The following is a 60,867-nucleotide window of genomic DNA, read 5'->3' on the forward strand; positions in this document are numbered from 1 at the left end:
ATGTATATGTATGTGTGTATGTGTGTGTGTGTGTTGTATCTGTGAAGTAGAGTGGGCTCCACTGGATGGAGTGAGCCCCCCACAGCAGAGGAGGGTGTGGATGGGAGGAGCTGTCCCATTCTCCAGGAATACAGGCTGCCTTCAGGAAAGACCCAAGTGAAGTATGGATCAAGGATCATGGGAATCTTAGAAGACATGATATCAAGTTTGTAACACTGTACAGAACTCTATAGACCATGTCTTCTATTACCCTCATATCCGCAAACACCAGGAAGCAGGTCACCATCTGTTACATAGAAGGCCTTTGATGTTAAGTCACTACCACAGCCACATAGCATTGACCCCAGAGTGCTGAGCATAGTCTAGATGCCATAGGTTGAGGGAGCAGGAGAGAGACTTGCATATGGCTTGGCCCAGGAGGCAGAGCCTGGGAAGACTAGCTCTCTTGTTGGGTGTTGGTCTCTGGGAGCCAGGAGATAGGCTCCAGCCTCAGTTTTTTTGTTTTTGTTGTTGTTGTTGTTACTAATATTCATTCTCCCTTCCTTGAATGTCCCTCTCATTCCTTGTATGACAATCTATATTGGCAAGACTAAGCTGTCAAAAGCCCAACCCAAGATCGCATCTCATTCCTGGAAGGAAGGAGTAGGAGTTTCAGGGTAACAAGAGGGTGCAGTATTGGGTTGACATGAAAACCAAAGATGCTGGACTAGGTGAAAACACATCCAAACAGGGTTAGGTTCACATTGTCATAAGCTGTGTGGGCATCCAACGGCCACTTGCTGAAACTATTCCAAATAACCACCCTCAGGGGTCCCTGCTGACCAGCTCTTGGGAAGACTTGGGGGATGACGCAGCTTGCAGGCAGGCACCAAGGAGCAGAACCTATCCCCAGCACGCAGCTAGCACACAGGTGTTTGTTTCTCTGGTTTTATTATTACAAATGCACCATGGGTTCCTCACACTCAGGGAATCTGGATTCTACATGTTCTTCTTACCCTTTCCTTTCTACCTGGGCAGGGCCAATATAGAAGCATCCAAACCATGTGTGGACACAAGACATACTTGACAGAAACAGTTCAACTCATAGCTTATAGTGATGCCGTTTCTCCAGCGGTACAAGAGCTTTACAGAACCATGCCAGGGGTTTCCAGAATGTCGGACTGCTTGATTCACATTTGTGAGCTCCAAGATGCCGTAGTTCCCCTTTATCCAGGCCCTTGGCACAGTCGGGAAATTCCATGCTTTGGAGAGGTCCTTTCGGGAATTTGGTGCCAAGCTATGACTGCCAGATCTGTATATTCAATGGGTTAACAACCACGTTTGGAGGGATCGAAAGCTAAAAAGAACCTTTCTCCCCTTAACCCCTTCCCTACCCGTCTAAGGCTCAGATCTCAATATGGTGCAGCCCATGTATGTTGGAAGTGTGCTCTTTGGTTTCAAAAACATTCAATGGTCTCTTTGGCAAACTGAGAGAAACTGGCGGGAAGCTGCTGCAGGGCTCTCCTCCTCGGTCTTCCTGCTAATGCTTCATCCTCTCCAGTAACCGCTGATAGACAGGGGCTGAAAAAATGAGATGCACGAAAACCAGTGAGGTGCAGGTACCCCACTGTCTGTCTGGGACTCTTATTTAATCTTTCAGTCTTGGTACTAGGGGGATGAACCCAGAGCGGCATGCATGCCAGGCAAAGGCGATTGTCAACACCCCTTTCCCACTTATTTATGAGGTGTCACTAGACTGATCAGCTTTGCACACATCCCATAGCCTATCTAGGCCTACAGCTTGCAATCCTCCTGCCTCAGATCACCAAGGAGTTAGGATTGTGTACCATCAGGCCCAGCTTCAGAATCTCAGGGACAGAAGCCACGTGGCTTCCCTCTGCCATGTTCCCCTGTTCCTGTACACAGCAGGGGCTTTGGAGGCTGGTAGAATTCCTCATCTTATAGTGTGGAGTGATATCCTCAGAGCGGGCACCTGCCAAGCCCTGTGCAGTCTTCCCAGGATCCCTGAGCCCCGTGTCACACCCACCTAAGAGGCTGTTACTCCACTATGTCCATGTTACAGAGAGGGAAACTTGATTCTCTGTGTCTGACCCCCCATTTACCATGCTCCTCTGACCTGGAGGCCACACTTGTTTTACTGTGTGCCATGTTTCAATCTGTACACAACAGATTGCAGGCTTGGGTCTGCTAGGGACAGCTGGGGACTCACTAGCTCAGATGGGACTGTAAAGTTAGATACTTACCAAGTCGCACAGACCTCTGGGCAGCCTAAGGAACAAATAAACACAAGAGCAGATCAAGGTTTCTTTTGTTTTCTTCTTCCCTCCTCTGTCTCTCCCTCTCTCCTTCCCTTCCCCCTGGCTGGTCTGGAACTTGACATGTAGACCAAGCTGGCCTGGAACTTGTAGCAGTCATCTGGAGTGGGACTGTAGCTGTGCTATGCCACCCTGAGGCGTCAGGTTTCTTAGTACATATTGTCACAGAACCTGCATATGGAGGGGCTTTGCACTTTACCGTTCCCACTTAAAACAAATGCTGAGGTAGAGGAGAGAAGGGGAAAACTTGAACCCACAGGCTCCAAAGAGCCCTCCAGGGAGTGTCCTTTGGCTGTATGAGCTCCTTTTCAGATGGGGACTTATGTAGAAGGTAGACATCCCTGGGGGACCCCAAGCTAAGCTTCTTCATTGAGACCAGAGCTGGGAGCTGGTGTGTCAGCTGAAACATCTCCCAAGAGTAGGAGTTCAGCCCTTCTGGAGGAGATCTCTATCCAAAAGTGGATTGCCCATGTTACGACTCTGGCATCTGGGGTCAGGACTCTACCCTGAAACCTCTTCTCTAGAAACCAAAGCTTTAGTAAGCTCTAACAGGATTGGCTTGACCCAACTCCACACACACTGAAGTAACCAACACATTGCAGAAGATAGGTTAGCCTTGAAAAACAAATTCAGACAGCCAGGACAGCCAGATAGCCACAGCATGGACTCAGGGTGACTGCCCCCATTGGTGAGGTAGATCCTAGGGCCGCTTTCCTCAGCTGTGGCCCACTGGTGGCAGGGAACACATACCCTGGAATATGCTGACGCCTGTTTGAAGATTTCAAGGGCAGAATCTGCCAGCTCATCTCCTCGTTCTTGTGGTCGGTTGGCTAGAGAGAAAGGAAAAACAGTCTGCCACCGGTATCTCAAATGGACACATAGCCACGCATAGTCTGACACCACTGTCCCCAGGTATACACACAACATCTGGGCCTTTTCTGCCACCAGCACCCACACAAATATTCATACTGGATGATGTCAGAGTTGGGGTAAGACAGCAGTATGCCTCAAGTTCTGTAGCATGTCATCTTAAAACCACAGTCCCGGGTTGGCAAAATGGCTCAGCGGGTAAGAGCACTGACTGCTCTTCCAAAGGTCCTGAGTTCAATTCCCAGCAACCACATGGTCCCTCACAACCACCTGTAATGAGATCTGACACCCTCTTCTGGTGTGTCTGAAGACAGCTACAGTGTACTTAATTATAATAATAAATAAATTTTTAAAAAAAACCACAGTCCCTGATTCACTTCTCAGTGAGCTACACTCACGGGCAGTGTTAGGTTAGGACCACACAGAGGACCTCACCTGGCGGCTGCAGAACAGTGTTGATGGCATAGACCACACCGTTTGTGGCCATGATATCGGTTTCGGCAACAGGCTCCTTATTGACACTCACTACATTGTTTTTCTAAGAGAAAAGACAACTGTTGTTAAATGCAGAGCTCTCTGGCTCCATGTGCTCTGTGGGCATCCACTGACTGTGAACCCATTTGGTGAGTAAGTAGCCGGGCTTCGCTGGTGAGCAGCTGCCCTTGCCCTCTGCAGACTTCCCCTGCCTTACGTAGGCTCAGCACAGTGCAATTAGCTAGATTCTTACCCTCAATGCAATGGGGGGCAAGGAGACTGTCTCTTAACAGAAATAGGAGCTGAGGTGCAAGAGAGGCCATAAAACCCCTTGAAGCTACATAGGTGGGAAGGCGCCCTCAGGGTGAATGTTTTCTTGAATAGCCCATGTGCCTGTGACAGACAGGTTCTCAACACCTGAAACCAGTCCTGAAAGACCTTCAGTAACCTTAAGTTAAACAGATCTCTCCCTGTCTTCTCTCCACGCCCCATGTCTTCCCATGTTCCCCTGGGAACTGGTGAGCAGGGAACGGCAAAGATCCAGAGAAAGGAACAGAGAACCACAGCCAGCTCCTATCCACATGGGGTCCTGCTGAGTCAGGCTGGCTCTTTCCAGGTAGGAACCCTCTGAACACAGATCTAAAGCTGAGGGGTACCCAGTGAGAGATGCTCCAAGAGCAGCATCAGCATGGGAGGACCTCTTAAGATGCAGCATGGGAGGACCTCTTAAGATGCAGCTCATGCAAGAGATTGATGAATGGAGCTGGAGGAGAAGATAGGAGACTGCTCTCTCGAGATGAGTATCTACTTCCTACTTTCTAAAGCGCCTCTACACAATCCATATCACCCACCGAGCTGACTTCCAGTTTGTCCCCTTGGAGAGACTTCAGCCGTACCAGGGCCCCGATGCCTCCGCTAACCAGGATTTCATCACCAATGTGGTACTTCAGGATGTTGGTAAGTTCCTTGGCATTTGCTGTAAGATTGAGGAGGGAGGAGACACTGTTAAGCCCAAGAGCGGTGGCCGATGAGGCTCTGGAACAAGAGAAGACACCTGTGGTTTCTGCAGAACAGGATGACTCACTGAACAAGCAGAAATGCTCACTGCGTATATAGCCCAGGACCTACCATCTGCTTAACGGTGAGCAGATGACCATGACTGTGACATGGCTCTGTAGCCAGCAGGTTAAGCAAGGCTCCGTGGTGGCTAAGAAGGAGTTAATCCATACTCCTCTCTGAGTATGAGTCATGTTTCCATGAGCTAAATATTTGCCTGGAAAGCCAGGGACCTTTCCAGCATCAGCATCTGGGACCCTTCACCATTTGACGTGGCTCCCGCCGACTATAACACAGTAGTGAAATATTTACACGTTATGCCCTCAAGTGCATTTTCGGCTGGAGATAGCTATTTCCTTGAGGGAGAACTTGGAAGATTGAACAGCTGTGCTTTGGAGGAGCCGTGGAGCCGATGAGGTCAGGACTGAGGCAGTTCCCTGAGCAGCACCCCTCCCCCCCCCCCCCACACACACACCTTCCTGTGTGCACATCCTTCCAGGCCACATCCACTTCTCTGCCAACTGGGGCAGGCATTGATGCCTTTTCTGAGTTACATGAGAGACTGAACCTAAACCTGCCAGCTCCCCCAGCCCCCACCCCCGGTTTCCGATCCTCCCTGAGCCAGCCAAAAGCTGATTTCTCTGGGGCTTAAGTGGCTATTCCCTGGGTCATGAAACTCAAAGGAAAATTTAAAGCATTTTAGAAAGTTCTGGTTACTGACACATCTATAGAGAGCTAAGGGGTAGAGCCACCAATACTAAGGAACTCCCTGCCATCTACATGGAAGCTGGTAAGGGATCGCCTTCTACAAAAATACGGCCCACAGCATGGTGCAAAAAGAAGCCAACCCCCTAGATCCAGGGCCTCCTGTCCAGACTTTCAACACCAGGGTCATCCTTCCTTCCCCAGGCGTCATTTCCTCTAGCCATGGGGACTTTGGGGCTGTTTGAGGAACTTTCTCCATACCCCTCCTCCACTCTCACACAACTGACAACGGAGGGAATTTGAGCAGGCACAAGCCACCTGGGGAATATTCTATTCTTACAGGGCTGAGAGATGGAAGGGAAGTTTATGTTCAGCGTGAACTTCTCCCCTCTTCCAAGGACCTGCGTCAGCACCACAGACACAGGCATTTGCTTGGCCGTAAAGAAAATTAAACAGGACACAAATTTAGCTCCTTGCTGACTGCAACCTGAGCCTTCTATTCTGCTGGAAAGGATGGATAAACAGTGTTTGCTCTGAGGCTGGCTACACTGCTTCCTCCCCTTGCTTGCCTTTCTGGAAGGCTGTGCACGCATCAGAGCTCAAGCCCATCCTCCATCCCCCTCACTGTCATTGCCACTATCAATGGAGCATGTGTGTCTTGTCCTGTGTGCACATTCTGTTTATATCACAGTGAGCAGGGGACCCTTGCCAACCTCATTTTAAAAAAATTGGGAAACTGAGGCTCAGCAGCTTAAGCAGAGCTCACTCAGTTTCTTAGCCACCATCCTCAGCCAAGTTCCTCTCGGAAGGCTTTTTTTTTTTTTTTTTAAATCTCTGAGGACGTTTAATGCAAGTGAGTGGTTTCATTATCACAGATCCCCACTGGGAAGCACACCTCGGGGACTGGACTGATTCTCATTGGCCTAATTTCCTTTTGCTTGGCACTGGGCCCAAGGAATCAAAATGGTATCATCTCTGCCCTCTTATAACCGGATGAAAGTCAACTGGCTCAAGGAAGGAGGAAGCAAGGAAGGAAGGAGAAAAGAAGGAAGAAAGGAAAGAAGGAAGGAGGCAAGGAAGGAGGAAGAAAGAAGGAAGGAAGGAAGGAAGGAAAGAAGGAAGGAAGGAAGGAAGGAAGGAAGGAAGGAAGGAAGGAAGGAAGGGAGCGAGGGAGGGTGTGATACTCAGGGCCCCCTTTGCCATGCACCTACTATAAATGGCTCTGACTGTTTCCTGTGTCCCTTGTCCAAAGTACCCCCATTCCTGCCCTCACTCCATCCCATTTTTCGCCATTGTCACCATTTACTGTCCCCCTAATCCTGCCCACATGTCTACAGTACAGCCTCAACACCAAGTCCCTTTGTAAGGCATTGCTTATCTCCTGCTGCGGCCCGTGAGACTGCCTTTTCAGAACAGTGGGGAGATCTGCTTAACTTAGACTTTACCCAAGAGTTTGTTCAGTTCTTCTGGAGGCATGGCTTGGAACGCTTCATTGGTGGGAGCAAAAACAGTATAGACCCCTTCCCGGTTGAGGATCTCCATGAGTCCTGCAGACTGGATGGCGGCCACCAGCATGCTACAGACAAACACAAAGAAAATGACAGCTCACTCTCCATGCCCTCTCCACCCAGAAGGAAGGTCTGTTGTCACCTCCTCACTAGGCATCAATGTCATATGCAGAACCAACAGCCAGAGGGGATGAAGGAAGAGAAAAGGGGAGAATTGGTATGGCTGACCCAGAGACGGGCGGAGTCAGTGTCTGCTAAGCACGTGATCCTGGTAAGCAGAGGACCAGCCTCCCAGTCCGTGGGCAGGTGACTCAAGTGGGCACTAAGGAAACACTTGGCTTGACAGCACTCATTGGAGAACTACCAAGTTGGAAGTAGAGGGATCAGGGCAAGAGAGTAAAGTGACCTGGTGGCTTCAGTTGATGCAGAAAGAGAATGATGTAGTGTGTCCTTAAAGCCCCTTAGCTCCCTGAGGACTTTCTGGTGGGATGATATCCTTGTGTTTTAGTATTACAATGCTCCCTCCCCCTTTCTGTGAGTATGAGGATTGTATCAACTGCAGGAGCCCTGCTTCCCAAATTAAGGTGTCAAGGACACCCTCACCCTCTCCATATCCTAACCATGGATGGTCACACCAGTGTGTCACCAGCATTAGGTTACCCCCTGGGAAGTAGGGCAAAAGAGCTGAGACCCAGCATGACCCTTTGGTAGAAGCCTGGCCCCGTGATGAGATCGGTTACCTAAAACGATTGTCTCCCTTCAGGACATCCATAACTGTCCCCATTGGGGGTGTCAACATCCGGTCCATGGTGAACAGGGTCCCAAACCGTCCCCTCTTGTCATGGGCAGCAATGCAGCTGTTTTCAATGCAGAGGCTCTGCACCAAAGAGGGGCAAAGAAAGCGAGATGGTTATCTTCTCAGGCAGGGCCCTCCAGACTTGTTCAGGGCCAGCAGTGATGGCATCACACACAGAGGTTTCCTCGGGGAAGGGTGGGGCAGAGGGGCTCTGGTAAAATCACACAGGGACTGTGTGACAAGGTCAGTCTCACAAGAGGTCTATTGACAGAGATCAAATAGACAGACTAGTCGACTGGTTGATTTAACCAGTGATGAGTCCATGACTGATTGATTTTATCAGCCGTTGGACATCTTTGGCCAAATGGTCCTGTTTGTCCCAGACCAAGACCAACACCATGTTGACCATATGGGAAGGTCTTGGACCAAGGATAGCTTAGCTTTACAGGGGCAAGCCTAGAAAGACTCCAAGTTTCTGCCCCACTCCCCCCTGTTCATCCTGCTGAGTCCCAGGCAGCCTCCATACTCAGCAACTGAGTTAAGGCTGAGCCTTAGTCTCCAACCTGCAGGAAAGGAAGTGTCACCCAGAATCCTGCACACTTTCCAGAAACCGCTTCCTCTTTATTGAAAGCCAGTTCTTACATAAGCTCCTGGCTCTTGAGTACCACAGTCTCCGCAGTCTCCAACCCGTGAAGACAAGAACGACATGGACACCAAGGCGGGTTCATGCAGCAACTTCTTTACTTGTGGCTTTTTTCCCTACAGCTCTCTTCCCCAGCAGCTTCTTCTACTCCTTCTTGCAGCTTTACTTACAACAACTTCTTCTACTTAGAGCAAGGGCTATAGTCTTATACTTGCTCCACCCCACCTCATCCAATCAGAAATCACACACGCTCCAGGCACGAGCACAGGTCGGTCACCGATAGGCTGACAGGTCTGGATCATGAGGAACAGTCCAGCCTGGCAGGCAGCCCACACATGCAGCCTCACTGCGCATGCTCGGGCAAGGCAGTAAATATGTGGGGTTTGCGGGGCCTGGCAATGGGCCAGGGCACCATCTTGGCCCATACGGCCACACCCGTTTCCCGCATTGAGGAATTATATATATATTGTTTTATATATATATAAAACAATACACGCCAAAGAGGGGGTGTGAATCAGGACCTAGAACTACTTACATTTCGATAAACAAAGACTCGCAGCTTTTTGCCACCCAGCGTGTCCAGTGTCTGTCCAGAGTACAGATACTTGGAGGCCAGCTGTTCTTTGACCATGTGGTTCAGAAGCAAAGTCTTCATCTGGGCGTCGATGCGAGGGACACCATCTGCAAGTGAAGGGATGGACAGATCCAGAGAGACAGGCTCCGGAGATAAGGTGTGTGATGAGAGATACACGTGGAAGAGAGCCTGCCCATCCCTCCTTGGTTTGGACATGGAGACAGAAAGTAAGGGTGGCTGTCAAAACCCCTTAACATTCAGCAACTATTAGAGAAAAGAATAGGTGCAGCTACTGAGCATGCTTGTCATTTTGCTCTCAGAAGGAGGAGACTTTCTCCATGTCCCCATAACAGCACCTCAGCTGACCCCAGCCCATATACATCAGTGTTGACCCTGCAAACCAAAAGCCGAGGGCTGCTCCACTCTCCTGGCAGAGGCAAAGTATTGAGCTCTGAGGAAAAGATCCCCCCCTCCCAATACATTCTTGGCTGGTTCAAATAAACAACAGGTAGTCCAAAGTTTCTGATAGAATCACATCTGCTTTGGACTATGGTAGGCGGAAGGTTCCAAGGCCGTTGTAAATCAGGGCAGGGCTGTAGGGTTGGGGCAGCTGTCCCAGAGACAACAGAACAGCAGGGTGCTTTTCCCCACATTACCTTTGAACACAGAATTCAGGGGGGCCAGGAAGGTCAACTGTTCTTTCCCAGAGAGATGAGTGTCGAGGCCAGCTTGTTTGAGGATGTCAACGGCAGTGGAGACGTCAGATTCCGCAGCCAGCTCAAGGAGTGTCTTGGCTACAGGAAGAAGAAATGGAGCCCAAAAGGTAACGGGAGGTGTGACTATGTCACGGTCCAGAGTGGGACAGACATCTGCACGAACTTCATCTTGTTAGTCACCAGCCTTCTAAACACAAAGGAGCCAAGCATTGTCCCTGTCATCAGAAAACCTAATCTGCAGGGAGGTAGGTGACAGTCACTTAGCAGTTGACAGCACTCTCCCCAGGTCCCAGATTGGCTTGGCCAGGACGTTTGACTCTGGAGAGGAGCCAGCATGGCCTGTGTCACTGTTTCAGAAGATACTCCCACAGGAAGAGATTGCTCTTTCCTGGGAGATTTCTATGCTCAGGTTGACTAGAAACCAAAGTCCATCCCGTCATCTTCCCTGGGTCAGTGGCCCCGGGTGGCCTAAGGAAAGCAAATGCTGTGACATTAGTGATGGCCCTTTGTACCTAACCATAGCATGCAAGACCAGAAAGGGTTCTAAGATGGTGTCTTCTGGTTACCTCAAGACAGTGTCCTGTGCCTAGACTCCATACTGGAAGCCTAAGACTTCTTATTTCCTACAGAACTTCAGGTTCACAGAAGGTACAGGGCTGTGTGCTGTCCCAAGGGCAAGAAGTAGCCCAAAAGACTGCTGAATATGCCTGTCTCTGTCACCATGGTTCCAGAAGGGACAGGAAACTGGGAAGGAGAGAGCCCCTCGCTTCCCCCTCCCCTCAGGAGGCCTACCTACCTGAATCTGGGATAAGCAGTTCATCAATGAAGTGAATGACACCGTTGGTGGCCAGGATGTCTTTGTTGGAGATGACAGCCTTCCCGTTGATGGTGAGCTTGTCCCCACTGCAGCCCACCTCCAGTGTGGTGCCCCCCAGGGTCTCCATGGACATTCCAGCGACAATGGCCTCAGCGCACATGGCCGACTTCAGAATGTGGTTGTTTAGCAGGTCTGTGACAGAAGAGGATACAGGTCTAGAGCCTGCTGTGGCTGGATGCAGGAGCTAGTTCCCAGCTTCCCCATGGCTGAGAATTTTGCTAGAGTACCACAGGGCCCACATCCTCATCTCTTGCCTACCACCAACTAAAACCACTGGGATACTGTGGTTAGACTGCCCGAGTTTAAATCCCATAACTGCCGACCAGCTGTGGGATCCTGGGCCAGCTACTTAGCCTCCTCAACCTGAAATGAAAACCTCTTCTCAACAGAGAAACTCCAGCCGTTAGCTCATGAGCCCTGGGCCTCAGGGTGAACTCTCCCAATGGGCCAGGGAGAAGGCGAAAGCTCCAGTAGACCCCTTGTGGGTCTTTGAAGCCTTAAGCCTTTATAAGACATTGAATGAGGCAGGAAATAATATAAACCATCCTGGAGGACAGCTGTGCAATCCTTTTTGCTCAAAGCAGGGGCCTGCCCTATGCTGCTCTAGCTACAGGCTTGAAGGTAGAAGGGTGGGGTCTCCATCAACAGACTCAGATGTCTTCTTGACATCTTCTTGGGTCTGTCTGAGAGGATGCTCACTCATCCGTCTGGGTGCTTGCTGCTTCAGAGGTTCGTACTGGGGCACTCAGAAGCCAAAGCCTCTCAACCCACACCCTAGTAGGCTCTCGGGCATACACGACCTCTGTAATGGAGGAAGCAGCAAGGTCCAGTCAAGGACATGCCCCGCCCCCACCCTGAGCTCACAGATTCCCAGACTGCTGCTGTCCAATCAAGATCCTTTGTCTCAGCTTCACCACTTCGTTAAGTGTGGGAACCAAAACTGCTCTGTCACAGTTAGGAGGAAGCTAGCAGAGGCCTCAGGATGCTGGACAGACTCTAAAAGCCAGTACTGATACAACTCAGTCAGTAGAGGATGGGCAGACTGTGCGGGACCAAGCATGGTGGTATGCTTCAGGACAGCCTGGACATAGAGTGAACCCTGTCTTAAAACAGCAAGACGACCTGATAGGAATGAGGCCTTTGGGGGATCATGCTTCTTAGAAAAATAAACTGAACTCCTAGGGTGAAGTCAGGGACACACAGAGGCGAGAAGGACAGGACCAGAAGCCAGGCTTCAAACAAGATATGGCAGCCCAGGGCTGCTTCCTGCTTGTCTGCCAACCACCTAGAGACAAAACAGGGCACTGTTGGTATAGACCCCAACCCTCTTCCTTCAAGACTGTAGCTATAGCAGTAGAGGGCAGCCCCCTGCTGTGAGCAAACTGGACATTGCCTAGCAGCAGCAGGTATTCAAAAGGCCTCTCATAATGAGTTCTGATATCAATGAATATAAAAATCTTTGTGCTCTGTACAAAAGATCTTTCAATGCATTTATGGTTTGGATGCTGTATGTTAAAGTCTTGCCCCCACCCCAGGGTGGTGCTATTGGGAAGTAGAGTTAGTGTGGGGCCTTTAGGCCATTTAGTGCCCACCCCCTAAAGCCACAGGTTTGAAAGCCGTGGGGCCAGGTGATTATGAAATAACGTGTCTAAGACCGTGAGCCAAATGAAACCTTTCCTCTTCCTAATCTGGTTATTTCCGGTACATGTGCTGTGATGCAGCCTGCACCTCTTCCAGGAAGCTTCCTAGCCCTTGAAGCTGTAGACCCCAACCCTGCCCATCCCATCAGTGAACCAATCGTATCATCTCAATGGCCTGTTTTGAAGCCTGCTGCCCACCGGGCTTCAACTTCCTGGAAGACACAATGTGGCGGAACAGGCATTTTTGAAGGACCACTCTCATCCAGGCACAGATGCCATCTGTGCTTTCTGAAGGGTCTCTTTCTTCCCATGTCTGGGAAGGGTCTCTGTAACCCATCAAGCATCATACCTGGCACACAGCCAAGGTAGCTTTAAACGATGTCACACTTAGTGACATTTAGGAGGAAGAATGTAAGTGGGGTACACTGTACAGGGCCTAAGGGTTCACTAGGCAGCTTAGTACTTAGTGATCCTTCAGAAGTTCTAGAATTAAAGGGGTGAAGAGAAAGAAGGGTGGGCCCCCTCCTAATCTACCGTCTATGCTGAACTTAGGAGCTGAAAGATGGAATCAGCAATGGAAATCAACTGACCATTGATTGCTCTGGCCAGACATAGGAAGATATAGAAGGTCACCATAATAATCCCTCTTGAAGGATGTGATTGCTAGCCACCCACCCCCAATTCGTCCAAGCTCTTGAAGCTTTCACACATCCACCTGCCTGTCTTGGCCACTAAGTTTTTGTTTCCTTAATTTGACCAGGGTAAGCTGGGGACTTTTAGCACTGTCTCTGCTTGGCTTCTATTAAGACATGGCCATTGGGAGTTAACATAAGCCAGGGTTGTAGGGGACATCCTGAAACTCATGGCGTTAGCAGAGGCCAGCGTTCACTCGAGCTGCTCCATGAGGCAGCAAGGAGCTGAGGGTTCTCACCTCTCAGGGCCTCTGGGTCACCCAGGATGCGGTTCAAGGTCTCAGCAGGGATCTTCTCAAAGGCCTCATTGGTTGGGGCCAAGAGTGTGAACTGGCCGTCGCCCTCCAGCACGGTATTGAGTCCTGATGCAGCCACGGCGGCCTGTGTAGGGAAGGGAGAATAAAACCTTCCTAGGCTCACCTGGCAAGACGCACACACCCTGGCTATGCCTCCCCAGAGGACACGAGACACTTAGAGGAATCCCAAGTGAGAAAGAAGCCTGGCTGAAGGTCTATCTTACCATGGACTCCATGGACCCTGGCCTGTGTTCCAGCTGAGTTGACCATCTTTCAAGTGTGGATGACTTTACTCCTTCCTGACTCTGGGCCTCTCTCCCTGTAGCTCCCCCTACCTCTCTTCCTCTTTCTTTTCTTCTTGGATTCCTATTCCTTCAAACCTTGACCAAAATGCCACTCCTCTTGGGACAGATCCCCAGATGAAAGTCACCCTGACTGTCATGTCTCCCAGCTGTAATCCCACGGTTAGCAGAGTCCTTATGAATGATTATACAGTGTGGATAGCATCTAGAACAATATCCTAACAGGCCAAGGTGCTTCTCAATGCTCCCCAATAGAGAGGCTCCTCCTGGTTAATAAGGGCTCCAGGATACTCAGTTCACAGGCTTCCTCCATGCTCCTCTGCAGCAGCGAAGCATCTGCAGTGGGGTGGAGCAATGCAAGCTGTTCTCTTCCTTCATTTTTCCCTGGCCATCACTCCTGGGCTACACCTGCAACCATTCTTCTGCTCACTACCTCAAGCTCATCTCGCTGTCCTTCCTTGCACAAGTCTCATCTGTCTTCCCAGAAAGAATGGTAGCCACTTTGTTCACTCTGACCCCTGGCACCTAGACTTGGAGAGTGACGTGGTCTAAGAAGCATGTGTTCGAAGGGGGAAAAAAAAATGGGTATCAGGGAGGGTCAAAGCAGAATCAAAAAGAGGAAATTTTCTTCCTATCATTTCCATCTGTAAGTGCAAGCCCCTCAATAGGAAGGACTCTGCTGAAAATAGGAAAGTCTGTGCTGTCAGCCTTGGGGTAACATTCCCTTGCAGACCCAGAGAAAGGCAGGGAAAAGCACCTCAAAAGCCAGACTCCCTGGGGGCCTCTGAGCCAGCTAAGAGCGCTCCCCAAACACCACAGCCCCTCTGTGCCCATGCCAGAGTGTTTGTCTCTGTGTTGGCGATCTCCAGGGCGGGGTTGCTCACTGCCACTCGTGTGCTTTGTGGTTAGGAAGTCCTCCTTGAATCAGACAAAACCCTGACACGGCAGCCTGCGCCTGCTTCCTCCTGCTTGGCCGGTGCCAACAGGAACCGCTTGCCTTTCCAGTTGCTGGACATACGCCTTTGGTCTGAGGACAGTTAGCATCCAGCTCCAGAGTCAGAGTCTACACTCCTGAGTCTACACAGAGAGCTTCCCTGCTATGTCTATGTTCCAAAGAAAGATGGGTGTGAGGCCCCAGGCTGGGACCTGTGGTCTTAGAAGCATCATACTAGCTGACAAGCCATTGTTATAGTGTTCTATGTTCCTGGGAAGGAACATCAGAAAGGAAGTCCTCACACTGTTGGACCTCACAGCTCAGCCCCAAGGCTCAGAGGACTCTGTCTCTACTGTGACACGGCGGCATTGTCCAGAAGAGCCAAGGGAAGATAAGCTTTATAACAGGGGCATTTCTCAGGCTCTGTCCAGCCTGGTGCTCTTTAGAGTCTTCTCCACGTAACCACACTGGGGACATCCTTATATCCTCCTGTAGAAGACACCCTGGCAGGTGCCTTCCAGGAGGCCATGTGTCCCCAGCCTGGGCTTCTATTCCAAGAAGTCCCTTACCCGAAGTGTCTCAAAAGTGTCCTCAATCTCAATGATCTGCTGGATGTTGTTGGTAATGGTGGAAATGACCTTGTCAATGAGATGCACCACACCGTTGGTCGCATGGTGGTCAGCCTTCAGCAGCCGGGCACAGTTAACAGTTACAATCTGCCAGAGGAGAAGCAAGGTTGTGTGAGTAAGACAAGAGGTTTCCAGGAGAGGGAACAGCGGGTCCACAGCCAGGGGCAGGATGTCTGTGGTGAACACCCAGGAGGCAAGGGCCAGCCTAAGGTTTATCAAATCACAGGACAGAATTCTAGAAAGCGACAGCCCCGATGATCCCACTGTGGACAGAGGACAGTACTGGGTAACTGGGGATGCCCCTACCCCATTGGGATAGTGATGGATCTGGATGTTGGAATTCTGGTACATGGAGGTGAGGGTCATGCCGTGCTTGAGCTCATCGGTCAGGACCCGCCTGTCCACCATGTGGTAGCGGAGAGCATTGAGCAGTTCGATGTTGACGTTGCTCACCAGGGAGTCCAGCACTTCCTAGAAAGAAAGGACTTGACAGTTAAGAGGCAGCAGCCCTGTGTTCAAGGGAGGGGCACCTGCCCCAAGTGGACCTAGATGCCTCTTCTAAGAGGGAGTCCTCCTTTAGTGGGCATCTGTGGGAAGTTGGGGGACACTGGAAGGCACTGGGGAGGCCTGCTTTCACTTTCCTTGGGGCTGGGAGCGTGTTAAAGGAAAGAATGTCACTACAGAATCCCACTGTGTGCCCAGACCTCTGGGGAAGGGCAGTTCCCAGCACTCCCCTGGGCAGAAGGCTCCTCTCACCGCAGGCAAGGAAGACCAGGCCTCGTTGCTAGGAGCAAAGATGGTGAAGCTTCCGGGTCCCTCCATCTCAGGCCTCAGCTTTTCTGTGCGGTCTGTATACAGCTGTGTGGTGGTCGATCCCACAACTCCCATGGTCTCGTACAGATTTGAGAGCGGAAGAGCTGCGGAGGCAGAGGCCAGAAGGACAGGAGTGAATCCATTCCAGGATGGAGTTGTGCCCTCCATCCTTTGTCAGGAATGACAGTGGGCACAACTGCAGAGGAAGGGGCGTGGGAGGGGTGGAAACCCAGACATCTGTTGATGGATGTGCTTACAACTCACGAGCTTCTTAGAATCACAGGAGTCAGATGCCTCCCCGTGCTGAACAGCCTGATGGGTAATCTCTAAATGTCTAATTGCTTTAAACACAGCAGAGGAGGGCTTTTTGCTCCTGTGCATTTAAAGTGGGTGGAAACAGGTGGGAGATTACTAACCCTTGTAAAGATTTCCCTAGCAGCTTTGCTAGAAAGAAAGAGCTGTAAGTCTTCCAAGTCTTTGTGTATTTTTCAAGGTCTGACCTCTTAGATGGCAACCAGAAGGGCTTTCTAAGATGAACTCACTCTGTAGCCCCAGGCTGGCCTCCAACTCCTGGTGATCCTCCTGACTCGGCTCCCTGAGAGCTGGGATAACGGATGTGTACCACCACACACAGACTAACGTTTGTATTTAAATAACCTGAAACTGTCACCTCAGAGTTAAGTCTCCAATCGTATGTCTTCAACTGCTCTTCTGCTTGGGTTGGCAATGCCACAACCCTGGCAACGATAACATGTCTTCATAATCTTGACACTAAATCAAATTGCGTTGCCATTTAAATTTCTGCTCGTATCTGAATCTTAAGACTACCTTGAACGTCAAAGATAAAACACAAAGCCTGCTTGACTGTGTGTGCCACTGAAGGTGCTGGTGAAATTCACAGGCATCATGCCATCTTTGGCCCAGCGTGGCCATTGGTGGGCCCTTTGTTGCCTATGGGTAAGCCCATCTAGCCTGCTGCCTATTCCCTGGGCTGTACTCCAGAGGCCAGAGACCATGTTGTCCTGTCTGAGCCCCAGCAGGGCTAATGGCAACTCGACTGGCTAACAGGCTGGCCTTGTTGGGTGCTCTGAGAATCACCATCAGAACCAGAGAATCACCATCAGGCCAGAGCCTGCAGCCACTGGGAAGAGGCCTGGCAGACTAGCAAAGGTTTTTCTCTACCTGTTGAATGAGGGTCATGAGTAACATGGGAGAAAGACTTTTTCATCTTCCATCCTCTGCCAACTCATGGCTCCAGTGAACACATGGGAAGGACAACTCCACCTCATGCTCCCCACCAGGCTGGGACCCTATTCTCTTTGCATGATACTTCTTCCTCTTCCTCTTCCTCTTCCTCTTCCTCTTCCTCTTCCTCTTCCTCCCCTCTTCCTCCCCTCTTCTTCTTCTTCTTCTTCTTCTTCTTCTTCTTCTTCTTCTTCTTCTTCTTCTTCTTCTTCTTCTCCTCCTTCTCCTTCTCCTCCTCCTCCTCCTCCTCCTCCTCCTTCTCCTTCTCCTTCTCCTCCTCCTTCTCCTTCTTCTCCTTTTCCTTCTTCTCCCTCTCCCTCTTCTTTCCCCTCTCTCCTCCCCCTCCTCCTCCTTCTCCTCTTTGTCTTTCTTCTTCTGATTCCCTCTCCCTCTCTCTTTTCTTTCCCCTCCCTCCTCCTCCCCCTCCTTCCCCCCTCTTCCTCCTTCTCTGCCTCATCTTCCTCCTCCTTCTCTTCCTCTTCTTCTCTTGCTCTTCTATCCCACCCCCCTCCCCCACAGGCAGCACCAGGCTCACTCACCCGCTGGGCAGCCTTTCTCTCCTGGGACCTTTTCATATCCAGGACAGCACTCATAACTGATGACTCTGTAAAGAGAGACACAAGGATGTCAGGCAGCCGTCCATTCTTTCTGATGCTCTCAGAAGGCGGGCGACAGGCATGGCATCCTTCCCCAGGAACCATGTGCTCCGTCTCTGTACTGAGCAGGGGTCAGGAGCTTCTCGCTCCCCAGCCTTATAAAAGGTTTCTTGACCGTTGCCAACACCACCAGCCAACCACCTGGGAAACCAGACAGAGGCAGCACACTCGATAGCACAATCAGAAACTAACTCCCCAGGACCCATCTCCAACATCCTTGCACAGGAAACCCTGTGGATGATGTTGTGGGAAAGGAAGGAGAAAAACTAGAGAGTCCTGTGTTGGCTGCTTCTCGCTCTGGGCTTACCTCACCCCCGGGGTTCCACCCCTTCACTGGGTCTCTGCTACTCCCTGTGTAAAATGCTTGTGCGCAGGGTGGAGGCTCTCTCTGTTTCTCTCCTGCTAGTTCAGTATTTGATTTAATAACCTGGAAGTCTGAGTATGGGCAGTCGTTGTGTTCTCTCGATTTTTACAAATCAGATTTCAAAGGAAAACCGAGTACCTCTTAACGGAGACACCTGTTTCACTATTTAGTCACATTAAAAGCTTATTTAAAACACGTTTATGGTTTCAAACTTAAGTTATCTTAGTGGTTATTTACAAACTACCCCCCATCCTCCCTCACCTTCAACCTCCCCATTGTCCTTCTGGAGGGTTGGGCGGGGGGGGGGGGGCAGCCAATGCCGCCTATGCATTTGGACGAACACAAGATGTGCAGGACATTTTAAAGATCATTTGTTGAGAAACTAAAGATTGTCTGCTCCTGTTCTTCCAAGGAGCCTATCATGGGACACCGTCTGGACATCATAAAACAAACGTCAGTCAGCCTGGAACACTATGGAAGCCTCCAAGTCAGATGTTTCAGAGGACACTGAAGCAAAAGGAGCCTGGAGCCTGTGCTGAAGTCTGCCCACGGGTGAGCACGGTCCTCCACTGCCTCTCCATCCCCCGCCCCTCCCCCAAGGCCTGGAGCCAAATGCAAAAAACCTGGTCAGTCTCCCCCTTTCCTTCTCATACAAGAGACTTGCAGTCTTGTTCTTGCAGGGATGACATCATCAGAAAAGAGGCAGGCAGCCTGGGAATAAATGTGGCTCTGGGGGTAGGGGTGTGTGCTGAGGAGGCTGCTGGCTGTATAGCGATGGTGTCTGGGTCTTGTGAATTCATTTGGAATCGGTTCAGGAAAAACTTAGTTAAGTGAAGATGAAGGCTGGTTCGTCTGGTACCTAAGGGATGCCTCAGACTCTCAGACCACCAGGGAAGTACAGGTGTCACATGGCTAGACATGCCCCTCCCCCAACCACCCAAGATGGGGGAACAACAAGCTATACATTCTTCTGTGCTCAGCTCTCTCCACCTTCTGGCTCCCTCGTCTGCAGCGTACCTCCTGTCTGCTCCTTATCTTGTACCCCTGTACTTAAAGAACTAAACAGGCTGTGACATCAGGGCTGACACTGACCAACCCACAAGGCAGTAAGATGACTCTTACTGTGTCTTGTCTGCTGCTGAGGAACTTGCTGAGGTAGAGTGGTTAGGAGGTGCCATCCGTCTGAGGAGGCTCAACTAGGGATCCCTCGGTGACTACTGGGGTACCCTGGGGAACCCGCTTCTCTTTGTGGTCTCCGTGTTCTAGCCCACAGAGTAAAGCATCACTAAACCAGCTGCTCTACGCTGGTCCTTCGGCCTCAGTGTAATCATCCCAGTAAGCTGGGGAGAAATGAAAGGGCAAAGAAAACACTCAAAGGAAAGCAGAGACGGCCAACTGCCATCCTAGCCAAGCCTCCGGAGCTCCCCAAGCCTTAAGTCTATAGCACCCGGACCAACCCTCACCACCACCACCCCATACCCACACACACAGGCTCCCAAGCTTTCTCTAATAAATACTGAGCCTGGTTGGCAAGATGGCTCAGCAGGCATATGCAGTCAAATCTGATGACCTGAGTTCAATCCTCCTGGTTAATTGGAAGAGAGAACAGATGCCCTTGGGCTGTCCTCTGATCTCTGCACGAGTACTTGCATATACACATGCAAACACTCATGTGCATACACACACAGGCGCGCGCGCGCACACACACACACACACACACACACACACACACAAATAAGCAAATAAGTAAATAAATGTAGAAAAAAATGATAGCAGGATCTACAGCTGGAGCTGGGGAGGTGGAACAAGGTAAAACCTTCACACCAACTCTGTCCTTGTCCCAAAGTGCCAGCCGGTTGTGTCCCGTGGTGTTAGAGAAGCATTTGGGAAAGTGTCCTGTCCACCAAGTTCTTTCTGGGCCTCTTTGTGCACATGACTGCTTCATGTTCCGCGTGGCTTGGAGTTACCAGCTACACTACCCCAGAGACATGGCTCTCCCAAATATTAATTTCTGAGTCCCATCTCCTCCCAAAATAAAGGACAATGGAGCAGCTTAGGTGGCCTCACCAGGATTTCAGGGAAGATAAAAGAAAACAAACTCCCCACAGTGCATGTGAACATGTGTGTACATGCATGCACATGTGTGTGTACATGTGCACACATGTACATATGTGTAGGAGAAAGACAGAGCCAGGCATGTGGAGAACTGGAAATCCAGGTAAAGGATGAGAAAGAGACAGATCCAGTCAGAAGAAGCTCAGAAGGACAGGGCAACTTAGTATGTAGTCAGACTGCCAGCTGTTGGGGTCCAATGGGCCAAGGGGTCCTTGAGAGCCTAGGCAGGTGGGGCATCCCTAGGGCTTTCTCCCAATTTCATCAAGGACAGTTCTTTGACCACTGCTTTTGACCATGCACACATTTAGAGAAAGCAAACAGATTTGGTGTTGTCTCTTGCATGCTCAAGACAGTGAGTTTGTGATGGGCTCCCTGCGCTTGGCCCTCATGGAGGTTTGACAGCACCCTGTGTCATGCATGGATGGCTTCCATATCACCCTCCTCACAGCAGACTTCAGTCTCCAGGGCTGTAAACCTTCCCCAGCCAAAGGCTTTTTGTTGAGTGACCAAGCACAGCTCTTTGCTGGGAAGCCTTTTTGGATCCTCTTGCTCTGGAGACCTCTCCTTCCAGGTGTCTCTCTAGAAGTGTAGCTATAGGCCACACCTTCCATTTGAAGACATCAGCTGAGAAAGGCTGTGGTTGGCAGAACTCCTAGCTCCTAGCTAGACAGTATAAACCCTTCTCAGAGCCAGCCTGCTCTGGCCCAAGGTAGCAGAGGTCAGTTGAAAATTGCAGACAGATAAAGCAGCTTCTAGGGGCAATGCTGATGAGGACTTTTTGAGAAGGCCAGTCTTCACAGTGGGCTCTAGACTCTTCCTGGAGAACACACAGGCTTTGTAAGCACAGAACTTAAGTCTGCTGCCACCTCTTTAGGACCCAACAGAGAAGAATAGAAACCATTGCACGCTCACAGTTAGCAAATGCCCCTTCACAGGAAGGACCAGGGTCCTGGCTTATGCATCTTGTCTCATGAGCTAGATTCTCATTGAAGGCTCCCGCTTCCAGCTTGGCCACACACAGTGCAGGATGTAAAAACCTCAGGCCGGAAAAAGCACACACTCCAAGGGAATAAATTACCAATTACCTTGTTCCCTGAAATGAGGGAAGGTGCCCGATTTATAGACGGGGTGTAAAAAGATAATGTTAACATAAGAGCAAAGTGTGGGGATGCTGGGATGCTCTTCCCGGCATCTATCAGATGTTTTCACTTGATTGGACGGGGAGAAATCTCACGGACTTCTCTCCAAATTTATTTTCCACTAGGTTAACATAAACTTAAAACATTAACTCTCCCAAGTGCGCAGCTCAGGTCTGGTTACAGATCGAAGTGAAAGGAAACCTGGGACAGTCCACCTAGACCGTGGCTTGCTCTCCTGGGTACCTGTGGCATTGGTGGCCCTAACTGCCAGGTTTGATTCTCCTGGGAAAAGCACAGAGTGGCCAGGCCTCTCCGTTTCTCAATGGCTGGCTCTCAGTAGGATGTGCAAGCTTCTGGAGCCTCGGTATTGCCATCTGCAAATGGCTTAAAAAAAAATCCCACACAACTTGGTCAGAGAATGACTATGGGGACTGAATTGGCAAACAAACAGGATGAACTTCAATGTGGGATGTATAGGTGGGATGTATATATTCTAAGTACTCAGTTTGGAACTTCTAAAATAGACAAAAATAACCCCTTTCCCCGCACCCTGCAAAAAAATGTTGAAATGGAAGTTCAGTTATAATCTAATATAACAAACATAACCTCATCAAATGCAAAACTCTACATGAGACCACTGATCAAATCCCATCGTGATAGCTATAAACGCAGCAGCGAGGGCTGTTATTAGTTTTCGATGGCTTGCTGTGACAAATTGCCCCAAACTCGGTGGCTTAAAATATTACAAATTTATTGTGTTACCATTTTGAAGGTTAGAGTCAGAAATCAGCCTCGTGGGCCTAATATCAAAGCCTCGTTCCTTTTAGAAGCTGTAAGGATAATCCCCTCCCCACCCTTCAGCGTCGCAGGCCCGCTGTATTCCTGAGCCTATGGTAGCTTCACCATAGCTTTGGATTTGAGCAGCACACCCGCTTTTCTCTGACTCTAACTCTACTGTACCCCCTTTTACAAGGAGCCTTAGGATGCCATCCAACTTGTGAGGAGCAGGTGTGGCAGCAGTCCCAAGATGGCGCCCGGGACTGCAGCTAAGTCTTATGACTTGCACCTGACTTCCTCATACACCTGAAAAAAAGCCACGACCATCATGAGAGCTGCACAGGTGCACCATGATGCTGGCGGTTTAAACAAGTCCATATTTGGTGGAGACATGCCCCTGTCGCCCTGATTGGCTGAAGCTGTGTGCTTGGTGAGGTGACGTGGCCTGCTGTGAGTGGATGGGGGCTGAGAGTATATGAGGGAGAGGGGGGGGGGGGAGAGGGAAGGAGGGAGAGAGGGAGAGAGGGAGAGAGGGAGAGAGGGAGAGAGGAAAGGAGAAAGATGAAGCGAGAGAGATGAAGACTGAAGTTTGCTAAATAAACTGCTGTTAGAAGAACTGTTCTTGCTGGTCGAGAGCGGACGCGACACCGACTCACCTCAGGTTGACACCTCAATCACTTCTGTGACGTAAGGGTTTCAGACTAGGGTATGGGTTCCTTTGGGGGGATCAGCACCCCACACAGTACACGGCCCCATGAATGTCCTCAACAGAACAAAGCCCCCCTCTGGCTGAGCAGGCTCCTCGTTTACAGAATGGTCTAGAGCTAGAATTTTTAGAAAGCACTGCCTCAGAGTTTGGTATATGCTCAGCCTCTGTTATCTTAGAACAGGTTATGGAGGGGGACAGGTCCTATGCTCAGGTGTGGCCTGGGGACAGTGCAGACGGCTCTGACCACCCTCTCCTGGGACCAAGGCGAAGGGGTACACGGGAAGGAGGAGAAGGATGATGTCCATCTCTTTACCAGAATGACATCTACAAGAAGTAGACCTCCAAGCTGATGGGACAGGACCACCATGCCCCAGCATTTCTTCTAGGCTCCGCCCACAGTTACCTAGCAACAGCCAGCTGTGCCTGACTCAGTGTAAAAGGGGCTGCTTGCCCCCTCCTCTCTCTCTTGCTCTCTTACCCTCTTCCCTCTCTGTGCCTCCTCTCTCCATGTGTTCATGGCTAGCCCCTAGTCCTTCTCTCTCCCTTCCTTTCTCTCTCTCTACTACCCTCTTAACTCCCCTCCACATGCCCTAAATAAACTCTATTCTATACTATACCTGTCCGTGGCTGGTCCCTCAGGGGGAAGGGATGCCTCGGCATGGGCCCACAGAGACACCCCCTTCCCCCAACACCATACCTCGCTCTACTAAACATACCCCTTCCTGTTTTTTCTTTTTTATAAAACACAACAGCACTAAAGAACTTCTATGTAGCTGAGGGATAAAGCCATACCTGCTGCTAGAGAGACAGGAGTGTCCTGTCAGTTCATCTCGGCCCAAGAAAATGGCTTCTCACCTGTGAAGCACGTTGCCAGGGGAACAATGTAAAGAGGTTGGGATAGGACTGCTCTCACTCCCATGTGCCAGCTTCCTTACTGGTCCTTCTGCACAACCTTCGGGATGCCGTAGCTCCAGCTATGGCTGTGACATCTCAGTAAAGTCAGCTTCAACAAGGATGCTGAACAGACCCCGCCCCTATCCTCACCTAAGAGGCCTGCCGAGAAGCAGCTGGGTTTCTCTCTTAAGGCACACATAAAACTTTACGGTTCCCTACCAAACCAGGGCCTGAAATCACAGTGTCGGCTGCTGTCTGTCACCTAAAAGTCTCTTTGTCTGATTAGCTATTGTGTTGCTAGGGTGCTCTACAGCTCTCAAGTAAAAACTGAAGTGACTTTCTAAGTCACAGAATTCACTCAACCACCCAACAGGGCTCCTCTGCCAACCATGTCCTACAAGCCACAAAACAGGGCTCCTCTGCCAACCATGTCCTGCAAACCATCAAACAGAGGTCCTCTGCCAACTATGTCCTGCAAGGCACCAACCAGGGCTCCTCTGCCAACCATGTCCTACAAGCCACCAACCAGGTCTCCTCTGCCAACTATGTCCTGCAAGGCACCAACCAGGGCTCCTCTGCCAACCATGTCCTACAAGCCACCAACCAGGGCTCCTCTGCCAACTATGTCCTGCAAGGCACCAACCAGGGCTCCTCTGCCAACCATGTCCTGCAAGGCACCAACCAGGGCTCCTCTGCCAACCATGTCCTGCAGGCCACCAACCAGGGCTCCTCTGCCAACCATGTCCTGCGGGAAGTCAGCACAACACAGTTTGATGCTTTGACACACAGAGTTCTCGGAGTCTTCTCTCCCTGAAAACACAGACAGCGACTGTCGGAAGACCCAGTGGCATGCTGAGTGTGACATAGGTCTTTTCCCATCTCTCTAGTGACTTCACAGGACATGATCTTTACCTCCACGCTTGGTGTTCATCACCTATTTTTCCGGATCAAAATTTCCTTCTGGCCTCAGGGCCCTTGAGAGACTCCCTCCCTCCCCCCTGCTCTCATCCCAGTGCATGCTTCCGATGCAGCTCCCCTGACATCTCCCTGAGAAAATGCCAGTGCCCATGCTGGCTTGTCAAGATGGTCTTCTGCTCCAGCCACCACAAGTCTAGCCTCAGTCTTCATCCAACAAGGCACCACTAAGGACCCAGTCTCCCGGGATAACATTAATTCCAGCCAGTATGGCCCCCTACCTAGCACTTTATTATGGTTAGAAGGCAGCAACCTTGGAGACCTCTCCCCTATGCAGACCATTGTCCTGTGAAGCTCTTAGCCCTTAAGGACAACAGAGATGAGTTCCATCTCTTTTCTTTTCCCCTCTCTTTGTCCTCTGGGTCTCTTCCAAGTCAGCTCCACCTTCCCGAGGCCAAGGCCGCACAGGATGTTCCATCGGGGATCATAAAGTTTTTTTTTTTTTTTTTTTTTTTTTATCGGCTCGTGTTTTCTTCTGCTTACTTCCTCTTTTTTTTTTTTTTTTTTTTTGAGGTTTGCCAAAGCAGCCGCTACATTCATGAGTTGGATGTGAGTGTCTTTTCCTCTTAGCTTTGTGAGCTAGGTCAAAGTCTGGATGGCCTTAACCTTGACTGACCCCACTACAAACAGCATTCTCCCACCCACGACCTTGTAGATCTTCCTCTTCCTGGAGATGGTGGTGCACCTCCCCCCTCCCCCACGCCCCCACCCCCCTACTCAGTGGGATGGGAGGGCTGCTCTGCTACCTCACTGTGCTCTCAAAACCAAACTCAGGTTAGAGGAGAGAACTCAATCAGCTGGTATCTGTCAGCACACACCCTGCGGCCAGCACATTCCTCAACCCGGCACCCGGAGAAGAGATGCAGGTAGGAGGAGTCAATAAGCCAATGCAACTCACTGTCAGCATCGTGTGTATGGGACCTCTCAAGAAATGCCATCAAGTCACCATAGAGTTCCTCAATCAAACTCTGTGACACTGGACCATCTGAAACAGGACGGCAGATGCCACCCCGTGGTCAGCGTGCTCACAGAAGCTCTGTAAAACCTGAGGTTCTGACATGAAGCTCTGCTGCTTGGCACAGCACACTGGGCATCTTCCAAGAAGCAATTACATGGGGCCCGACCTGACTTCGTGTTTAATTAAGCAATTCGTGTTTGAGTAGATTATGTATGCCTATGAGTATATCCATCAGTACTGGGAGGTATTGGTTTTTAAAACTCAGCGCCCAGCAAGAATGTTCTATGTAGAATTTGCATAATCTCTTTTTTGTTCTAAACAGCAAAATTTTCCGCTGAGCATCTGATCACTGAACCTGGGAGGTATCCCGGCTCACACAACTCTTAGAGGCTGGGCTGTCCAGTGGGTGGGAGCCACTGTCATGACTTGCAGAGACTCCCAGAGAGCTGCAAGCCTCACTCCTGTCCTGCTCTATGAGACCAGGATCAATAACTACCTAATAATCGGAGCCACACACGGTGCGTTCATTTCCACGGGTGTGTTCAGGGAACAGCGTTTTCCTTCTCTCAGTGGGAGACAATTGCCTGAAGGCATGAGGAACACAATTGTAAAAATCTCTCACGCTGGGGTAAGTTCAGAGGAATCTTCCCTTTTTGCAGAAAAGAGGAATGTCAGGCCCCCCACAAGTGGCTCAGGGGGGTTGCCTGGCACAACTTCCCTTGTGTAGCTCTGAGACCTGTTGATTGGCAGTGCAAAAGCCGATTAGGACTCCCAGAGTTCGGTTAGAACATGCATTCAACTGCTTCCACCAGGGAGCCAGGCTGTGAGGGAAGAGGCCACCTCCCTCCACAAAGAGAGGTACCCACAAGGCCTACTGTGAGCACCAGGCTCCATGGGTGTGCCCGTCCTTCTGTATGTGTGGTCTACATGTGATATTCTGGGGTTGTAGTTAGAATGCACTGGCACCATTGTCTTCTGATAAATATTACGCAGTCCACTCCTCATTAGGGTAGCAGGTCCTCCTGTTGTGCCCATTTTGCACACAAAGCAACTGAGGCTACAAAAAAAAAAATGGACCATCCTCCAAGTAAGTGGCAGAGCCAGAGTCTGAGCTGGAGTCTGAGCCCATGTCTTACTTTGGTATACTGCTTCCTGGTGTGCACATTCCTAGGCACCAAGACTTTCTGAAGCGTTTACTTTGGCTTGCTGAGCAAGGGTGACCTTTGGGATAAGTTCACCAACAGCCTTTCATTCCCAGAATGCTCCTCTGAACAGTTCTGTCATTTAGTGAGAGAAACACACATGCACACGTGCCATGCACACACGCACACTCAACACAGCACGCTTCCTGCAACCCTTAAACTGCCTTAATCAGTGTTACCAAGTCTTGTCAGCAGCCCTAAAAATCTAAAACAAAGTTAAACAGCTTCTCAAAATGCCACACCCCACACATTCCCTGACATGTCTGTCCATGTGTCTTCTCATCATCTCCTTAGTCAGTCTGGCCTGTGCTAGAGCTGGCCAGCCCAGGGCACCATTGGCTGACTCACTTACACACACACACACACACACACACACACACACTCACTCACACACTCACACAGAGTGTGACCTCCTTGGCAGCTCTCTTTCACACACACACAGTATGGCCTCCTTGGCAGCTGGCTCACACACACACACACACACACACACACACATACAGAGTGTGCCTTTCTTGGTGGATGGAGGTCTTTGGTGGCTACAGATACTCACGTCGACTTGCCACAGATCTTCCTCTGGTACCACTGCTTGCAGTTGGTGAAGTATTTCTTGTTGGTGCCAATGACCTTCTGCACAGCACATACATTGGGGCTGGAAACAAAGGTGACAGTGTTAGTGAGATGACCAACAGTCAGCCTACACTGAGGTCTAGAGAAAGGAGAGACGGCCATTTTGGTGGTTTTGGGGTAAATTCTGGCAGGGTCTTTGGACACCCTCCCCATAAAGTCTTTCCTTCAAGTAAATTCCTCATGTCCGTCTTATGTTCTCTGGCACGGGCAAATATTAAGTGTAAGCGAAAAGATCTTAAAAGTTTAGGTACGGGTTATGGGCTAAGAAAAAGAGTAAAATCCAAGCGACGTTGCTGAGACCTGCCAGCTCCCCTATCTGTGCCTGCCCTGAGCAGACTTGGCATCCCAGTGTGTGCCAGAGGTCCTGTTGTCAGGAGGGGAGGGCTGCCAGCACTTCACAGCCAGCTCCACAGACATGCTCTGCGTGTCTAGACCAGCTGCTTGGCTCCTGGGACAACACACTGGGAGTATCCACCCTGCAAACTAGGGTGCATGGCCAGCTGCTGTCAGGACTGACAGGGAGTGCCCTCCTACTTAACTCCCCATGGCCCATTGCTCAGAGCTGCTCCCCACTTCCCCCAGGACGTTTCCTTCCTTATTCTAACCTGGGGTGCAGGCCTTACTTTGTGCTGGGCACCCAAAAGATTCTATGACTAATCTGTCACTGATGTCCCTCTCTCCGGCTACCCTCAGGAATCATAAAGATAAGAGTTTCTGGTCCGGATAGAGTCAGGCAGAAATAGGCGCGTTAGAAACGGTTGATAACAATTTAGTTTAAAAATATCTCCAATAAGTCCGGAAAAGCAGAAGCGAACACCCTGGGTTTCTGCTGAGGAGGCTTTTCTGGAGTTGGAGAGCACAGTTTGCATTTTCTTCTTCTGAGCAACCAGTGCGGTGCTCAGGCCAGGTGAAGGGGGGTACTCCTTTGGAGCTCCTGGGCAAAGGGAGCTGCCATGCTGTGTGATGACAAAGGGGAGGGGGGCTCTTCCTGAGCAGACAGCGGGCAGGCTTCGTAAGTCAGAAAAGTAAAGAAAATAGATTCAGAGTTTTCATGAGATGTCCATGTTCACGCAGCTTCAGGCCCATTCAGAGGTGGGCACGGTTTCTTCAATAGCAATTCCCAACACTTTAAAGATGCAATGCAGAGAGGCAGGAGGATGGCTCTGAGTTCAAGGCTTACCTGGGCTACACAGCGAGTTGAAGTCAATCTGGACTAGCTAGCTAACAAACTAAACTAACTGTGGTCCGTAGAATCCTATGAGGAGCATGGGGGTCTGGGGCAGGGGATCTGTGGCTACCCCCTCATCGTTTGGGCAGTGTCCATAGCTAGATGCTTAATTGGGTGGTTGTTCCTTCTGACCCTTTATCTCTCCCCCACTTCCTTTGTATACGAAGCACACGTCTGTTTTCTGTTATTGTTTAATAGACAAGAGTGAGCAGAGCAGTCGTGATATTAGGAAAGCCATCTTGAGAGAAGACAACCTGTAAAGGCTGGATCAGCCGACCTTAGGTGGGTCTCTCCAGGTGCCTAGAGGCTCTGCTGCCAGAGATCCACGTGTTTCACTCAAGGTCCTCGAATAACCCCCAGAGAGCTCCCACGGGCCACGCTCCAGCCCCCAATCATCCTCACTGCTGTACAATCCCAGAAGTTCTCCTGTCCAACCGAGCGAGCAGGAAGTAATTACTGTGGCTGAATTCCCTGCAGCTCTCCATGGGCGGCCAGCGGCTCTTCAGCAAGTCTCTGTGGATTTGGCTCCAGCATTCCTCGACTGTGTAGAGTTTCCACTGCTCCTGCCCCTGTGACAGGAGCAGAAGCTGGGGGTGGAGGTAAGCTGAGTCCACAGGAAATCTGTGCTGAAATGTGCTCAAAATGAGCAGGCCATTCATGGGCTTCTGCCCCAAGACAACTCTGCTGGTCCACTTGCATCTGAAAACCAAGTATTTCTGAAAGTTCCATCCAGTTTCTCTCAATGCCATTCAAAAGCGTGGCCAGCTTTCACTTGCTTTGAGTTGGTGCTCCCCACTCCCATTGTTACACAGACACAGCTGGGAGCCAACAGACCACCCAGCAACCCCTCTGCTCCTACCAGCTTTCTGTGTTTGCCTCCTAAGCATCAGTTTCACCTTCTGTAAAATAGGAATTTTGCAGTGGCTGGGGGCAGGGGCATGAGGAGGCAAAGGCAGCGGGGGGCCATGAATGACTGTGCACTACTGCCCAGTGGCTAGGTACAGAGTCCTTCCCCTCTCTCACGGGACACCCTGCACTTCCCCAAACTTCCCTTTTCTCCAGCTCTCACTTTGAATCAAGGGCTGGAGCTGGAACAAGGTTATCCATCTGCACAAGGTACCACACCCATGTGTGCAAGGCCAGGCAGTCCCGTGGTTTTTCAGGGACAGTTAGGTCAGAGTAAATGCAACTATGTAACAATGCCTGGAACCATTTGCCACTGCTTGTGTGCCCCTGGGGAATCCAGATTCCTCTTAGAGAAGGGTGCTGCTGTGGTCTTTCTCATATTTATTTTGAGATGGGGTCTCCTTGTAAATTGCCCGCCTCTTGTTCCAGCCTCAGGAGTAGATGGGATGGAAGGTATGCATCCTCCCGCTCAGCACATCATCTCTTGATCCATCAGCCTATTGCAGATTACTTGCTACAAGTTTTCCAACTCAGGGCAAGAACCTCAGAGAAGTGAATCGAAGTCATTCGCTCATTTTGTGTTTGTTGGAAGCACATGCCACAGTGAGCTCCCCACAACATTGGAAGCTGGTTCACTTATTCCATGTGGGTCATCAGGCTTGGCAGCCCGGACCTTAGCTGAGCCACCTCACTGGTCCACATCTGAAGTTTCTTAAAGCACTGGTTTTCCTGACAGTGCCCTGGGCTCTGAAGGGAAGGAGGCTGGCCTCAGAGATAGATCTTACATGATATCTCTAGAGACCTTTCACTGTGGCTGTTGACATTGCAGCTCTGGGTTATGACACTGCAGACCTGTGGTGATCTTAGTGGTTAGGAGGAAGGAGGGAACAGAACTGAATGCAACATTCAAGAAAAGCAGTGGGACCCAAAGGTGAACTGGGTAGGGATGAGAGATGCTCTGGCTTTCCATGTTTGGCTCTGAGGCTTCAAATCTGCATTTTTCCTATCTGCCCTCTCAATCCTTCATACGCACAGCCTAAGTTAAAATATGACCCCAGGACCTTTTCCACTGCGTGAGGTTGAGGAAAGGCCTGGCTTGGTTCTGTTCTGCTTGTGGCCAGTCCTGTACCCAGCAGCTTGTTTTGCGCCAAGCACTGAACATCTGGGGGGCTACAAGAGACTGGAAAGCCACATGCAGAGGAAAGGTAACTTCTCCCTAAAATTTGCATCCTTTACTTGAGTCCAGAGTCTACCCAGTTGCTGGAGGCTGCAGCTGTGTCTAGGTCTAAAAAGACAACCGCCACTGGCCACATGGTTTGTTTTTCCTTTAGATCTGAATATAGATCTGTATAGTCTCTTGGAGAGTTGAGCATAGCCTGGGGTGCAAATGCCTGACCGTGGGCACCGGGCCTCCCAGGAAGTCAGTACTCTACTTTTCCCATAGAGTTTTCCTCTAGTATAAATGATGTTGATACACCCAGGTAGTCTGGACGTGCAACAAAGCTGGGCTCTGTTTGGAGCAGGCATGACCTGGTTGTGTGTAGAAACATCATGCCAGGCTCATCAGGGCAAAGCCTTGGCCAGAGTGTGTCTCTGAAAACCTACACATCTGCAGCATCTCAGAGAAATACCTGAAGTATCAATGTCCCACGTTTACAAAGCTGCCTGTCGCTTTAAGACAGATTCCAGTCCTGACTCCAGGACATACTGCAGGGCAAACTGGTTCCTTCTCAGGACTCGGTTTCCCAATCTGTCTAGCATGTATAAAGGGTGGTGAAGCCTCCTGCTCTACATCTTTGGCCAGCAAACACTGTTGGTGTTGAGTGTTTGGGTGCAGACCAATAACAAGTGCATAGGAGCAGTGGGCACCTAGCTAGGGTCCTGCCACCAGGTATGACCAGTATCACTCCTGGAATCAATGGACAGTGACCTGCCTGGGTTTCTCCTCTATGGTAGGTAGGTACTGTCTCAGGGTGATGGTGATTCTGTGTTGAGAACTGCCAACGCCCCCTTCTACCTAGAGTCAAGAAAGGAGACTGAGAGTCCCCTAGACTGTTTGATGCACTTTTGTCTGACTCTGTGGTCACTGGCCAGTGCCCCCAACCCTTTCTTCACAAATTGTTCCACTGTGTCCCCTTATCTCATCAACCTCCACGCAGGTTTGGTCTTTCTATGCGATGGCTAATATTCCTTCGGGCTTTGTCGTTCCCCCCCTCCCCCGCGCGCGCACCCCTGGCCAGGTATGATGTCCCCAGCTGAGCGCACTGGCAGCTCAGTGACCTGTCCTATGCTCACGCCTCCCATCACAGAGCGCCTGGGACTTACCCGTGCTGGCGACCCCGGAGCCGGCTATGCTGCAGCACCAGCTGGTAGGGTGACTTGGCGGGACCCGCAAGGGTCCCAGCGGGGCCCACAGACAGTGCCAGAGCGAGGGTCAGCAGCCGCACGAGGAGCGCCATGGAGCTGGAGCACGCGCGGACCCACGATGAAAGCAGGCGCGGGCGGCGCTGGCGAAGTGAGAGCAGCGGGGCAGCGCGCGCTGGGTTTAGTAGCCCGAGGGAGGGAGCAGCAGAGGGAGGGGAAGGGCAGCCGGCGCCTCCCAGACCACGCCACTACTAAGCACCCGCGCCCTCCTGCACCGCCCAGCTCACACACACACCCCCTCCCACTTCGCACAAAGTGCGGGTCCAAAGGAACTAGTCCTTAAGTTTCAGTTTCTTAAGGTGTTCATGCTTAGAGCCTGAAGATACCTCTCTAGCAGACTGCAGGAAGCCAGAGGGTCTGTGCTGACTCCCTCACACCTTAGGTCCGACAGACTGGCCTCTGCAGTCCAGATGCATCAGCTCTGCTGATACACTGTAGAGGAGGAGTAAGTCTTCCTGTTGACAGAAGGTAGAAAAGTGGGGAAGGGTGGGGCCCACACCTTGGCATTCAGGAATCCCTCACCTGGCTTCAATAAAGATCTGTGAATGTGAGGTAGATGCTGCCAAGAGATAGATCGGCCAAAAACCATGCCTTGGATGAGCTTGAAATATGCCAACGGTCACATGATAGGGAGGTGAGAACTCGCTCTAGCATCTATTAACCACCTTCCCCCTTACCTGCTTCTACTAGCCCCAGGGGTGAGCCCTCAGTGCTGGGAGAACATGGGCCTAGCAAAGATGTAGAGAGGCAGCTGGGGCATTAGGAGTCTGGAGTAGGCACCTGACCCAGGCACAATCTGTCAGCGGCCACTTTTAGATCTGAAGGCAGCACAGGATTTGGCCAGGCCAAAGGACGATGGGTTAAGAGGACCCAGGCATCCAGTTAAGCAAAGCTTGCTGGGTGGAGAGTAGAGCAGAAAACAGCAGTGTACCATCAGGGCTCCAAGCTAAGAAACTGTCAGTGTTGGGGAAGCAAGGGAATGGCCCAGTTGATGTCCTGAGCAGGCAGCAGGAGGGTCGAGTGAGCAGGAGGGGACCACCTTGGAGCTTGAGCGACTGTGGTGGAAGTGGAGAAGGGATGGACGTATGTCTAGAAGACAATAGTCTCAAGGGAACATGGGAGCTACAGGTGCTGGTTCACCTTGATTGCCCACAGGGTTGGGCTGGCAAATGCTCAGGGGCATCGGCGAAGCTCATCACTGAATGGTGTTTTGGGAAAAGCAGTAGCCCAAAGGTAAAGACCTGTCTTGAATGAGGGTGACGTCATGCCATGGGCTGGGGTCATGGGTTGAATAAAAGGGGGGAAGGGAATAAGGTGAACATGAACATCCCCACGCTCTGCCTGGCAACCCAGAGAGATGTGAGCACTAGGCCTCCTGCTGCCTGCCTTCCCAGCCACACGGACTGCGTGCTCTGAACTGTGAGCTGAGACAAAAGACAAACCCTCCTCTCGTGTACTGCTTCTTGCCAAGCCTTGTCCCTGCAGTGGGAAAAGCCACTGGTACACCATGTGCCTGGGGACAAAGAAGCATCGGGGATACATAAGGTGTTTGAGTTCCGGACACCGTGGTGGCTACTGCTGCTGCTGTTTTTCATAAGAAGGGCATGGAGATGGGTGTCCTTTGCCAGGGACGGATGAGTAGCTTGGGACCTGATGAGTTTGAGGTGCACATGACTCATCTCGGTGGAATGTCCACAGACAGCCCAATCTAGGGCTCCAGGGAAGGGTAAAAGGTGGAGATCCAGATCTGGAAGCCATTCTTTAGTCAGGGGACAGGGAGCAAGAGGCATCAGTGATTTGCTGGAGGAGTGGTCCAAGCAGAGAGTGGTCCCTTGAAGGATGCTAATAACCGAGTGGGTGGAGGCAGGAGATGCAGTGGGAGGAAGGAGGCCTTGATGGAGGAAGAGAGAAAGGCTGCACACAGAGCACACCTAAGCAACATTCGCTCTGCTAGAAAGCAAGCCGCATCTCTGAATCCAATGAGTGTCTGGTGTAGGGTGCCGGAAAACATCCGGAGAGAGTCAAGTGCAGGCTGGATCCCAGAAAGCCTCCCCCGAGGCCAGGAGAGGCGGCCGTGCTAACTTGGGGAAGAGTCTGGGAGGCACACTTTCCACCTTCCAGTCCAGCACCCCCATCTCCTGAGAGATGGAGGAGGGGTCTGAGCAAGGCTAGTTAGTGATCTCACCCATCCTCACTCCCCTCTCCATAAAACTAACATTCGATGAGTCGAGTTTTTCCATGAGCTCAGTACGGGGATCACAGTAATGCTTCAGTTACTGTTTAGATATTTTTAAAAATTCCACCGCAAGCTCCACACTGCCCCAAACCATAAAAGGCAGTAATGTAAACATACCCCCCATGGTAGTAGCTGCTGCTTCAAAGAGGGTGATGTTGCTGGGTAGGGAGGCCCTCCAGCCCCGTGACCTGGAGCCACCAGGGCAGAACACAGACCTTTCATTTGAGAAGCTTTTTTTTTCTTTCTTTCCACGGAAGAAAATCTAAACAAGAGAAAACGAGGCTTGTTTGGAACAATAATTACTAGACCTTTACAAGGTACTTTAGAAAAATAGCTGCTTTGTGTTTAGTGGCACAATCAAGCTCACCAAGAGCTATTTGAAAACAACTTCAGACTGTGCAGACAGTGGCCCTTCAGCAGCAAAAGACAAGCTAGTGTTTCCAATGAGCCGTTTGCATGAGATCCTGTGTTTATGGACGAGAGGGTGGGCATCAGGCCAGCTCAGGCTCTGCTCCTCCCACCCCCAAGTTCCCCGTGAGATGCTTGAGCATCAAGGGAAACTGTCAAAGCTTTTCCAGAGGACACTCAGCCCCTCCAGACTGCCCCGTGTGCAACCTAGATGGAATGGGAAGGTGCGCTTGGCACGAGATTTCCAAGTTAAATTAGCATGTTTCTTTTGTCATGCAGCGTAAATTAGCATGTTTCTTTTGTCATGCAGCGCCGTGCTCCCGCGCGTGTGAGGCACGTAGGTGAGAAGCAGCAGCCCTGTTTGTGACAGTTATGGGCTGACTACGGATCTAGGTGAGAGCTGACTTTCCAGAGCTCTCCCACAGCCTTGCCACTCCAGGTGTGACGTGCAGAAAGGCAGCATCCCCGTCACTGGAGAATGCGTTAGGAATACAACCCTCTGCAGACCCACAGTGTCAGGCTCCACATTTTGACAGGGTCCCTTAGTGAGGTTCCCTAGAAGCCCTGGCCTATGGGCTCATGTTAGATGGGCAACCTTCAGGTGAGGATAAGGTATGAGTCAAATGATTGACCCAAAAGGAATAAAGTGGAGTATTTACTCCAGAAAAATCTCAGCTCACGTTGAGGTTAGCTCCCATGTGGATGACCATCAAGGTGTGACCACCAAGTGGCTTTTCCTCTAAGTCTTCTTGTTGATTAGTGACCCCTGCACACTGCACAGGGACAGAAAATTGGGCTCCAAGTCATCTTCTTCCCTCTACCCCATCCATCCTCACCCATTTCCAAGGCTCCAAGGGAGGCTAGAACAGACCAAGATTTGTGACAGTTGGGTCTTCAGACAAAGCCACAGCTTTGGACTTCCCAGCCAATGGAAACAGCAGCTGTCACAGCCCCAAAGCAACACTAGGCTCCCAGGTTTTGCCCCTAATGGCACCAGGCTCCAGGTTTGCTCTGCTCAATGGCTTGCTGTTTTCCTGTCTCCAAACACTGGTTTTCTTCATGAGAGTTTGCCAAATGCTACTTGCTGGTTAGAACCCAAATTTGTTTTCCAGGGAAATTGATTTTTCATAAGAGAGCTTCATTGATTTGGCTCAGCTGAAATCTCTGAGAAGAACCCAGGGCATTCTTGGGGTTGCTTTAACTGCCTAACCTCAAATACCTCTGCAGAGTGATGCCCAAGGTCTGTGGTTGGCTGGCTTGTGGGACCAGGCTTAACCACATCATTCCGCTGCTTCCCTGGCTGTGTATCTTTTTCTCCAGGGCGGGCAATGGTCCAGAGAGCTAGACAGCACCAGGTGGCTGTGCATCCTGAAGTCAGGAACTCACGCAGCTCTCTAGCCCACACATCCTTTGGACATCCTTGCTGATGGCACCATTCAAGGTTGGAAAACCTACATACGGATTTACCTCTCCTCTCCTTCTGATTCCCGTACGCCTTCTGTTACCAACACAAATGTTCTTTCCAAACCTTCCCTCAAAGTTTCCTATCCCTCTCTAACCCTAGAACACCCAGATTTCTGTTGCTCCTCCTCTTATTGACCCACAGACAGCTCCAGAACACCATCTCCTTACCCTAGCCCTTCATCCATCTTCTCAGCATCACCTCTCTATCCCAACCCATCAAACAAGGCTCTCCTAGACACTCCTAACAGCTACTATGGAAGGACATTTATGGAAGAAAATCCAGACTTCTCTGTTGATATTTTTCTTTCTATGTACAAAGAAAGGAACACCGAGTTAATACAGAAAGTTTGGCAAATATGGGAAAAAGACTAAATTGGTAGAGAATCCATCCATAGTACCTATAGGAAAGACTTCATGGTATACAACTCTCCTTTTATGCACCTGACACCCAAGTCCCCTTCAGAATTACTCCCCTGATTTCCCTCATCTGCTTGCCCATGTACACCATGGGCGGCCAGCTCCTGCAGGGCAAACCTCCTTGTCTCCTCCCCTCATAGCCCCAACAGCTCCCTTCCCCCATACCCCAAGTGCACACATATTGACACTTCCATAACCATCGTTACCTTGAACAAGTCTTGCTCAGGCAAATTACTTAACTTTTCTGGGCTGGGGCTTTTCCTCTGGCTCCATTTTCTGGATTTGCCCACTTGAAGGAGCCTCTCATTTTGAGGGTGAAAGTCTGTCTTGTCAGGCAGTCTGTGTGTTTGTCCCATGGTCCTTTTATAAACCCCATTATAAGACACCATGGAAACAACTTGATATTTATGGTCCATTGGTGGGCTGCCCTGCTGAGTTTTGGATGGTCTTATCTAAGTCATTTTTGGTGCATTCTTGCTTTTACCAATTCAGAGGTCTGGGCTAGAAAGCGGCTTCTTCGGGAGAAGCCACTAACGGTTTCTAGGACCACACAGTCATGTGTGGCTTCTGGGTCAGGCTAGAACTCTGAAGGGCTCAAAGGAACATTATTGCTGCACCCACTGAAAATATCCCATTCAAGCACGAAGGTGTGAGAGTCTCAGACAGGTATTCTCAAAGTCACATGCCAACTCTCTCGCTGGTCCAAGAGGAAGTAACTTCCTTAGTTGTAATGCTGTGCCAAAATCAAAGGGAAAAGGCAAAGGCAGACAGGGGCAAAGGTGACTGCTGATCCTGCAGCATCCTTTTTTTTTTTTTTTTTTTTGAGACAGGGTTTCTCTGTATAGCCCTGGCTGTCCTGGAACTCACTCTGTAGACTAGGCTGGCCTCCAACTCAGAAATCTGCCTGCTTCTGCCATCCAAGTGCTGGGATTAAAGGCGTGCACCAAGGATGCTCTTCTCCTGGTGCCAGCCGAACCCTCCCCAGAACACCCCAGACATCCGAGCCCATGCCATAGAAGGTGATTTGTGGAGTTCGGAAGGATGGTGCGGTGAGGCACTGCTTTTCAACATTCTGAAACATAGCATTGCCCGGAGAAGCACTTTTGCCCAGCCATGAAAGAACAGAATTATATCCCAGACAGAGGACCACATGACACCAAGCTTGGACTGCTCCCAACCCTCCATCAACCCCATCCCTTAAGGCACTGGGGCCAGCCAGGAAGACAGCATCCAAGGGTGTGTTCAGTAGAGACACCACGTCTGAGAACGATGTCAGGAAGAATCAGAAGAGGAACATCAGAAAGGGGCACATATGCACACACAGGGGGTGCTGACCTTCCGTGGATTGCCCGAGTCATGAAACTGTCCACCTTTGAGAGAGTCCTATGGATGGAGTACTGTTGTCCTCACAACTCCACATACAAAGAAGACAAGGCTGGGAGACTCAAAGGAGCTCACCAGAGCGGCCACATAGCTAGTAAGGCAGAGTCAGCATATGAAGAGAGCAGCCCCACCTCCAGCCTACTGTCCCCCAAACCACCATGCAAGCTGTGGCTTATAGGGAGTAGAGGAAGCCCCAAGTGTGTGAAGTCCTGAGTGAATGTATGACAGATGCCCACTGTCATGGTTCCCTATAGCATCGAATCCTTTGGAAAATGGGAAAGCCCCTCTCTCCCCACGAGGCTCAAGGGGATGAAAAAGCCTGCCCTGTGGCTCCAAGTGTGAATGTGTGCAGAGTGTGTGCAGAAATGTCCACCATAGCCTTCCCTCTCCAGATGCTTATGCCTGAAGACTGCTCCCCCACAGAGATGGCTCCTACAGACCTTAACTAAACCTGCCTCTAATTTCAACTGTGTGCAGTAACCCTGCCTATGAGTTCAACTGCATACAACAAACACATGGAGATTCCAGGATACTGTTGTTTCTCCATCAGAGAGCCCTATCCACCCGGTCCCAGATTTCCTGTGTGTCTGTCTTTCCTTCTTTCCCTCAATGTCCCAGTCAGATCTATTCCCTGAAACCCTACCTTTTTCTTTGCGTAAAGATTTAGTCAGCAACCCCCATGCCCCCAGCTTCCCAAATCCTCTCTAGTAAAGAGGCACCTTTGGTAAGGAAAGTGGTAGCCCAGTGTTCTCCAGAGTGTAGAGGGCACTGAGCTCAAGTTCAGATTCACCTCAAAGTCAAGGTCCTTTGAATTAGTGTTGCTTGCCTGGCCTCAGAGGCAGGCAGACCTCACATAGCAAGTTCCAGGCCTGGCAGGGCTACACAGTGAGAGACTGTGTCTCAAACAAATGACAGAGCTCACCAGCAGACTGTCTCCACTTCTAGCATATGAGAACAGCTCTTATCTATGACTTGGTAAGTCTCTCTGGGACAGTGCTCCGCAGGCTCACCAGAGGGGATTCTAGTCAGCGAGCTACACCCCTGGTCCCCTGGCTATGACTCTCTGATCTCTCCAGACAATCCTATTTCAGGTGCTAACTCTAAGGAAGCATTCAGAATTTCAACAAAAAAATAAAAGCGCAGCGGAGCAGGCTGTGGATGCAGCTTGGTGGCGAAGGGCTTGCCTAGCAAGCCCTGGGTTCAAATCCTAGAAGTGCAACAAGGAAGCAGATACTCATTTGAGCGCATAGGGGACCTTCATGCTTAGGTCTGAAGTACATCCCTGGCATCTGCATGGACACCTAAGTAACTTACAACTAGTATTTCACTTTCTGAGTACTATGGCCTCTTGGAGGGGATATTTTCTAGCCCTCATGTCGGGGAGCTAGGGCCCAGGCCAAACTTTATTGCCTCAGTCTATAAGGGATTCTTTTAGTTAGTTAGTTAAGTTAGTTTAGTTAGTTGTTTAGTTAGTTGTTTAGTTAGTTAGTTTAGTTAGTTAGCTAGTTTGTTTATGTGCATGTGCTTGACACAGGCTACATGTCCAGGTTAGAGGACAACTTCCAAGAGTCATTTCTCACTTTCTACCATGTCAGTTCCAAGGATGGAAGTCAGGTGGGACTCAAGCCTTCAGACCTGGTGGCGAGTGCCTTTACCCACAGAGCAATCTTTCCAGCCCTCAGGGACTCCTAAGTACAGTCTGGCAGCAGCCAGCCTGCTTCCATCTTTCCACTTAGACTGACTAGACCCCTCCTTAACCTTCTATATTGAAGCAATTCCTCTGTCTGACTGTGGCAAGGCAGAGTGGGCTTTCCTAATGCGGCTCCCTCTGGAGATGGACTCATATCCACCAAGCAGTCACCACTTCTATAAAGCACCCGAAAGTCACAGGGAACTAAGAAGTGAAGTGCCCCAATGCAGGGGTGGCTGAGCACACTGAAAGAGAGAACTTTGAATACTTTGTTTCATTACTGATCAACTATGTGTTCCGTGTATGTGAATTAGTTAAACTAGTAGCATTGTTTAACATTTAGGACATCAAAGTCTTGCAACAACAAAAGTTACTTCCTTTCTAATGCAGCAGCCACACATCAGAGGCTGAGTTGATCCTACTATTAGTCAGTCCTTTGAAAAGAAATGTTCTGGCAGTTTTCAGAAGTCAGCACACTCCAGAAAGTAGGCCTTGGTGGGGTCTTCCATCTGTCTGAGCTCTCTCAGGAGCTAGCCTGGAGTGGGCCGCAGGGCCGCTTCCAGACAGGACTGAGTCATGACTGGCGGGCGGGAGGCACTCAGCCCATAGGGAGCCAGACGCACACACGGTGAAATCAGCGCCTAATACAAGGCTCTACGCAAAAGCAGCTCCTGAGGGAAGTACCAACCGCACGCCACGCCATACAGCTGGTGTGGGCAGGGAGGGGGGCAGGGGTCCCAGACTCTTCCCAGAAGAGGTGATTCATCATCTGAACGAGAGGGAAGCTGTGTCAGCAAGGTAGCCTGCAATTCTTCAGGCAGAAACTGTAGACGTCGATCCGGCTGGCTTTCTGGTTCCTGTTAGTGCTTGATAAATTGGGAGACGCAGAAGAGCACAAAGAAGTCATGTTTAAATGCACTAATTCCCACTGAGCAAATAATGCCGTCCTGACTTTTTACACTAAATCTCCATCTTTGACCCTCCCCTCTATGGTGTAGCATATTCTCAACACGGCGAGGTTTGATTCATTGTCTTCTCAAAGGTGGATCATCTCATTCTTCTTTGGGCCACTTCTCCAAAAGCAAGAAGCCCCAAAGTAGGCCCTGAGAGTTGTGGGTCCTCATGTCATCTGCAGGAACACCAGCCAGCATCGTGGGTTGGTGCTATTCTTGCTTCTGCTGGACTTTCTGGTTGCTTGCAGTTTCAAGGAGACAAGGCAAGGCAACAAGTGAAGGCCTTTATGGTCTGCAAATACCAGGCTCTCACTCTCTCTGTGACCAAATCCAATAAGCACAGATTCTACTGAGCCCCTGGGATGATGTGGCAGAGTCTGCCAAGTTTGGGAAGGACACAGGTCTCAAGGCTGGGCTCACTAAGGCTTGGCACGGCGATTAACATACAGCACAATGTGCAACCTCCAACAAGTGTTTATTTAGATACACGGCTCACTGAAGCCCGCCCCGCACCCGAAATAATGATGCTGTGCCATTGTGAGTTATTTTTTCCTTTAGTTTCTATACTTACTCTGGAGACCCAAGTTATCACTTCTAACCAGAGAGTTAAATGGAAAGGCAGGCAGGCAGGGTCATGAGACCCAGGCTTTCAGGCTCTCTCTTTCTAATCGATTCCAGATGTGAGGATTGGCACGGTGTCAGCTCTGGGACAATAACGAATGGGAGTCCTTTCCCCAGCTAGCAGCTACCGGTCCCAGCAGCATGGCCTGTGTGTTTTTATTTCAGAGGCTTCAGTTGGCTGGAGGCATTGGCCCATGTTGAATGTTTACCTGGCAAGGACCTCAGAGTAGATGACAGCAACCCATGAAGACTGCATAGCCCAAGATGTCCCCTCCAGAAGAAGGCCACAGAATGCTTCTAAGTGGTCCTTAAGATTTCGGGGCAAAGGTGGCAGCAGAGGCTAGATTTGGGATAGAAACCTCTTATTGTAGAAATGGCACCCTGGGAACCATTAGCTCAGGACCCTGTACTGCCTAGAGATGAAATTCTTGTCTGTTCTGTGGTCTAGAAGGGAGGAAGCAAGAGAGGATAATTCCCAACTGTGGATGCTTACAAAAGGCCACCACATGCCTGAGACAGAATCAAGTGACTGGGACCACAGACAGGCATGCAAAAGGACCTAGTAGGGACAGTTAGACCTTCCTTCATGCAAGAGATCCCATGGAAGTGGTTGGATCTGGCTTGATTCAAGTGGTTGACCTCCCTCTTTAAGGCAAGGTCAGCCTTGAGCACCTTGGTCTGTGACCCAAACTCTTCATGTGTAGCTTGAAGTCTTGAAGCCAAGTTAGCTGAGCCCAGCCTCCTATGTTGTGCTTGGGCTCTCCCCCGGGGTTTCACAGTCTCCTCTGGATTCTCAGTCATTGAGCAACTTCTTTTGCCATAAACCACAGAGAGAATCAGCACTGAGGGTGGGAAACTGGAAAATGCACAGATTGGTTTAAGTTAAGTGGGACCTTTTTCAGCAGAGGAATGGGAAGTTATGTGGCCAGGATTGTACCGCCAACCCTCTGGAGCCAACCATGAGATTCTGATGGTTTGGTAGTGTAAGAATTAGCTTTGTGCTCTCGGGAACACAAAGAATACTGGCTTGTGGCTTTCCAAGAACATGCCACAAATAGAAGATTCTGGAAGGTCACAGAAGGTCTTCATTTTGGGTCTTAAAAAGAATGATGTCCAGTCCCAGGTGGCTTTGACTTGTTGGTGAATAGGACTGTTTCCCTGGGTCTGTGAATTTTGTGAGTTTGAAGAGACTACCCTGAAAGGGATGAGCCAGAGAGAAAGAGGGGGAAAGAGAGGGATCAGTGAAGGGTAAAGGTCACTTTGGGGCAGCAAGAAAAGCTGAGGTGTCAGCTGAGTGACTAGATCTGACTTGCTAGGACCAAGCAAGTATGAACGGACAATCCTGCCTTCTCATCCCCACTGATGACTCTGCTCTTCTCTGGTCTGGGACAGCAGATGCAGGCTGAGACAAGTCACATCATTACGTTTACCATTACCAACCCGGAGCCCCAGCCCAGGGATCAGGGGCCATACATTGTTCTTGTGGGCCAACTGCTCCCAAATGAATCCTGATGCTGGAACCACATGTGAACATACATTTCAGAATATTGCCTCCTAGGGATCCACGCCTTGGGAGCTAGCAGGTAGGATACTGGTAGCTTTGTCTGGCTAGACTGGGTTCCATGCAGTGCTGCGTAAGCCCAGAGAAGACACAAGGAAAGCCAAGAGTTTGCAAGAGTCCTCCCTTCCTCTTAAACTCAACAGCCAACAAATGCTTACCAACACGTTAGCTGTGGTGCTGCATAGTCGAGCAACTGGGGCAGTAAACAAGAAACATCAGAAGATTCTCTATGGTTGCCAGATGCATGGCATTGTCTAGGAAGACAGGGGAATAGGTGACATCAAATTCAAGAGCAGTAAACACGTATCTCTACAGCTAATGTTAGGAGAGTCTTCTGTTCTCAGAATCCTGCCTGACTTCCACTTTCCCACTACGCTTTAGCATAGGCAACTCTTTCTCTAGGACACTCGTGTTGCCCACCATGACCTGGTAGGTGTCCTTCTCTGGACTTCTTCCATTGGCCCCGTTGGCCTACTGTCACCATGGCAACCAGTGGCATGCCTGTCCTCCTGACTAGCTGATCACCAGCTTGGTGAGGGTGGGGGAATGTCTGCCCCATTCCCAGAATTCATCACCCATCCATGTTTTATTCATGAACTACCTGGCAGGAGAGGAGGGGGAAAGCCACTGCAGGCCTACAGTCTCAAGAGAAGGTATGTCTTGAGATTTTCTTTGAGTAAGTTTGAGAAGGGAAGATGGTGAGAGACATGGAGCCTAGCCGTGCCATGTTCCCACTCTCCAGGAGATTTCCATGGGAACAAATCCGGGAACCATTGCTCTTAGCAAAGAGGGAGGGTGTTCACTAAATTGGACCCCCGTCCCGTGCCAGGAAGGTTTCCGAGATGCCAACTGTGCTAATGATTCTAACAACTCCACGGAGTGGGCTACAAGCCAGGCCACTTCTTGGGATATCTCATCCGATCTTCCTGACAACTTTGCTGAAAAGACACGTGTCTTCAGTTTTGCAGACGAGGGGCTGAGTCTCAGGATGGGCGGGACTTGGCCAGCGCTGCACAGGGACTGAGCCAAGAGTCTTAGCCGGGGCTGTTTGGCTCAGAGTCAGCAATCTTCAAATACATTGTTTATAAACCTCCTCAAAGAATTGACCTTCTTGTACATTCTAAATCTTGTATGTAAAGATTCTTTTATTATATGTTTAAATCATTGCCTAAAAATGTTAGAGCATTATGTTGAATGTGTACGTACCTTCTTTTTTTGTCAAAATATTGGAGATGTAGATTTGGTTCATATAATTATAAAAAAAAAAAGATCTCTGCCCTGTTTCAAGTCCATCTCTGCCCAGGCTTGGGCAAGTGCTTGCTCTCGGATACATGAGGGTTCTGTGAAATCGGAAATGACAATGGAGCCTAAAGGCTGCTGGGAAGGTTGGATGTGCCACATGAGCAGGGATTAGCACAAGGACTGGTCCACACAGCTCACGTGAGCCACTACTGAGTGACTTCAGTGTGCCACCAGCCTGCGCTGTCACACTAGCCCAGACTTCTTTGGGTGAGAACAGCAGGACTTCGATTTAATCCAAATGAGCATATTATTGCCTGTCTTAGTCTAGATCCAGGGAGAAAGGCAAATCTATGTGCCTTCCTAGAGACCACTTTGATAGAACGAGGTGCACAGTTTGCCTGCTTCTTGCATGGGTCTTGGAGCCTGTGCTGTCTGACTGCCTTTCCTGGGGGTTCTGGCACAGTGTTTGCAGTGTGGCTGCTTACAGGGAAGTCTTGCTTTCATTAAGGTGAAAAGAGAAATGGAGGGAAATGTGCCATCTAAGAGAAGGGGTGCTCTAGGCATGCCCATGAAGGATCTGGAAATTGGTTCTGGTACAGTTTACACATAGGCCCAGAAAGATCTTCCTGTAGCCTGTGGGGGGGGGGGGGGCACTACTTGACAGTTCCCATTTGTCCTTGAAGTATTGGGACCACGTGTGACTGAAATAGCCTTCTCTCAGCTGAGGCCAGCATCCCAAGACATGCCCAAAGGTTTTCTCATTCTGTCCTCTCTAGATCAGTAGCTCAGCAGATGCTCTGGGCTGCAGATGCTCACTCTCTCACTAATGGTCTACAGCCCAGAATGGTAGCATCTCTGGCATACTCTGGAGCTACCCTGACCTTTGCATTGGAATCCTTAGTAAGTGTGTGGTGATCAGTTCTGTCTTCATTTCAGAGTCGCTGATGGTTGGGAACTTTAAGATACCCGACACCCTGTGACATACCATGGGCTAATCTAGAATTCTTAAGAGCCAAACAGACCCAGAGTTGTGCACACTTACTGGATGCAGCGTGATATTTCAGGACACGTACACAGTGTGGTATCAGACAAGGCTGGCTACCTTATCTAGAAACTGGAACATGACTCATTTCTTGGTGTTGATGCTCTGGGTTGAATATGTACCCTGTCTCCAAAAGGCTTATGCATGGAACAGTTGATCTCCAGTTGGTGGTGGAAACTTAGGAGGTGGGGGTCAAGCTGGAGGAAGTAGGCCCCAAGAAGCAAACTTTTAAAGTTATACCTGGAATCCAGCCCCTTTCCCACTCCTGTATCTTGTCTGCCTGAGGTGAGGCGTGGCCTCTGTCATGTGCTCCAGTCCGTTGCTGCCACACAGTAGGTTCTGCCTTATTGTGAGCTCAGAATCACCAGTCAAGGGCTCTGGACTGAGACCCTTAAAAACAGGAGCCCAAATAAATCCTCCATCCCTTGTTTATACCAGGTCATTCCATCACAACACTGAAAATCTGACTAGCCCAGTTGGTAGCACTAAAGGAAATCTGCTAGCTAGCTACTTTGAGACTATCCTTAACTGTTGACCACAGTTACCCTGGTGTGTCATAGAACAGTAGAAGTCACCTCTCCCACCCGACTCCATCTCTGGACCTGTTAGCCTTCCTCTCTCAGACCTTCCATGGTCCTCCTGGCTTCTAGTAACTACAGTTCTATTCTCTATTCCCATGAGATCCACATTTTAGCTTCCATATACAGCTGAGAGAGTGCAGCATTTGTCTGCCTGTGGGCACCGTTGGGGTTTGTTTGGTTTGGGAGTTCTCAGGTGATTCTAGTGGGCAGCCAGGCTGAGAAGCACAGACAAGCCTAGGCAGCCACACCACACACACACACACACACACACACACACACACACACACACACACACTTGCTATCTCAATGCCCCTGAGCACCAGGTGGCCTCTAGCCCTTTCCCACCCAAGGCAATACTTCCCCATCATGGCCTTTGCTCTCCCCACCCTAGATTCCCTCAGACATACCCCCACTTTCCAACCCAGCTGAGTGACTCATACCTCCAGTTCTCACAGCCCACCCTTGATCCTCCATCTTCCCCATCTTGGCCAAACTTGCTAGCTTTTTAAGAGCCCCCATGGGACTTCTTCACAGCATGGCATCTACCTTTTCCCTCACATGCCCTTATGCCCTCTCATTTCTTTCCCTGCATGCCTCCTTCCCATTAGACTTGGGACCGTGAGGGCAGAGTGAAGCCCTGCTGATGTTGCTGATCCGGAAGCCCCGACGCCTGGCTGTGCACACAGCAGCTGCCACGGATACCCTTGTCCTGTACCTCAGCGAGGTGGAAGGCAGCCCTAACAATGCTGGGAAGCCTGAGAACAGCAGGCAGGGCCTGACAGACCTTGACACTCTGCAGAGGAGGCAGCAACCGCCAGGGAGTGGCCTGCTAACTTGTTTCATTAAAGCTGTTACAGTAGAGTGCTCCCGACTTGCTCCAGGCCCTGGGTTCAATACACAGCCTTAGTGGGGGTAGAGGATAGCTCTTTAAAAAAATCATTATTCTAAAAGCAGTAGGCAAACCTGACATTAGGCAAATTGCTCTCCTTCCTGCAACACAAAAGTTCCTGTCATGTATGTCAGTTAACACAGAATTTGGGCCTCTCCCTTCTAAATAATAGCTTTATCCTTCAGTAGGGCAAGATGGGGTTTTTTTCCCACAACTGGCAGAAACTGACCACCAGACTTCAAAGGAAACATCCCCCAATCCTCCAGTCACTGCTACAGCTTATTCCGGCAGCTTTTATTCTGGCTTCGGGACAAACTCATGATAAAAGTCCTCACATACAGAGGCTCACATCTGGGCTCGGACTGAGTCCGCTTCTCTTTTCCTTCGTATTATGGAAATCACCTCACAGCTTGCCCTCATAGAAAGCCAGGCAGCGGGGAACGCCAAGGCCAAAAGAAAAAAAAAATGGGAATGGGTGGGTAGGGAAGCAGGGGGGAGGGTATGGGGGACTTTTGGGATAGCATTGGAAATGTAATTGAGGAAAATACGTAATAAAAAAAATATTAAAAAAAAAAAGAAAGAAAGCCAGGCAGCACGCAGATATTTAAACGTTAGAAGCAGCACAGGGAGGAGACCTCACCCAACCATCATTGGCATCCATGTTCCTTCTTCAATAGGTACCCATTCCTAACACCAAAAGCCAGGCCACCCTGCAGACAGGGTCGGCATATGGATCCACACCAATCATATTCAAGACAATTCTTGGAGGTCAGATTTGGGACCTGTGGGTTATAGGTGAATGGTAGGAACCATTCACTAATTCGCATCTCAGCCCTAACTCTTAGGCACTGGAGAGGTGAGAGAAGGCGTTTCCCCTGGAGCACAGTAGCCAATGAGAGTGGATCTCTAACTTGTAGAAGTGAGTTGGCCTCTGCTCCTCTCCTGGGTGTGCAGTGTGTAGCCAGAACTCCACAGGCCCCTTTAGGATAGGGCCAGCTTATCTAAAGTGGTTAGGAGCCCCCCAAGCTCCCTAGCGTGAGGCTTGGAACAGGCTGCAGAAACTGCTGGGAGGTCCACAGGGGACCTTTAGAGATATGCAGCCATATGTCACATTTGGCTGATAACTAACACTCTGCGGGCTGAGCCTGAGATCTCCTTAGCAAGTGCAGCTGGCCTCGGGTGGGAGCCAGGCCGCCTTATAGACCATCTCTAACTTCGGCTATGTCTGTAACTCCACAGACGCTTCCAGTGGGCTGAGCAGTTCCCACTCCAGGCAAACCTAAATCTCCCACAGAAACGTTAGCCCCAAGGAGAAAAGAAAGTGAGGCTTTCTGAGCCAAACGGAGAAACCTGTTTGCACATGCCCACACATTCCAGAGATGAGGCGGTGGTGACATGTCTGCATTAAGAACATCCCTCACTCAAAAATAAGCCTCTAACTAAGACCTCAGAAGTTGATGTTTTTGAGTTCAAATTTCTGATGAGGAAGGCGAAGGAGATGGCTCAGCCAGTGTGGTAATCAGTGTGCAAGCCTGAGGATCTGAGTTCAGATCCGGCATCCAGGTAAAATGCTGAGTGTAGCAAAATACACCGGTGACCTCTGTCACTGGCGGGGGTCAGGTGGAGCATCCCTGCAGCTTGTGGGCCAGCCAGTCTATCCAATCAGTGAGCTCCAGGTTCAGTGAGAGAAGCGATATCGGAAAATAAGGTGGAGAGTGATGAAGATATCCAGCATCCACCTCTGGCATCCACATGCATAAGCACATAGGTGTGCACACAAATGAACATGTGCACACAAATGAACATGTGCACATGTGCGCACATGTGCGCATGCACACACTCACACACACTTTCTGATGAGAGCTGCAGTTTTGACATTTATCCAGAAAGGCGCGAATTAGACACACCAAGAAGAGGAAGCAGCTTACCAAATATCAGCATTAATTTCTGAGATTCCAGTCAATTACACAACACCCTACTTCCTCTTCCTCAGAGAACATGAACAAGCAATTGTCTGAAACATGGGCTGTAGAACACTACAGCAGAGACTAATACACACTTACATGTAAGTGTGAGCTCTCGTGTGCAAAACAAGGCATATAGCATTATGGTGAGACAGGAGTCTGGCCCTTTAACTTCACTGGAGACTGGAGGAAGCTTTTCTCAAGTTCATTTCTGGTATTGAAGTCCATGGGTTGACGATGTAGTTTGCTTTTAAACCTTTGGCTACAAAACAACCAGAGTAAATCCCTCCCCTGTTAGCTTAGGAGGATGACCACTCATCTCAAGATCCTCCTTCGCCCATGGACCACAAGCTGTCTCCAACGCACACATTCAGGCACACATGTGCACACTTAGACATCCGCCTCCCACTAGCTGTCAGCGTGCACGGCTTTGCAATCCCACGCAAAAACAGATTCAAAAGATTATCAGATAAGAAATATTTCAAAGCTTAGAACAAAATCCTCTTCTTGTACTCCCAAACTGCCTTATCAGAGGATTTGTCAAGTGCTTTGGGCTGGGTTCTCAAACTCCCAGGCATATTTGTGGGGAGAAGTCCTGGCTGCTTGTCCTTTCCGGTCCAGGAGGGTTTCATGGAGGGGAGAGAAAAAGAGAGAATCCTAGGATGCTGATGATGGTGGATTAGAAAGTAATTTATCAAAGTAAAGAAAACACGGTAGGAAATCACTCTTGGCTGCGAAGGTCTCACATGAGCTATGTCAACTAAGACGTGAATGTGGGCTTCCTCGTCAATGGAAAAAAACATGGGGTCAAAGCTGGACTTGCCAGAGATTCAGAGGGAAGAAAAGGATCATCTCCTTACACACCAATTCCATCTTGTTTTGTGTGTAGGAAAGCTTTATGGTGGTGATTTCAACCAAGACAAAATCAGTTGTTAAAATAATGTACTTTAAATCAAATGCTACTGAACACGTGTGATGTGACACACATTGGTGAGGCGGCCCGGGGATGGCCTTTGCTATCGATGCACCCACCTGAGGAGTCTCACCTCTGCCAGGCTGGTGACAGAGCAGCTGTGTTTCTGAAGGAAAAATCGCAGGGTTAGGAAACTGCAGAAGAAGGAGTCCGGGAGACTTCATGAGTCAGAGAGGACACCAGTCAGCAAAGCGACTTCACTGATCTGACTGGCACTGCGCCCTGGAACTATACTGGGAGCTCTGTGTGTAAAAGCAAGTGTTCCTTCCTCCTCCTTTCTCTCCCTTCCTCTTCTCCTTCTCTATCCTTTTCTTCCTCTTTTTCCTTTCTTTCCCCTCTTCTTCTTTCTTCCCTCCCCTCCTCTCCCTTCCCCTTCTCTCTGACATCCTCTTCCCTCCCCCTTCTTCCTCTCCCTCCCCTCCCCCTCTCTGGTGCTGGGTATGGGACCCCTCCATCACACAAAGCCCCATCTCTACCCTAGTGAATTAGACAAGTTATACTCCAGGCACTACCACCCATGCATTTCTGGAAGGTTTCACATTTTATCAAAATTACAGACAGTTAAGTTCTAGGAGGAAGGAGCAGAAATGAAGCCAAGCTCTGTGCCTCGTGGGTTAAGGGCCACTTTGTCAAGGTTAAGCCTTCAAAGACACAGCAAGCTGGAGCAGCTGCAACCGTCAAGCTAACTGCTTGGGAGTGGGTGCATAGACCTCTCTCCTAATTCTCAAGGAGCAAAATATCAAGAGTTATTTCAAAGTCCATCTGAGAAGATGATGGTCTCTTTCAATGGCACCTCTTTAAAAGTGAACTAGCTAGTCTGTGTGTATAAGGCTTGTCACACTCTGAGGGTGGGTGGCAGAGGGAGGAGAGACCAGTGACAATCCAGAAGAAAGATGCAAGTGGCCATGGGCCTCATCCACGTGAGCGAGACAAGGCCAGAGCACAGTCATTCAGAGCGTCACCCATCTGGAATGAGGACACAAGGCCAGCACATCAGTCATGAGCCGTAAAGGACATCAATCAGGAGTTGGAATGGCCTGTTGGCTTTCTGTGACTAGGATCTGGAACCTTTGGAGGAGCTGGACACAGTTTAGGACAGAGCTCGACAATAGTGCCCAACACAATCAGAACTCAGAGGTGGGGAGTGATGCCCTGGCCTCTATAGACCCTGTAACCTAGGGCCGATGCAGCCAGAGCTCTTCCTAACAACAGGAGCAGGTACTCATTCTGAGTCCATGAGGTCCGGGAGAAAAACATCACACTGGCCTACGAGGAGATCTTTCAGCAGGCCGTCTTCCTGGTGATCAGCAGAGGTTGGATCCCAGGGTCTCAGGAAAATCACAAAGAGGAGAGCCCTGAACCTTGAAGTTCCTCAGAGTATCTAGGTGGCACCAGATAGAGCTTAAGGGCAGCGGCTCTATATGGGAGGAAATTCTCCTAGGACAAGACAGAACAAAACCAATATGAAGACTACGGAATGGGGGAGCCTCCAGTGACAGAGAGTGTCTTGACAGAGTCCCCCAGGCAAGATTTACCTGTGCAAAGACCAATGTCAACATATGCCTTTTGACTTCCCGGACTCTACTGTGTTGGTTACTCCCTACTGAAAGGACCTTGGCTGAGGAGAAGTTGGTCAGTGCCAAGTATATGGCTTCTTTCCTCAAGAAAGCTACTTGGGTATCAGGATCTCTCTCTCCCCCCTGAAGGCTCACACAAACACCCAAACAGCTGAGTGGGATAGATGCCTGCAAAAGCCATCCCTCTTTGCTGGAATACAGAAGGTGGGTGGACACACAGACATCTCCACACAGGAAGAACGGAGCCTGGTTACTAAGGGCTCCTCTTAAAATCCCTCCAAGAAGAGTTTTACCCTGCCCCTCTCCAGAGTATCTCAGAGACATCCAGTGCACTTAGAGTCGTGTGAGGGATCTGGTCCCAGTTGCTCTCCAAGGTCATGCCATTCACACACACACACACACACATACACACCATGTTCTCCAGCCACCAGACACTGTTTCTTTAATGTGACAAGTTTATTTCTGTTTCAGGGACAGTTTACTGGTCTCTCTCTCTCTCTCTCTCTCTCTCTCTCTCTCTCTCTCTCTCATGCTTTTCCTTTTTTCCCCTCCACTTCTTGTTATTCGGAACTTACTTTGAAGAAGCCAGATTCCATGCAGCTCCTGTCAAATTGTTATGTCTGAATAGCTGTACTGTTTGTTTGGTTGTCTGTTATATGTGTCATCCCCACTATGTATAAACTCCTGTGGGCAGTCATCTTATTCCTTGTTTATCTCTCTGCTCCCAGTGTAGAGAGGGATACCTCATACCTACGGCTGTCCAGTAAACATTTATCAGTGGCATAAACTGAACACACGGGCTGTTTTTGCTGAAAGCACAAGATGAATGCAACATATTTCCCCATAATCAAGCTGGCTATGGAGCGTCCATTCCGTCGGAAGTGATGAGCCTATGTGCTCCTTCAGCTCTGCGAGTTTAGAGAGATGCACAGGGCAATGGGGGAAAAACGGTCTGGTTGGCTTGTGCATGTGTACAGGACACGCTATGCTGTGTGCATCGCCTTTTGGGTTGGCCCAAGCGATCCAGGCAGTGAGGTTGGTAAGAGCCACAGACAAGGATCCTTTAAGACATGTGCACTTTCCCTCTGGAAGCATCTCAGGATGTGGATGATACAGGGGTCCCCACACTCTTGCCTCTTCCTGAGGTTTATCATGGAGAGGAACAGGGGTGGCTTGTCTTGAAAGGGGTATGAAAAGTACTTACTCCTCCAAGTAAGTACTTTTGAGCGCTGTGACAGTCCTGTTTGTGTATTAACAGCTAATTGGATTATTTATGCCCATTGAGGGGATTTTGTATTAACCTGAATATCTGGTTTCAGAGGTGTCTCCTAATCTGCTAAATATGCTCACGGTCCTATCATGATTGGGAGTAAAAAGATGTCTAAAGACAATTCAGGGTAGCTAGCCTCCTACCTGCAGAGTAGTCAGGAGACTGACCTGCCACCTGCTCCTCCAGAGGGGCCAGGGTGATGAAGCCCTCGAAGATCTTAAATCTTCTAGTCACTGCACAAAGGGAATTCACACCTGAGTTCAGACCCGCGAGGCAGCAAGGTACCAGCCTGCTGTTTACCAGGGGCACTGACTCACCTCTGCCTGGCATAGGGTGGATTTAGAATATGAATACAAGGGGAAAAAATCCACCTGAAGAACAGGGGAGGCCTCGGGCCAGCCCCCATCCATCCGAACTTACTCACTTGTGCCTTGGAACTCTTGTCTAAACTTGGCCTGACAGAGGCCCGTGTCTCACCGCCAGAATGAGGCAATGTCCAACTGCAGAGACTTAGCCATGAATCAGTCCTGAAAGGAAGAACAGACTTCACTTCAGAGGGGACCTGAGATGCTTTTTTTCCTGTTCCATCCGATGCGCGTGCACATGCACACACGTGAGATAAACTGTCCGACAGCTTAGTAAACTACGTGGTCAACTAGCAAGCACACAGGCCGCCTGGTTCTGAGGGATTCTAAGAGGCAAAGAGCTGAGCTGGAGAAGCTGGGCCACAGCAGAAGTGATGGACCCTGGCACGGAGGCCAGGCTGGGGAGCTGTGTGCTCCTTCTGTTCCTTTGGCTGCCCGAGCTGATCAGTCAGCCCAAGGTCAGCCAATCCCTCCTTCTGAGGCATCCCCACTGAATCACAGCACCCAAAAACAAAGATGAATGTTGGGGTGGGAGGCATGTTGGAGACTTTCCAGACCAATCCTCGTATTTGTAAACAAAGCAAGAGCCCTGCTTTGTCCAAGGTCACACAGCAAGTCCATCCAGGAGTCAGGACCCGGAAGTAGCCTATGTAACCACCACCTGGCCTTGTTGGTATCTGACTGTACTTCCCCAGTGAGATTCTAGGGAACTCTAAACTCCCTCGATTGCCTAAGGAGTGTTATTCTTTATGGTCTCAAAGTCCCTTAAGAATCTTTAGGACTTTGATTCTAAAATGACGCTTCATTGATGGTTCCCTAGTCTATCTTATGAGACCTGACTATGACACAGAAAGTTAACAGCTACTTCCGTGGATTAGGATCAGTGGTCAAGGAAATACCAGGTGAGAAACTTGATTGGGGGGGGTGGGGGAGAGAGACTATATGTACCACATCTACACATGTATGCAGGTGCCCATAAAGGCCATTGGATCCCCTGAAGTTGGAGTGACAAGGAGTTGTGAGTCACCTCAAGTGGGTGCTGAGAACCAAACCAAGGTCCTCTGAAAGAACAGCTGGTGCTCTTAACCGCTGAGCACCCTCCCCAGCTCCAACAGACCTTTTCTTTAGCTCATCACAGAACAGGATATTGAGGTAAAGGATAGAGCAGTTTAACAGACTGCCACTAAGTTAAAACCTTTGGGTACCAGGAACAGGGCTCTAAGCTGTACCCCACCTCAACCTGACACTCCATCACCCATCTAACGGGTCTTGACAGACACCCATGGCTCCAGAGGCATCCTCACACCACTCCCCTGGGAATTTACTGGTCTCGGTAGAGGCCCCCGCCCCTCCCCGCTCTTTAAAAGTGAATGGTGATGCTAAGGTTACAGCAAGAAGGAAAACAGTGGTGGGATTCTGAAAATGCTTTGGGGCTTGCAACAAAAAGGATGTTTTTTAGCATAATGCTACAACGGAAACCTAGGAGGACCATGTCTGGTTAGTACTGTTTTTAGCATTCTGTCTAAGCTCCACTCCACAGTTACCTGGCAACAGCCAGGTGTGCCAGACTCACTATAAAAGGGGTTACTTGCCCCCTCCTCACTCTCTTGCTTTCTCTTACTCTTACTTTCCCTTCTCTCCTCTCTCCCCATTCGCCCACCCCCCCTCCTCCACGTGCTCATGGCCAGCCTCTACTTCTCTCCTCCTCTTCTCTCTCTCTGTCTCTTTTTCTCTCTGCTTTTCTCTGCCTCTACTACCCTCTTGACTCCCCTCCCCATGCCCTGAATAAACTCTATTCTATACTATACCATTGTGTGGCTGGTCCCTCAGGGGGAAGGGATGCCTCAGCATGGGCCTCAGAGGCACCCCCTTCCCCCATACCTCACTACATCTCCATAGAACATATCCCCCCCTCTCTTTATCTTTTTATAAACACATCAACTGTCAAGAGGACAGACTCATCAATCTAGGAGGCCAGCCTCTGACCATGTCCATGGGAGCTTATCTACATTTGGTTAAATGAGGCAGGAAGACCCATCTTAACTGTGCGTGACATCATCTTATTGGCTGGGCACCTGCCCTCATCCCTGTCTGCCTCCTGCCTGTGGATGCAGAGCCACCAGCTGCCTACTTCTTCTGTCACTATGCCTTCCCTGACATGACCGACTACACCCTTGAACCACGAGCCAGAATAAACTCTTCCTCAACTAAGTGGCTTTAGCATTTTATCCATGGGAGCAGAAAAGGGGCTAAGACAGCCAACAAGGAGCCAAGCTGAGATCTCAGCCAAATGTATGAGCAATGAGGACGGGCACAAGGCTTGGAGAGAGCAGGCGAGAGCACAGTGATGTGCCAGGCAGAGGGAGAAGACTCAGGCTCCTCCCCCACCCTCCACCCAGTCACATCCAAGATACAGAACATCTAGAGGCAAGAGTTTGAGCAACTGGGGCAAAAGCAATCACAAACGAGAAATGGCATATAATTTTGCTGGTGTGCAAATTGAAATGGCTCAGAGTGTTCTAAATAAAGTAAGTTTGAAGGCCTGAGACCACCAATCTTAGCAAAGCCTGCTCTCTGGGGCCTGCGATGTTTGGCTGGTGGGATTTCTCTATCATTTTATAGAACTATCTCTAAATTATGGTGGGTCACAGTGCCTTAACTGTTGAACATTTGTTTTTCCTTCTGGAAGTGTGAAGCATCGTACATGGAATCCCTATCTGATCAAACCTCAAGGACAAAGACCAGAGCAGCTCATCTCTAGTGGGAGGCAACATGCCAACAGATCACACAGTTCCCTCCTCTTTCCTGATACAGAGGAGCTTTGTCTGAGCATGTGTGGGTAGGAGAACACAGGAAGGCCACAGGTCCTGGGAGAAAGTCTTCAAGCTGCCTGAACAAATTATCCTTGTGACGTGGCTATGATGAATTTTGGTTGAGTGTACTTGACACTGTGTTTGGGGAGTCATTGAGTGACTTTCTAAACGATGGCCCTGGGGACCTGAAGCCCAGGAGCTCTCATTGAAACACATCTGAAAAAATACTGAAGGCCACGTTACCAATGCCACTGTGGAGGAGAACTAATCCAACAACAGCAACAGCAACAGCAACAACAACAACATCCATTTGGTTGGCTTTGGACTTGCCCCTTGGTGCTTTATAGAGAAGATGGGCAGGGTCTCAAAAGCATGGCAGCTCTCCTACGTTAGCCTCTCATTGGCTGAGATGATGAGCATGAGCCATCACTTCCGGCATGCACATTGTTGGGTTCTGAAGAAAGGAGGTTGAGTGTAGATCAGTCTACAGCCTTCAGACATGTAAGGACTCAAAGCAGGCTTCCTCTGGTTACCGAGGTGATCAGCCTTAAGAATATGATAATGAGTGTCATCGACCTGAAGATCTTCCAAAAAGGGACATAGGTCCCAATTCAGACATCCAGTTAGATTGCATCGGAAAATTCCACAACCGTCTGCTTGCGTTTCTCTCAGCTGTTCTGTAGCCTAAATATGTAGGCAAAACCAAGAAATGCATCTCTTGTAGCAGCTTTTTCTCTCCACAGTTGAAGGTGATCACCAGCTATGATCAGCGCTGCCTAAACTATTGTGAAGTGTTGATCCCTTCCCAATGACTGACAAACTTAAACAGGTGGTGATAGCTCTCCATGTGTGTGAGTTACTGAATATGAGATTATTACACTCAGCAGGATTCTGAGCTCCATCTCATCTACCTGGCAAGAAGGAAGGGGAATCGATGCTTAATGCCTAGACTGGGGGCGTGGGGGGTGGAAATGCATCATAGCACTACATCAGCGCTTGCTTGCTTTTCCTGATCTTTATATTCCAGGCTATGGCAATTTAAAAAAGTGATTGAGGGTTGTACACACCTGTTACCCATATTTGGAAGGCAGAATTAGGTGAACCTCTAGGAGTTGGAGGCCAATCTGATGGACCCAGAAGGGTGCAGGCCAGCCAGGCTGCATAGTGAGAGTCTGTTTCAAGGAAATGAGACAGCCACCACAGTGCTAATTTTAACTGCCAAAGAAGAGCCGGGAGTATAATGTAAAAACCAAGATCATTTGACTTTCAAGAAACTCAAGTAACCAACTTCCGCCTAAAAGCAAATCAAACCCCAGGCCCCAGTGCTTCTGAGCGACTTGGGTTATTCTGGGGGTGGACTAAGACAGTCACTGGAGCATTTGGGTACAATTATTATCTGCCATTATGCCGTTCTTTCCAGGGCTTTCTGTTTGCTTGTACTGGAGGCTGGGATGGAACCCAGGGCCTCATGCAGTTAGACACCCCCCCACCCCCCACCCCCCCACCCCGTGAAGCTGCATCTTCAGCCCTTTAGAAGGGCTTTTGTTTGGGACTTCCAAGTACATCCTGGTTAACTATGTTTTTAAAAGCAACAGTGGTGTGATCCAGTCGCAAGCAAGAGAGGCAGGCCAAAATGTCCTCGAGGAACTGCACACAAGCACTCCCTCTGGGTAGGAGACCTGCAATGTTCTTTGTTTTTCTTTATCCTGCTACTTCCTGTTCGCCCCTGATTTCTCCCTTGCTCTGTGACCACAGATGCTGTGGCCTACATAGTCTAAAAGGAACAGTTTTTCTGACTTCTAGTTGCTGGTTTGCTGGTTGAATTTAATACACCTGTGTACATGTGTGTGTGTGTGTGTGTGTGTGTGTGTGTCTATGTGTGCGTGATGTGCATGTGGGTATGTGTGTGTGTGTCTGTGTGTGGAGGTGTGGTGTGTGTGGAGGTATGTATGTGTGGTCTGTGTATACACACATATATATGTGGGTATGCATGTGTGTGGTATATGTGTATATCTGTGTGGTGTGCATGTGTGTGTGGTATGTATGTGGATATATATGTGTGTGTTGTATGCATTTGTGCATATACATGTCTGTGCACATGAGTGTGTACATGTGTGTGTGTGTGTGTGTGTGCGTTTCTGAACAAGATCAGAAGGAGGGAAGAGAGGACCCAGGAAAAGCAGGGCTGGACAGTCCTGCAGCCCCTGTATTCCCAGCAGCTGGAGGGCTACTCATGGGTGCACACTCCTTTCTGCTTTGTTGATGTCCATCAGTATAAACACAGATAACATCATGTCGTGCCTAAAGGTCCCACAAGGCAGAATCTAGTCCCAATTTTACTTACCTCTCAGGTTCTAGTCCTTCCTGTGGGGCAGAACAGAGAAGGCATTGGGGATTCTGGGGCCGAGGCCGGCAGGATAAGGTGTGGCCATGATTCTACAGTCTTTTATAGCGTGTAGCTTATACCTTGACTTCACACATCAGGTACTGGGCCGAGTTCTGCTTCTGCTGAAAATGTTTAAAGTTGTAAGATGGGAACTCTCTGATAACTGTGAGGAGAGTTAGACACTTCTGTCTTTACGCCTGTGCTTTCCATTAATTGCATAAGTGGTAGTTAGGGTTTTCTTTAAGTTTGAAAACTTAGACCAAACTGAACATAAATAATATTTAAGTTATACTTAGATAATGATTTTGTCTTTGAGTGTAACATCTACACTCTATACTAATGTTTGCTTAATATCAAGATGAAGATGGAAAGAAAGTCATGAAAATGAGAGCGTGAGAGAAGAAAGTATAATGAAAAGGGTGAGGGGCCAGCTAAGGGCTGTGAGTTGAGATGAGTGAGATCCACATATCTTTCCTGGGTTCACAATCTAGGTTCAAACATTCTTTCCGTCTCTGCCTCCAGAGGTTCACACCACTGTGCCTGCTTCCTACTGACTGAATCTCACAAAATACAAAAACCAAACAAAGACACAAAGACAAACCGCAAACTGAGATGCACTGTTGCAAAACAGGAGCATGGGAGCAATGGCCTTATTAGAAACCAGTTTTAAATGAATTATGGAAGAGTCACCTAGCTAGAACCTCGAATTTAAAGAAGGATAAGAAAATTGACAACGAGTGTATGAACAAATTCTCTCTTGAAGCACTCAAAGGTGGCCAACGGGTTCCAGTGCCCAGTGGTGCATGGAGGGCAGTCATTCTAGAAGGCAGTGTGTTACTCTTTCTAGTGCGCATGCCCATCGCTCAGAAATTCCACTACCAGCATCATGGAAGGTGGACTTCAGGATGTCTGCACTGAATGAATCTCAGGATTCTCATGGCAAAATTGGGAACAATCAGAAATCAGGTGATTTGTTAAATAGCTTCAAGTAAGACTAGGCACAGGGCCCATGCAGCTCTAAGCATGGCAGTGGACTAGTAACTGGGCTGTCAAACCAGGGCAGGAACACACAGTGATCCCCTCACAGTTTGTACCATGAACAGAGCAGGAGCTAGCTGTTGACCTCGAATCACTCAGCTGCCCCTGTCCTGGTTCCTCGGGCCCTCCCAACAGAGACATCTTAATGTATGAAAAGGCTTCAAACAAAAGCATTTACCTTGTCATACTGAACACTCAGCCTGAGGTCATCTGCAAGCAGCATTGAGTCTACTCCCTGACTCAGAATTGTGCATCAGCTCGTTATTATGTTTTCAAAGGAAGGCTATAAAAGACTGGCAGAGCTCACACTAAAACTCTGGGGTGGAGTGGGGGGAGGGTTGTGGAGAGGGTGGGGGGTGGGGGAGGGATGTGGAGGAGGTAGGGGGGCAGGGAGTGGGGGCGTGGCAGGGGAAGGGTTGTGGGGGTGGGGCAGGGAATGGGGGCAAGGTAGGGTAGGGTTGGGGGGGGGTGGGGGCAGGGAGTGGGGGAGGGGCAAGGGAGGGTCTCATCACTCCTGGTTTTTTTTTTTTTCACTGACTGTAAATTACACTTAGGGAGGTTACCAGGAGTCTCAGGGAAACAGCTGAAGCTCATCTTTCTAGGAAGAACTGATGATGGTGAGGGGGAACCACCCCCACACTCTAGGAAGCAGCTCCCCAGCCCCTGGCCAGCTGCACAGTGGAGGAGGGCCTCTCCCTGCCTGCTGCCAGCAGGCTGCAGGGTCACGGGGCAGGGCTGTGCCTGAGCAGTCAGCACACTACTCCATTGTCTGAGCAACACACCCCATTGAAGTCAATGAGAAACAGATGTGTGAGAAACACACTCTTGCTCCACACACCTCCAATGTCCGCCCCGCTTGCTCGCAGCCTCCAGGGTCAGCCAGGGATCTGCTTTTTATTTTACAGACAGAGAAGAGCCACAGAGGAAGGGAGGAAGGGCTGAGGGAAGCTATAGTTTCCAGAGAGCCAAGGGAGTTGATGCAATCATAATTCAGTTCCCACCCCCTACTCAGGAAGGCAAGAGCACCCAACCAGGCAGGATGCCTGCAGCCTGGGCTATAAACTCTGGCTCCCCTCCCCTCCCCTCCCCTCCCCTCCCCTCCCCCCTGGTTCCAGCAAGCCCCTGCTGGGATCTGTGGGCTCTTCCCCAGGCTCTCAGGGCCAGCAGCAAAAGAGTTCAAATGGGGTCTTGCAGTTCTCATTGTGAGAAGAAACCCTGTAGTCAATCACAGCGGGAAGCAAGTCCCGGATAGGTGGGGTAGAAGGAATCTGGGTCTAGTGGCCCCCTCAAAGGGATCATTTCAAGCGCTGGCACAAGCCAGGGACAGCCATTTGGCCAGCACAAGGCATGACGTCATATATTGGGCATAAGGAGAGGCACTGGAGCTGCCTGGGTCCTGTCCAGGCTCTTTTCTTAATTGCTGTGCTACCTCAGGCTGACTACCTAAGCTCTCTGAGCCCCTGCTTCCTCATCACATAGCTGGGTAGGAGACTAATATCACCTTGTAGGCAGCAAACAGCAGCAGGGGCTGATTCACCAGAGCAGGCTCACACTGCTTGGTGCAAATGCCATGCTCCTCAAAGGCCAGCTCGGATTAGAATGTCAGCTCCCTGTGTCTTTTATCTTTCTTCACACTAACATCATTTGGCATCATGGCATGCTCATGTGTATATTTTCCGTAACCCCAATGGGCATAACCTCATTTCCATATTTTCCCATAACCCCAATCAGGCTCTGCCTGCGGGCAGTCTCTCCCTGGGGTGCCATCTCTGGATCCCACCTGTAGCTACTATCTCTCTAGATTGTGACTTGTGTTGTCTCCAGATCAGTGTGGACCATTGTGTATGGTGATTGTGTGACAGGCCAAATGCACACATACACACACACTCGCACACACACACATGCACACACACACACACACACACACCCTGCCCA

At 49.9% G+C, this 60,867-nt stretch overlaps 1 protein-coding gene across 1 annotated transcript; it reads right to left on the reverse strand.

Moving 5' to 3' along the window:
* Positions 1-913: 913 nt before the first annotated feature.
* Tgfbi (transforming growth factor beta induced) lies at positions 914-32,155 on the reverse strand. The gene is made up of 17 exons (XM_021179856.2): positions 31,961-32,155; positions 27,425-27,523; positions 17,625-17,689; positions 15,784-15,944; positions 15,334-15,498; positions 14,968-15,114; positions 13,106-13,247; positions 10,454-10,666; positions 9,598-9,735; positions 8,903-9,048; positions 7,669-7,805; positions 6,866-6,996; positions 4,511-4,635; positions 3,621-3,723; positions 3,066-3,145; positions 2,244-2,268; positions 914-1,560 (listed from the first exon to the last, which is right to left on the reverse strand). The coding sequence occupies exons 1-17, from the start codon at positions 32,092-32,094 to the stop codon at positions 1,520-1,522; spliced, it is 2,052 nt and encodes a 683-aa protein (XP_021035515.1). The 5' UTR covers positions 32,095-32,155; the 3' UTR covers positions 914-1,519.
* Positions 32,156-60,867: the final 28,712 nt, after the last annotated feature.

This window comes from Mus caroli, unplaced genomic scaffold, assembly GCF_978045245.1.
Source record: "Mus caroli unplaced genomic scaffold, Mus_caroli_1 scaffold_15, whole genome shotgun sequence".
Lineage (NCBI taxonomy): Eukaryota > Metazoa > Chordata > Mammalia > Rodentia > Muridae > Mus > Mus caroli.

Bases quoted from the DNA above. Each gene is read 5' to 3' on its own strand.
- Tgfbi (XM_021179856.2), bottom strand. From the start codon at position 32,094: ATGGCGCTCCTCGTGCGGCTGCTGACCCTCGCTCTGGCACTGTCTGTG. The intron at 15,499-15,783 runs GTGAGAGGAGCC...CTTTCTTTCTAG, and splicing joins CCTGGTCTTCCTTGCCTGCG to GAAGTGCTGGACTCCCTGGT. The intron at 9,049-9,597 runs GTAATGTGGGGA...CTTCACTTGCAG, and splicing joins CCTGAATTCTGTGTTCAAAG to ATGGTGTCCCTCGCATCGAC.